This window comes from Sinocyclocheilus grahami, unplaced genomic scaffold (genome assembly GCF_001515645.1).
Source record: "Sinocyclocheilus grahami isolate Dianchi unplaced genomic scaffold, SAMN03320097.WGS_v1.1 scaffold491.1, whole genome shotgun sequence".
Taxonomy (NCBI): Eukaryota; Metazoa; Chordata; class Actinopteri; order Cypriniformes; family Cyprinidae; genus Sinocyclocheilus; species Sinocyclocheilus grahami.
Window position 1 is genome coordinate 134754 of NW_015505670.1, and position 60193 is coordinate 194946.

Below are 60193 nucleotides of genomic sequence, written 5' to 3' on the forward strand. Positions count from 1 at the left end.
TCGACTCCTCAGCGAAAACCTGGTATGCGTTGCACCGGCTGCCTTTTTATGCTCACGCTGTGATCAGCGGCAGCTGGATGCAATCATCGCATGCCAATGTGCATTGGCTCGTTTAGTTTACACTCGAAGTGGATTGGTCTCTCTAAGCGTTATCCCAATTCGTCGGTCACCGACGTGACGTCTCCGTTCCCTCCTTCAGGGAATGAGGGTTACATACGTTACCGAGACGTTTCTCAGCACCATTAACATTTTAACTAAATCGGAGATGACATAGATAAAATAAAGAGTCTCATACATGTCCTTCACAGGGAGGAAGATATGGAGGAATGTAATGCTCTAAGAGGAAAACCGGAAGGTATGTCTAAATGGCATGATCACAAATACTGTTAAACTTTGACTTGCTGTAGGGAGTTTACATCTTTACTTTTTATATTACAGCATCAAAGGCTATCACTCAAAAACGGCCTTTTATATTGAACCGATGGCGGCAGTTCTGGTTTGCACCGGTCACTTCGTTTCTAGGCAATGTGTTGATGTACTTCCTCTTCCTTTTCCTGTTTGCTTACATCCTATTGGTTGACTTCAAGCCCCCGCCTCCCAACGGACCCGCCCCCTCAGAGCTTGTGTTGTATTTCTGGGTTTTTACTCTGGTCTGTGAGGAGATTCGACAGGTATTAACAATCTCCATTGTGTTTACACACACTTCAATGCACTTGTTCAGTCGCTGAATCTTGATCTCCCTCTCAGACTTTTTTTGTAGGATCTACCACTGTAATTCAAAGGATGAAGTTGTACATCCAAGACATCTGGAACAAGTGCGACATCACGGCCCTCACGCTCTTTATTCTTGGGCTTCTCTGCAGGTTAATTCAGTGAAATCTGTCCTGTATATGTTCGTGCATGTGATTGTATTGGTTAGTGAATGTGCATTTTTGTTACAGAATGTTTCCGTGGACGTATAATTTCGGACGTGCAGTACTGTGTGTCGACTATATGGTCTTCACGCTCAGACTCATTCATATATTTGCAGTTCACAAACAACTTGGTCCCAAAATAATCATAGTTGGCAAAATGGTGAGGAGTTTTTCATTTGGAATGTGCCCTAAAAAGTGCATATAATCCTGCTAAAGAGTGATTATGAACTCCACAGGTGAAAGATGTGTTTTTCTTCCTGTTCTTCCTGGGGGTGTGGCTAATGGCATATGGAGTAGCCAATCAGGCACTGCTGTACTCCTACGACACTCGTCCTGGTTGGATAATTCGGCGCGTGTTCTACAGGCCATACATGCACATATATGGGCAGATACCACTGGATGAAATTGATGGTATGTGTGTGTATGTCTGTCTCTTGTGTCTCTGTTGTGTGTTATTTTTGCTATACAGTTCCATCACAATATACCTTTCAAAACATTGGGGTCTGTCTATATGAAATTCTGTTTTCTATCAAAAGTCAATTTTTTGTAACAATGTAAAAAGTCTTTACTTTGACTATTGATCAATTTAATGCATCCTTGCTGAATAAGAGTAGTACTTACTGACCCCAAGCTTTTGTACTTTTAGCTGATTTTATTGATTCTGTGGTAATAAGTTTTGTTCTTTGACTCTAGCTGACAAGCGACATGAGAAAGAGTGTACAGACAACGTCACGCTCATCCATCAGGGGGCAGAGCCATGCCCACAGTCTGATGCTAACTGGCTGGTTCTTATTCTGCTGTCAATCTACTTGTTGGTCACCAATATTCTGTTGGTGAACTTGCTCATTGCAATGTTCAGGTAAAAAACTACACCTTCAACACTGATCTAACATCAAATGTCTTCCTGTTTGTTTTTAAAACAATGATTTTATATGGACTTAGCTGTTACTATGAACTGGCAAATGTTACATGGAACATGTCTGGATATAACTGCAAGATGTTAGATTGCTAGATTTCTCCAAAAGTTAGTTCCATGGGCACTTATGCACAAGGAGGTGGAGTGTTTATTCATTTGTAAATATTTAGAAATTTTTTAGTTAAATCACATTTGAGTTAGAATTTGCATCTGTGTAGTAAAGAGTTTATGAAAGCAATAAGTATTTGTTATTGGCTGATATTACAAATGTTTAGTTGATATATACAAGAGTTGAAAATTTTTTGGGTCAGTAAGATTAAAAGAAATTAATACTTCTATTCAGCAAGTATTCATTAAACTGATCATACATCAGTAAAGACACTTATAATATTCCCCAAAAAAATTCAAATAAAATATTTCATATAAGGGCTGTTCTTTTGAACTTTCTATTCAATAAATAATTCTGAAAAATGTGTCATAGTTTCCACAAAAACATTCAGCAGCACAACGGCTTTCAATATTGACAAAAATAAGAAATGTTTCTTGAGCAGCAAATCAGCATATTAGAATGATTTCTGAAGGATCATGTGACACTTAAAAATGGAGTAAAGATGCTGAAAATTCAGCTTTGTATCACAGGAATAAATTACATTTTAAAACATATTCATACAGAAAACTTATTTTTAATGTAAATATATTTGAAGTATTATTAAATATTATATTACTGTTATATTACTAGTTTTACCCAATATTACTGTTTTAACAGTATAAAAATAAATTATCAACCTTTGGTTGATTGATGAGCATAAGAGACTTCTTCCAAAAACAATAAAAAATATTACCGACCCCCATATTTTGAACAGTATGTGTCGATTGGATATATATCAGCTGATAATGGATTTTCAATTATTCATGCTCATTTCCCCTCTTTTATATATTTAAATAACTTTTGCCATCATCTAATCTCACTTAAAGTTGATATTTAAAGACATGAATAATGGAATAACACTGTAATCTTTAGCAAACCTTAAAATGCATATCCATGATTCATACTTTACATTATTATGCCTTGAGTAGCATTTAATACAGTTAATTTTATTTATAGTGTCTTTTATTTTTTATATTTTTATACAAAATAGTATAATAGTATTTAGTATAATAGCAAAATAGTATTATGAAAATAATAATCAGCTTCGGTATCAGACAGAATTGTATTATTGGTGTATCCCTAGCAATGAAACACTAGTGGCAGAAGGGGTCCATTTGCTGCTACATTATTCTATTAACAATACACAGTGGCGGCTCCAGGATTTTTTTGTTGGGGGGGCTAAGGGGGGGCTTAACAGTTCAGAGGGGGTGCTAAAAAACTAAATAAATTGAGTTTAAGTAATGAACGCCTATAAGCTTCAGCTATCTAAACAGCATGCAAATGCAGCCACCTTGTGTATTTTTATATACAGCAGCTTCGAAAAAGATATTTTAAAATGTTTTACTGTGGTATTAAACTTCTCATATGCCACTGTTATTTGTAATATAACTTTGAATGCCAACTGACAAATATGACACTTACAAGTTAATACAATTTATGAATGCACATAGAAAAGAGAGAAAGTAGGGATTTTTATTTTACACATATCTATTTAGTCATTTTTTCTGACCATCAAGTGTCAGTCACTCTCAATGCCAACTGGCAGGAAAACATGGTAAATTTTAACCATTTTTTACAATAGATAAAGTGCCGACAATTCATACAACTATTTCCACACAGTGGCATAGCTGACGGGCACGCAGAGCACGCACTGGTGGAGGAGCCCCGCGATAACCTCCCCGTGCTGAGTTGCGTCGTATCATGTGACGATAGCCAGAGATATTGTCGAAAGCATCAACAGTTGGCAATATTAAGAGGATTTAGCATTTCCAATTAATGTAGGCCTGTTACATTCTTCTTATTATTAGGCCTATTGATATTATTAGGTTACTTTGATTATTAAATTATCTATTATTATTAAATTACATGAAATTATTGCCCCGCATGACGCGCTGTGAGGATAATTAAAGTTTAGGCTATTAGCTTACTACTCATTGAAAATGTTTTTAAAAAGTTTTTTTAACAGGTCTATTAATTTATTAAATTAATTATAGGCCTATAATTAAAATTATTAACACTGCAGTCATCAATGAAAGTTAAGAGCAGCTTTATTTCGTGCAACGATTTTCAAAAACAACCTGTTTAATGAGAAATACGTTTCTTCTCATGTTTTTCACTATACAGGACTCAAGAGAAATATTAAGGGAATAATTTAAGACAGTTAAATACCATTATCAGCATATGTTGAAGTAGTTTCGTCTCTCGGTGTCTCAGAGAATATGCGCCGTTCATGCAGCGTTAGAAAGCTCGGTCAGTTTTTTTACTTTCACTTTCTCTATTGACCGACGTTGTCACGAATCCAGTCTGTGGCCTTCCGGCCGATTACCAGTAGAGGTCACTCTACCATTACATTGACTCTCACACTACACAGACTGTTACATGTCACTCCGGACTACAGTTCCCATCATCCATTGCACTTACACAGCTGAATTCACTGATCACACAGCCTTCACTAATCACACGCTCACCTGAGAGCCATTACTCACTCTATTTAACACCCACTCAGTTCCTGTTCAGATCGCCGAGTATTGTCTAGCGTTTTTCACTCCCCTAGTGTTAGCTGCCTTACCGAGCCTAGTATCTTGATTTTCCTTGTTTTCATCATCTTGCCTTGTCTGTTTCTCCGTGTTCTGATCACTGCCTGTGTACCTGGATTATCCCTCGAGTCTCGCCCAATTGGATACTGTTCGCCCCTGCCTGGACCTTTGCCTTGTACCTGGATTATCCCTCTTGCCTTGCCATCAATATACCTGTTTGCCATTGTCTGACCTATGCCTGTTTTTGACCACGTCTCTTGCAAATAAAGCCTTGCAGATGGATCCGCACGCTTCCTGTTTTCCCTCCATTACAGACGTTCACTGGCATAACTCTTGTGCAGTTTGTGCGTTGCTTGCTTGTGTTGCTTGACCCCTCCCCCGTAATATCAATTGTTTATAGGCCACATATTAGGCCATTTTTTTTAGGGTTTTATGTTTAATTTTTTATGTTAATGAAAGTGACACCAAAAAATAGGAACATTATTAGGAAATGGTTGGGGGCTGTGCCGGGGCTAAGCAAGTTTCTGATGGGGCTATAGCCCCGCCCTAGCGCCGCCACTGACAATACAGCACAGCCTTTCTAGCCATATTGCTTAGTATGATTGTGTGTTTATGTTATTTGTCTACAGTTACACATTCAATAAAGTTCAGGAGCACAGCGATGTCTACTGGAAGTTCCAGCGCTACAACCTGATCGCGGAGTACCACTCGCGCCCCTGCCTTTCCCCGCCATTCATCATCATCTCCCACCTCCATATCTTCTTCAAAAGAGTCATTCAGAGATTGCCCTCCAATAAGAACCAACACTTTAGTACGTTCTGACATATACATCACATGATCCTACATTATACACAGAGTCTCATTTGCAAGGTTTGTAAAGAGATAGTTCAGCCATGAAAATCCTGTTATCGCTTACTTTCCCTCATGTCGTTCCAAACCTGTATGACTTTCTTTCTTCTGTGGAACTTTAAAGAAGATATTCTAAGCAATGCCTCTTAGTTTTTTTGTCCACAAAATGGAAGTCAATAGTCACCAAAACTGTTTGGTTACCAACTACCTTCAGAAAAGAAAGTCAGGAAGAAAGAAAGAAAGTCATACAGGTCTTGAATGTGACATAAAGGCCACAAAGAGGGCATGAAGAAGAGTAAATAATGACAGGGTTTTAATTTTTTGGAGGAACTATCCCTTTAACCCTGAGGCGTGTCTTTTTCCTTAGTGTTGGACCTGAAAAGCAAAGAGGCCAGTTTGCTGAACATGTGGGAATCGACGCTGAAGGAGAACCTGCTTTCCGTGCAGGGCAAGAAACAAAGAGAGTGTGACACGGAGCGGCTAAAACGCACCTCCACAAAGTCAGTCACTCCTATTACTGTTCTTTAATACTCTCAGATCAACAATTACCAACTTATTTGACATACTTCAAATGTGAATTTTAGAAAAGATGAGTGAGTGGGGAACATCCGTCACTGACAAGTAGATCTGTATGTAATACACACCCGGGGCGGGGGCATTTCGTAACCTCGCAGTGGCGGCTCTCGTTTCACGTTTATGTGCGTGTGAAGGGGGGAGACATGGAGACTGTCAACTCCTGCTGAATCAGGCACCGGCGTCTTGAATGACAGAATGTGTGTATTTGTGTCCATATGCATGTGTGTGTAGGGTGGACAGCGTCCTGAAGCAGATGTCGGAGATTCGCGATCAAGATCGTAGGTTGAGAAAGCTGGAGTCGGAGGTTAGTGACGACTATGCACACCTGTCTACCTGTGGCCATCGAACACATTGACACTGGATGTTTTTAAATCCCAGCAGCATCTCACAGAGAGCACGCATGCGTCTGTGGGTGCAAGACTATGAGTCTTGTCTTATTTTAGCTGCAGCTGTTGTGTTTGCTTGCTCAGCGCAGACCAAGGCCCATCCGTCATTCTCCCTATCACTCTATGAGCCCTTAGAATGTAGATTCACTTTGAGAATCTGCCAAGCTGTCAGCCGATCAATGTAATTAAAGGGGTCATATGATGCGATTTCAATTTTTCCTTTCTCTTTGGAGTGTTACAAGCGCTTGGTGCATAAAGAAGATCTGTAAAGTTGCAAAGACTAAAGTCTCAAATCCAAAGAGATATTCTTTATAAAAGTTAAGAGTCAACCACACCTACCTAAAGCGCCTCGTTTAAACGCCCCCACATGTCTAGGTCACGATGTGGGAAGATTTGCATAACGCCGCCCAAATGTTCACGCAAAGAAAGAAGGCGTAACTTTTATTCTCGCTGTAGTATTGTTGCCGCCGCCGCTATGTCGTGAAGACACGTGTGTGTTTCGTTGTGAAAGCGAAACTACTTTATTTGGCCTTCCAAAAGAGGACAATATCTGCTTCGTCATGCCTGGAGCTGATCCGTGCTGGTCGCTGAGGAAATACATCAACTTCGCGCTGTGGATCGCCGGATCGGCTTTCACCGTGGACGAAGTGGAGTCCAGCCCGGGGTCGTCATATGTGATTGCCGCAAGCCGTTCTCAAGCCTGCCGGCCGCCGCTCACTCTAACCCGCAGTGTGTTTAGTTGTGAAAGCAAAACTACTTTGTTTGGCCTTCCAAAAGACGTCACGACTAGAAATCAGTTGTTACGTTGTATTTACAATACTGTTCCAGAACAGTTCAACCCAAATATTCAGATGTGTGCAGCGGATTTTATGGAGTACTGTTTCCTGATCCTGGGAGAGAAGACTACAATGCCGGCTGTTCTGGCTCACAGACTGTAAGTACGTTTTCATATTTAAAGGATTTGCCACTGATGATTCAAACGCAAGTTTTGAGCAGTGTAGAGTAGTGCTTGTTGTTTGGCATTTCTCTGATCACAAATGCAGACATGGTTTTGTTTACGCGCAGTGATGCAACGCAACGCGTAAAAAGACAGCATAAGTCATTATAATCCGGAATTATGTCCCCACTGGATGCAACAAATGCCTCGCTTATAATGGGTTTTAATGTTTTTGAATCATCGCTCCGGGACACGGCATCACAGTATGGTAAAGGGCGTAACATTTCCGTCACACGCTTGAGGTATTCGACCAATCACAACGCACTGGATAGCTGGCCAATCAGAGCACACCTCGCTTTTCAGAACGATGAGCTTTGTAAAAATCTACGCTTTCAGAAAGGCGGGGCATAGAGGAGAAACAATAATGTACAGTATGTGGAAAATAATGTGTTTTTTAAACCTTAAACCGCATAAACACATTTCATTACACCAAATACACAAAATAATGTCCTTATTAGCAACATCATATGACCCCTTTAATGAACCTGTGCTTTAAAGCGGATCTCAGGTTTTTGACCAGCACTCCATGTCTCTTTCTGTTTGCTTGTTACTCAGGTGCAGTATTGCTCTACTGCCCTCTCCTGGATAGTGGAGGCACTGTCTCAGAGTGATGTTGTAAAGCAGACACGTCCACCTCCTCTTCCTTCCAAAGGTGTGGTGTCCTGTCCACTCTCCCCTGCCTTTCCCCCACTTTGCAGCGTCAAAGTGTAGCTTATGTTTCTCAGGTTCCCTCTTAGTAACAGAGTTTACAGTGTTGGTTTGGCTGTAACATTTTAATGATCCTTATTTACATATAAATATACAGTTATTGATGGAGACATAACGTCCTCATACAGTCTTTATATATAAAACAGTTCCTGGAGGGCCACAGCCATAGATAGATAGATAGATAGATAATGTATGTTTGTAGAAATCTTAGTATTTTAAAAAATGTTGTTACTTCTAAATACTTTCAGTATTATGTTAACTATCATGTCTCTTCTGACTGTGTTTCAGGTATTGCTTCTAAACGGCCCACTTTTTCCAGATGAAAATGATGCTGATAATGCAGATATGCAAACGTGTGCATATTATGAACTTATTTTTGTATGATTGTATGATCAAGAACATGTTGTTTGTATCAGATTTTTAACATTGCATCAGGAAAAAAAATTAAATATAATATTTTCATTTAACAAGTATAGTCAATGTTTCACATATATGAGTTGATTTACCCCAGGGACAGGAAAGGCACAGCATAATGATAATAACCACCCAGGAGAGCTCATGAAAACTGTAATAGAATCTTGTGGGTCACTTTTAATCATTGGTCATTTGTTTCTTACCGATATTTATGCTTTGTCTTGTAAACGCTACAAAATAATTTATAAGTGAATGGCAATAATCAATGCAATCTTCCACAATTACACTGTGATAATATTCGTATTGTGTCTGTTACGGACTATTGGAAATAATTTTATTTTCTGTGATCGTAATTTATAAAAAAATTTACAAACCTGTATTTTTATGTTTTTTTTTAATTACTGATTTAAAATGGCATTAATGTACCAATTAAACTTAAATTTGCTTTTACATTCTCTTCTCTGTTTTCTATTCTCAGTATTCACCAGTGGCCATCTGTAATGACCCTGTCCCCTTTTGAGTAGCATTTGATTCCTAGGATGGCATGGTCTTAGTCTCCTACAAGCCTTACATGGCAAGAGCTGCAGTCGATGAGGATCAGGTTGTCATCTTCAGTAACAGTGGAGGGGGGTGGGGGGCAGGGGGGGACTTCTCTTCTAAGGATCTCTGCTTAAATCTAACTGGAGCTAAATCAGCACATCATCTTAGTTTAGCTACTTGCTCGGTATGAACATTAAAGTGCTGCTGTTTTCAGAACAGAATCTGTGTGCAAGCAGCTTTACTTGCATGAACATGCATGTGGAATTTTAGTAATTAGCATATCAACTAATTTAATTTGCTATGTTGCCTGAGAGAGCCCATTACTACACTCTCTTAGAAATAAAAGCTCATTATTGGCATTTATGGTTGCATGAAGAACCTTTAACATATATCCTTGGAACCTTTCCATTCCACAAAATATTCTTTAAAATGGAAAGGGGTTTGTTAGATTTTTTAAATGTTCTTCACTCTAAGAAAAATGGTTATTCTATGGCATCACTTGAAAAAAAAACTTTTTGGAACCTTTATTTTTAACAGTGTAATACATCACATTTAGCAGATTCAACCTTTAAAGCTTGAAAAGGTTATGTGTCATCATGTGCTTAGACATAGACATCAATCATAGGGTATAACATCTCATAATATTTTAAAATGTACTCATAAAGAAGTGATATATTTACAAAGAACTACCCTATCTATAAAAATAATAATTGCCCGAAGCAATAGCAAATCTAAGACTCAGACAAGCTTAAGATGCTTTTTGAAATGTGCAGACTGGACAGAGAAGTGACCCAGGTGGAGCGCAGGCTGAGAGCTAAATGGTTTAATGAGTGAGGAGGATGTGATTTTAACAACTTTTGGTCTGAGTTCTGCATCATGAAAAAAGTGGGTCAGATCAAGATACCAGGCCATAAGCACTCAGCTGTTCTCCTCAGAGTAGAAAGAGCAAGATAAAGAAAAAGTGAAGATGATCAGGGACCTGATATCGCAAAGGCATGTCTGTGTACATATCCACTTTCAACCACATTGCAGTTTAACGTCTTGCAAACCCCCCTTTCGACCACACCACCTCCCCTCGCCCAGTACCCTCGCTTTTTTTTAGTGCATAGTGAATAGATAAGTTAAAGGAGTTGGACTCTCAGAGGAACATTTAGTTTAATTTCATAGCTCAGGAAGTTCTCAGTTATGTTAAGTATCAGCTTTTTCTCAGATGTTTCTCCTAAAATTGCTTAAGACAAAAATAAAGTTGCACAAATGAGACAACTGTTGCATGCATTAGACGTATAAAGCTATACATGTAATATGTACATAATATCTATGTTGATATTAGTCCAGGAAGAATGCGGTGGACTCATATTTTGACAAATATGACTGTAATTTGAGACATTATTGAGATTATGAAACTCATATGTGATATAACTGGGGTCTTTTTATAAACATAAACATCTGAAAAGAAGAAGACTTCATTAGCCCACCATCTCCTTAATATCTAAGAGAAACAGTCGAGAAATGCTTTACAATGTATACACTGAGTTAGAGAAGGGAAAGAATATAGATACTGTAGATACATTGAGGGGCAGCGGTATGCTGAGGCTGGAGTGTGTCTATGGGGAGTCAGTGGTGCACTGTGCCAGGGAGGGTCACATTACCCTGACTGTGGTAGAGCAAGGTTTTAAATAGAGAGACTCACCCCCCACCCAGCCCTCAGCGCACTATTTTGGGGACACATAAGAGAGAAAGAGTCAGAAGGCACTGTTACTGCCACAGCCAAGATTGTCAGACAACTGTTCCAAAAAAATAAAAGTGGAGATCTGATCATGCAGTGTGTGTGTGTGTGTGTGTGTGTGTGTGTGTTTGCGTTTGAGAGAGAAAGTTTCTATGCATCAGCTTTATGGTTTTTATGCTATCATTGACAACTAGATTTATTACTGTCATGATCACGTATGAATGAACTCATTGTAAATGCTTTCATGCCGCATATACGCAATAAAATCATAAACATGGTGCACATTCAATCATCTACATGAAAGCACTTAGTTTGAAGAAGAATGACATACTTCTGCAGATGTTTGTGCTAATCACTTCATCTTCTCATTTGGTTTTATTTAACAATTCCTCCTCTTTGCTCATCGTCTTGATATAGATCTTATCATCGAGCCCCTTTCCTCCACCCTCTGCTCTCGATATATGGTCATCCTCTTCTTGGAACCCCTCCTCCGTCCCGCTGCCGTCTCTAAAGTTATAATAGTGTATGCCTCCGACCTCTCTCTCTCTCACCTCCAGCCTAAAGTGCACACCAGTGGTTGGTGGTATGGCTGCCAGCACTTGGCCCTGTCACTCATTTGCCTTAGACCCCCGCCCCCATCTCATTTTACCCCCGAGTTTGTCTGTCTGTCTGTCTCTGCACCATTAGTGAGGTCCGTGCTGCAGACACCGCCTTGCCCACCACACGGCTCTTGGTAGTCTTGAAGTGCTAAATCAACGCAGAGGGAACATTTTTGTCACATTTTCAGAAATCTACAGAAGACACTGGCTTGCGAAGGAATCTTTGTGTTTGTCTGTCACTGGGAACAAGCGTGCAAACTATTGGAATACTTTGGACCTCTTGACTTGTCACCTGTTCTACCTCGCCATAGCCTGGGTGCATCTGAGCGTCTGTGTGACTGTGTGTGAGTGAGTTTGTGAGTGTGTGTGGTTTAAGAGGATCTTGGTGGTGTCAACGTTGGGGTTTTAGTTTGACAGGTGCACGTGCGGGAGCGCTGCACTGTGATTCCTGTGTTTGGATTTACTGCTCCAATCAGACATGGCTACTCTGAGAAGCTTGCTGCTGGGGCTCTTGCTGGCCCTGCTTTGCTCCTTCCAGACACCGCTCGCGCCTTCAGCTTCTGTCAAAGCCCAGGATCTGCCATTCATCCATGAGGAAGGCCTGATGGCTGATGACGATGACGATGATGATGATGATGACGATGACGATGATGACGACGACGATGATGATGATGATGATGACGATGACGATGACGATGACGATGACGACGATGATGACGACGACGATGATGATGACGATGACGACGATGATGATGATGATGATGATGACGATGATGATAATGATGATGATGATGATGATGATGATGATGATGACGACGACGACGATGATGACGACGATGATGATGATGATGACGACGACGACGATGACGACGACGACGATGATGATGACGACAATGATGACGACGATGACGACGATGATGATGACGACGATGATGATGACGATGATGATGACGATGATGATGACGACGATGATGATGATGACGATGACGACGACGACGATGATGATGATGATGATGATGATGACCACGAAGGCACGTAAAGTTGCTCTCGAAGTGCCGTTTAATCCCCCGTAATTTAGCAAATCATCTGCCCCCTCTCTTAGCCCTCCATAAGTATTTTAACCAAATTGGGAAAGAGAGGGGAGGAGCAAGGGGCCCTTTTGGCCACTCCCACTTTCTTTATCTCAGCTCTGCCTCAAAGTGTTGCTCTTGGCCTGCCATAGTTGAGGTCCAATCAGTCGGTCATGTTATCCAATCAGATCATTCAGAGCTTAGCACAAGCCCCACCTCCTCCCCTCTCCAGCTGTCCATCACCCTGGCTGTCTTTGACTCTCTCTGTCTTCTCTTCCCTGCCTAAATAGAGCTATGAGTTCTGTGGGCCTTCTGAAGCCGGACTGCTTCAAGTCTTGATGTGCAGTACAGTACAGTGCTTATGAACTGAGGACTTAAGAGAGAAAAGAGAAAAACAAACCCAGCGCTGCAGTCTGAGCCCCAGGCCTCACTCTGGCCCAATAGATCAGATCATTCTTTGATTTTTGTCTTGTTTCGAAAGAGCGGGTTCCACCCTTTCCTTCATCCCTATATTTGTCCTGTTTGAATTTGGAATCTTCTACATTTGTGTCACCATGCATGTGAAACTACAGAGAAAGAAAGAGAGACAGACAGATGTAGTGGGGGAATATACCATGGAGAGAGATCACCGTGGAGTAGTAGGAACCGATAGAGAGAGAGAGAGAGAGAGAGAGAGAGAGAGACAGGAGGATGTTGGATGGTTGTGGGGAGTATAAGAAGGCAGACTGATTGGACAGATCGGTTCTAGATTCTCTCTCTTTCCCTACATCTCCCGGATCTCATTCTTTCTCTGTAGAGATTCTCCATTACAGAAGTGACATGTACACCACCCTGATCTGTCTGCTTGTAAAGTCATTGTGTGATATTTAAATGATCTATATGGGTTTATAAAAGTTACATATGTTATCTCTATTTATGCTAATAAATATTTATTTCATTATCCTTACCAGAAAGGATTACCATTCTCTAAATAGTTGCAAAAAAAACACTCTCAATGGACATACTCCAGTTCTTAAACATGTACTATTGCACAGTACTTTTTTTTTTTTTCATTTGAATTAAATTAGTAAAACAGACAACTGGAAACATACGGTGAGCAGTCAGGGACAATATGTATGAAGTGTTTAAAGGATAAACTAGGGATGCAGTAGCACAGATGTCAGTGGAGAGGTAGCAAAAGAGAGAGAATGTTCATTCGTAATTTACATATTCATGTTGATACACACAGGAAGTATCACAAGGGAACAGGCAATACAGCAACTATCAGGAGATGCAAAAATACGACTGTTTAGACTGAATCCTTTTTCTGTTGTAACTGTATGTTTATTTTCTTTTCCTTTTCCTGGTGTTTGTTTTTCCATTCTCTGTTTTGTATAATATCTGCTGTGTCATCATTATAAGTAGCATAATGGTGTTGTACAAAGCACCACATCTCTTAATCCCACTCTAAAACGAATAAATCAAATGATCCTGTGTTGCACAGTGTAATTTCTGTTACCTCTGTTATTTTACCTTTAAATAAACAGTGTGTGTGTGTCTCGAAATGTTTAAGCTCAAATTAATGAACATTTTTGGCAAGTATTATTTATTTGGATAGCAGACTGTATATGCAATCAATTGAGAGAATTTATTCATTGTAGCCCAAAAAGTGTACTGTCTTAACAAAGAAACCTAAATGCATCTTAAAAATTATTTTGTCATATTGTGATATTAATATAACCCTTTTATAAACCTTTATTTATTTATTTTATTATTGTTTTTGTTTTTTTAAATAAACAATAAGTATATAGTTCGTAATACATGGTAGATGTACATTTTTGTGTTTGTGTATGAGTGTGTAAAAAGTGTTCATTTTCATATATATATATATATTTAGTTACTCAAACATGTGGTGAGTTGTGTGTGTGCATGTGTGTGAAAGAGAGAAAAAAGTGGTGTTCATGTGAGTAAGACTAATTCATTCTGTTCCTCATCACAATGCTCACCACACTTTTCACATACACGTCAATAATAATAATTTAAAACCACAGCTGACAATATTTCTTTCAGATGACGACGATGATGATGATTATCATGAAGGATCCATTTGTTCATTGTGTGCCCACTGTGAGGTAGGATCCTCTGAGCTCTATTAGTCTAATAAAGTGCACTATTATTTGTAGGCTAATTATGCCTTCATTCAGCCTGTCTGAACCAGTTTTGCTTTAAATTTGGCCTTGATTCAGTCATTTCTCATTTCTCTCTCCCCTCAGCATTGCGACAGCTGTGATAAGTGCCCATGCAAAAAGGGAGACGACTCTGAACACTGCGACTTCTGTGATGTGAGAAACCCACCACAAACACACATTTCCTAAATAAATTCAATGCAGTTTACCAAAGAACTCAATACAAAACAAAGCACAGCAGTTCAGAAAAGACTATCAGTGCTACAGTGCGCTGTATCATTTTGCTCACTGAGCTAACAGCTACATTCCGTGATTACATTGTACTTTTTTTCCTAGGCTAACCAATCAAGTCAAATTAAAAGGTTTACTTGACAGTATTGTTATTTTGACATAATCTTTTGAATTGATAATCAATTCATTGTTGTTAAAACTATTTGTAATTAACTAATTTCAATTACCAGAATGAGTCCCACATTTTGCATTCAATCCTGTTATAATATAATTTTCCCCCAATACATAAAATTTAGCATTCTTGAAATTTAAAGTACTAAATTCTACTATTCAAACTCAAGCGATTCTATATTCAAAGAAATTTATGGTAAATAAGAGTTTTTATATCCAACTCCTGGCCCCAAACCTATCTCTATTTTCTTTTTCTTTTTTGTATCTGGTCCCTTTTTTCACTTAATACTGATTTTCAGGCTTTTATTCTCTAATTATGAAAAGTGCCACCAAAATACATCACCAAATTAATACATATCTGCTTAACAAAAACGTTTACAGTGCTCAATAATAATGAATTTATTCTTTAAAAGAAATGACAGTTTGATTGATTTTTTGACTACAGAAAGATATAGCTGTTCAGTGATGCTAGAGGCCCTTCAGCTGTGTTTGTGCAGATAGCCAGACCAAGCGTGCATTAATGACAATAATAATTTGCATTAGTCACAGCATGGGGGTCCAGGCCAGTAACAGTGTTTAAATGCAAATTGTGTGCTTGTCTGAAGCTATAGATGGCTAAAATATAGAGTGTTCTGTTTTCCCTACAAAACCACATGCACATATTTACACAAACAATTACTTAAAATGTATAGCATGAAATTATCTTTTGTCTCTTCAGGACTGTGGAAAGTGCTATGTCTGTCCTGTTTGTGAGACCGTCTGCAAGCCAGGTAAGAAACACCCTACAGTAATTTCATACATGCTATTTTAATTGTTTAGATTGTGGATAATTTCAAAGTCTGATTATTTTATGAACTCACTACATTTTTTTTCTAAAAGGTGGCTTTGTTGACTCTGTTTCTGGATCCATCTATAAGTAAGATAATATTCTCTTGCCAATAAACCTGCAATACTAGTTGTTGTTACAACCATATTCATATACTGATGTAGCCTATACCCTCTGCTCTTCTTTTTCAGGACTGTCGCAGACGTCTTTAATGACGACGACGACGACGACGACGACGACGACGACGACGACGACAACTAAACCCGTTTGTCACCACCATGTGGCCAAAAGAGGAACGTGCAACTGCGTTTCACAGATTTCAGGATTTACATTGTAGCGTTGTTCATTGTCGTTAAGTTTCTCTCTCTCTCTTTTAATGTTATCACATCACACGCTACAGTCTGGTCAATAAATACATACACGTGGAACTTAAATAATTTCATTATCTTAAATTAAATGTATTTAATTGAACAACATTTCCCTTTTAAACAGTCTTGTTATTAACATATGATATGAAATGTAATTGCAAACCTAACTGTGTTGTTTTGAGACTACTTATGGAATAAAATGAGGGATCGTTTTATTTATGTGTGTAAGTCTAATAATATTTTTAAAATACTTTTAAAAACATATCAGTGTAGACAGAGTATAATTGTATGCAGTGTTGGGAAGGTTACTTTGGAAATGTAATAGGTTACAGATTACAAGTTACCCTATTTAAAATGTAATGAGTAGTGTAACTATTTCAGTTACTTTATTAAAGTAATGTAACTGATTGCATTTGATTACTTTTCGAAATTTCTAATGTTTTCAACTGTTCATTATTTTGAAACATTTAAAGCAGGCAGGGTTAACCTTACAGTGGTACGCAACACTGATTACTGTCAGACTTTCAGAATCCTTCATCACTTGAATTAAGATTATAATAATTTAATTGTAATGCACAGCCACCTCAAAATCAGACTTTAGCACCTCTTTTTACTTTGAGATCTTTTTGAGGTTAAATACAGATTTAAAATCATAAGATATACTTTAATAGTTATGATACTGTTTTTGAAATCATTGCTTAGCTATGACAGGAAACACTGGCATCTAACAATGCCTTGGGGAAAAAAAATCATATACATAAACCAAAATAGGAAATAAAACAGTTATCGAATAAGCATGTGTCCTATTCTGTGTCCTCAACTCCTGAAACATTGGTGTCTCATATTTTAAATCTGTATGTGTGCGGAAATATTCAGATGTAACCCCCTTTGTAATCATTAACATTTTCATAAGTAACTGTAATTTAATTACACATTTGTTTCTCAGTAACTGTAACAGATTACAGTTACATTTATTTTGTAATTAAATTACGTAATTAGTTACATGTAACTAGTTACTCCCCAACATTGATTGTATGTGAGGGATGTCCTTACTGTCTCTGTTGAACTGAATAGGTTGTGATGTTTTTCACTTTTCTGTCAATTTTTCAGCTGACGAAACATGATTTCCAAACATTTGTGATATGAAATGTGGCCTTAAAGGGATGTGCATACAAAAAAGAAAACTGTGTCATCGTTTAATCACCATCATGTTGTTTCAAACTTGTGATTTTCTTGTATGATTTTCTTTCTTAAGCAGAAAACAAAAGGAAAAGTTCTGTACTAGCAGAAGCGGGCCTTAAGATATTTGAGGTCCAATAGTAAAAGTATGCTAATAAGAACATAGCCTAACTAGTGCACTAAATAGGCTATTCACACAATATAATATACCATTAGACTCTCTGTATTACGTGGTTATCATGAGTCAATAAACAATAATGTTAAACTGTTTGTTTGACCATTGTCCATGTCAACGTTCAGGTACTTTATGTCTCCTTTTGCTATTTTCACACAAATGTGAGCCGCTTATTGTCATTCCATCCTGCAACTTTAGATGATTAGCAACCATCTGTAGTAAAGAGGCCTTGGGGGAATAACTTAACTAGTGAGCATCCTTTTCATAAAAGACTAGAACAGGTAAAAGACACAAAGGTGGGAGTATGAACATAAAAATTTTTATTTTTTTATTTTTTTTATGCTTCCATTTACAAAAAAACAAACAAGGAACATAAACGCATCACATAATCTAACAATACGTGAACAGCCTTAGGTTGAGCATAATCAGTGATAAACAAGATCACAATAAACCAATAATAAAGAAGAAAATAAATAAATAAATAGAACAAATAAAACAAACCAAAAGGGCTTTTTACATTAGTTTATACATGCCCCAAAAATCAATTTGAGAGCTTTCTTGTTTTTAACCAATTCTAAAGATTTGCACAAAATTTTGACCTCATTCATCCACTGGTTAAAGTTGGCTTTAGATTTAAACCATATACATTTATGAATGAAAAACTTTCCAAGACAAAGCAAGAAATTAATAACAAAATCCAACTCTTTGTTTTCCAGACAAATACCCAACCTAATTAACTTCATCATAAGGGGTGGGTGTTCCACCTCTCTAGACTGTAGCCAGTTCTGTACATCTCTCCAAAAAAGTTGAACAACAAAAGAAAACATGCTCTAGATTTTCAATATTCGTTTCACAAAAAACACAATTATTTACATCCAAATTAAATTTCAGTCTTAAAAATTCATTGGTAGGATAAATCTCATTTAAAATTTTGAAGTTCACCTCCTTAACTTTAGGAGGAAGAGGAAAAGATATATAGCTTTCCCTAATTTTTTAAATTTCCATAATATAAAAACCTTTGAGCATGTATTCCCTTCTAATAGGGTTAGGATAATAAGCCTGTAAAATAAAATCTCTAATGACTCTATTTGTACAGTTTTTATCACAAAAATCATAACCTTCTAAGGAGAGCTGTCTCAGTTCTGGGGAGACTTTGGAGTACAAAATGTCTTCTTTAACTATTAATCTTACAGCAATTGGAATGGCTCTAATTATTCTATTATAAGTATTAACAGAACACTGCAGTTGGAATTTTTCACAGAATTCTCTATACAGTAACAAATTTCCATTATCATCCAAGAAATGGGCAATCGCCCAAATTCCTTTGGATTTCCATTCCTCAAAATAAACTGACTTTCTGCCAATCTTTTTGAGTGTTGTGAGGTGTGAAGTTATGTTTGTACAATAATTTCCAATAGAGCAGCACTTGCTGATGGAAAGCTGAAAGTTTAACTGGTAACGAGGTACACTCAAAATCACAACATAGAAAAAAATGTATTCCTCCCAGTTTGTTAAAAATTGCAGTGGGGACAATACACCAAAAAGAACTGCTATTTTGAATGAAGGATTTTAACCATTTCAATTTCAGAACACCATTCATAATATCAAAATCGATCGCATTCACACCACCGTCTTCATATTTTTTAATCATATCTTCCTTTCTTATGTAGTGACATTTATTTCTCCAGATAAATTTAAAAGTCACTTTATTTATTAATTCGATAATTCTTGTCGATATGGGCAAGGAGAAGGCTGGGTAGATAAGTCTGGACAAACTATCCATTTTAGACAAAAGAACCCTTCCAAAGATTGTAAGATCCCTCTGTAACCATCTGTTCAGAGTGGATTTACATTTATCTATGTTATTCAATACATTTTTATTCTCCATTATTTCTCTATCTTTAGAAATTGTAATTCCCAAATATTTAACTTCCTTTTTAATTTGTATATTAAATAATGTCTGTAAAGGAAACTCATGTAAAGTTAACATTTCACATTTCTTTAGGTTCAAATAAAGCCCTGAAGCTTTAGAAAACTGGTTGATCGAGTGTAAAGCTAGTGGAATTTGTTGTTTGTCATCGTTTAATCACCATCATGTTGTTTCAAACTTGTGATTTTCTTGTATGATTTTCTTTCTTAAGCAGAAAACAAAAGGAAAAGTTCTGTACTAGCAGAAGCGGGCCTTAAGATATTTGAGGTCCAATAGTAAAAGTATGCTAATAAGAACATAGCCTAACTAGTGCACTAAATAGGCTATTCACACAATATAATATACCATTAGACTCTCTGTATTACGTGGTTATCATGAGTCAATAAACAATAATGTTAAACTGTTTGTTTGACCATTGTCCATGTCAACGTTCAGGTACTTTATGTCTCCTTTTGCTATTTTCACACAAATGTGAGCCGCTTATTGTCATTCCATCCTGCAACTTTAGATGATTAGCAACCATCTGTAGTAAAGAGGCCTTGGGGGAATAACTTAACTAGTGAGCATCCTTTTCATAAAAGACTAGAACAGGTAAAAGACACAAAGGTGGGAGGATGAACATAAAAAAGTTATTTTTTTTATTTTTTTTATGCTTCCATTTACAAAAAAACAAACAAGGAACATAAACGCATCACATAATCTAACAATACGTGAACAGCCTTAGGTTGAGCATAATCAGTGATAAACAAGATCACAATAAACCAATAATAAAGAAGAAAATAAATAAATAAATAGAACAAATAAAACAAACCAAAAGGGCTTTTTACATTAGTTTATACATGCCCCAAAAATCAATTTGAGAGCTTTCTTGTTTTTAACCAATTCTAAAGATTTGCACAAAATTTTGACCTCATTCATCCACTGGTTAAAGTTGGCTTTAGATTTAAACCATATACATTTATGAATGAAAAACTTTCCAAGACAAAGCAAGAAATTAATAACAAAATCCAACTCTTTGTTTTCCAGACAAATACCCAACCTAATTAACTTCATCATAAGGGGTGGGTGTTCCACCTCTCTAGACTGTAGCCAGTTCTGTACATCTCTCCAAAAAAGTTGAACAACAAAAGAAAACATGCTCTAGATTTTCAATATTCGTTTCACAAAAAACACAATTATTTACATCCAAATTAAATTTCAGTCTTAAAAATTCATTGGTAGGATAAATCTCATTTAAAATTTTGAAGTTCACCTCCTTAACTTTAGGAGGAAGAGGAAAAGATATATAGCTTTCCCTAATTTTTTAAATTTCCATAATATAAAAACCTTTGAGCATGTATTCCCTTCTAATAGGGTTAGGATAATAAGCCTGTAAAATAAAATCTCTAATGACTCTATTTGTACAGTTTTTATCACAAAAATCATAACCTTCTAAGGAGAGCTGTCTCAGTTCTGGGGAGACTTTGGAGTACAAAATGTCTTCTTTAACTATTAATCTTACAGCAATTGGAATGGCTCTAATTATTCTATTATAAGTATTAACAGAACACTGCAGTTGGAATTTTTCACAGAATTCTCTATACAGTAACAAATTTCCATTATCATCCAAGAAATGGGCAATCGCCCAAATTCCTTTGGATTTCCATTCCTCAAAATAAACGGACTTTCTGCCAATCTTTTTGAGTGTTGTGAGGTGTGAAGTTATGTTTGTACAATAATTTCCAATAGAGCAGCACCTGCTGATGGAAAGCTGAAAGTTTAACTGGTAACGAGGTACACTCAAAATCACAACATAGAAAAAAATGTATTCCTCCCAGTTTGTTAAAAATTGCAGTGGGGACAATACACCAAAAAGAACTGCTATTTTGAATGAAGGATTTTAACCATTTCAATTTCAGAACACCATTCATAATATCAAAATCGATCGCATTCACACCACCGTCTTCATATTTTTTAATCATATCTTCCTTTCTTATGTAGTGACATTTATTTCTCCAGATAAATTTAAAAGTCACTTTATTTATTAATTCGATAATTCTTGTCGATATGGGCAAGGAGAAGGCTGGGTAGATAAGTCTGGACAAACTATCCATTTTAGACAAAAGAACCCTTTCAAAGATTGTAAGATCCCTCTGTAACCATCTGTTCAGAGTGGATTTACATTTATCTGTTATTCAATAAATTTTTATTCTCCATTATTTCTCTATCTTTAAAAATTGTAATTCCCAAATATTTAACTTCCTTCTTAATTTGTATATTAAATAATGTCTGTAAAGGAAACTCATGTAAAGTTAACATTTCACATTTCTTTAGGTTCAAATAAAGCCCTGAAGCTTTAGAAAACTGGTTGATCGAGTGTAAAGCTAGTGGAATTTGTTGTTAATTTTTAAGAAACAGCGTTGTATTGTTAGCAAACTGAGTTATAATTATGTTAAACACTGTTAAACCTTCAAAACCATTATTTTTTATCAATATAGATAACAGCTCAGCAACCATTATAAACAATAATGGTGAGCTGCCACATCCCTGTCAGATCCCCTTTTAATTGGAAATCTTGTGCAGGTTCCATGACCAAGTGCTGCAGAGCTATTTATTCCATTATATAACATTTCAATTAAATTTATGAATCTTACTCCAAAACCAAAATGCTGTAAGGTTTTCAAAATAAATGGATGCTCTACGACATCAAAAGCTTTATAAAAATAAAAAAAAATCAGAAACCCACTCTCTTGATCCACATCACTGTAATCAAGTAAATCTAAAACTAACCTTATATTATTATGGATTGACCTTCCTCCCAGAAACCCTGATTGTGTCTCACTAATTATATTAGAAATACCCTTTTTCAGCCTAGCAGCGATAGCCTCAGAACATTTTTTATAATCAGTATTGAGCAAAGTAATAGGCCTCAGATTGTCTAAAATTATTTTATCTTTACCAGCTTTGGGAATCAATGTAATCAAACCTTGCTTCATACTTTCAATCAACACTTTTTTTCTAATACATTCTGTCAGGGGACTAAATAATACATTTCTCAAATTCACCCAAAAAAGTTAAAAAAAATTATTAGTAAGCCCATCTGTCCCTGGGGATCTGTTCAAAGGCATCTTTTCCACAACTGAATCCAATTCTTCAATCTTAAACTCTGAATCACGTAAAACTTTAAAAGAGTTATCAATACGTGGAATATAGTTCTGGATTTTAGCAAAAAAAAGATCTAAAATAAAAGAAGAATAAAGTTTAGAATAAAACTGAAACACTTCTTTTTCCATTTTTCTACAATCTTTGCATTCCTGATCTTGGATCATTAAACTACTGATAGAGTTCCTTTGTTGCCTATTTTTTTTCTAAATTACTAAAATATGAAGAGTTCTTTTCACCTTCTTCAAGCCGTTTAGCTTGTGATCTTATAAAAGCACCCTTAGCCCTCTCGAAATGATCTAATTTACTTTGAAGCGCCATCATCTTATCATTTTCATAATTATTTAAAACTGGTTTGTTACAGCATCGGCTTATTTCACAAATTAAATCTCTTTCATACTCCCTTTTTTCTTTGTTTAATTTCTTAGAAAAACTTATAGAGAATTTCCCAATTTTAAATTTGAGAAATTCCCATTTACTTGTATTACAATCAAAAAAATCATTTATCTCTATATCCTTTATTAATTCCTTGATTTTATTGCAGAATTCTTCATTATGTAAGAGAAAGGCATCGAACTTCCAATAACCTTTATTTCTAATTTTTTTAAATTTTGGTTCCAATACGAGATCTATAAAGCAATGATCCGTTAGCGGAGCTTTAGAAATTGTAGACTGTGAAGCATATTTTATAATATTGTCACTAACCATCCAATAATCTATTCTAGATTTGCTCTCTCCATTAGGCTTAAACCATGAAAAGCAATCAACTTCAGGATTTAAACATCTCCAAACATCATTCAAATTATTTTCTGATTTCAAAAAAATCAATACTAACATTAAGCCGTCCCTTGTTAAGTCTAGGCTAGTTATAGTTATTGTCTTTGACATGAACAGGCCTTTAGTTATCAACTAAAGGCCTGTTAATGGCCGACGGTGTGCATTGGCTTTAACTTGTATTATTTAAACACTGTAATAGATCAATTGCTTTCTGCAATGTACTATTTTGTAGCAGAAGCTCTACTATAATCTAGATGTAATAAACGATTAAAATTCAAACCACTATTTTATGTCCATTTCTGTTTGACGCACGAGTCCAGCGTTCTCTGCGAACTTTTATTCTGAAATTTCTGACGAATCAGGAAGAGGAGCAAGAAAAGATCCTTTCCGGTTCAGGGTCATAAGAGGTAAACAGCAACTTCTGTGCTTATTCCCGCACTTTTATATCTGCTATTAATGTATGATTGAACAAATTGCGATTGATTAATGTGTTGCTTCCGGTTTGTTGTAGCATGTGTGGTGTCTATTATGGATTTCCCGGGAAATCCTCCTCCTGGGCTTGTTCACTAAGCAATTATCCACCATGGGCCGACGTGTATTTATGTAAAACTATGTGCAAAATCTGTTCACCAGCTTCATAAAAACAATTCATTCTGTACAGTAAAGGACAGACATGACTCGACACGGGAAAAACTGCACAGCTGGAGCCGTTTACACTTATCACGAGAAGAAGAAAGACACCGGTAATGTATCCATGTAACATTAGTCTGTGTCATGAAATGATTGCATTGTAATTACAATAACAAATTGTGTATCTTACTTCATATTTTCAGCCGCTTCTGGTTATGGGACACAAAGTGTGCGTTTGGGGAAGGATGCCATCAAAGATTTTGACTGCTGCTGTCTCTCCTTGCAGCCCTGCAGGGACCCTGTCTTAACGTAAAAGCCACATTTGCACTCATAGAAATGTTTTAATGCTGAAATTGTCTGCATGCAGTCTTAAGTGATTATACTGAGTGTTACTGGCCCATTTGTGTGTCGGCAGCTTGGAGACTGGGATGTGTTTGTGTTTATATTTGCTTCCTACAGTGAAGATGGATACTTGTATGAAAAAGAAGCCATCCTGCAATACATCCTTCACCAGAAAACAGATATTGCCAAGAAAATGAAGGTTTGCGCACTTTTTACAAATGTATTTTGCTCTTAATGTGAATGTCTTTCTCTGTTTGTCTAAAACACACACACGTATATTTTTAAACTCAGGCATATGAGAAGCAGAAACGGGCTCTAAAGAGTGAAGGCCAGCTGGAGTCCAAGTCTGAGGAGCGAGAGAGAGCTGAGAAGTTCAAACAGAGAGAGAACAACATTGTCTCCAAGCCAATCAACCCCTTTACCTCAGGTATGAAAACTAGACAAGGTGGTTTAAACTTAAGCACAACACAATGAGATTCCTGCTCGATTATGTGTATAACTCATGTTTCTGTAGATAAATTTAAGGATGAAGGAAGCCAGAAGGGCTCAAGCAGCTCCTCCAGTTCTGACACAGGAGCGTCCAGTTCCTCTTCAGCTCTGCCCAGCTTCTGGATCCCCTGTCTCACACCAGAGGCCAAGCCCACCTTGCTTAAAAAACCTGTAGGTCTCTAGATCTGTCACGTTCCCCTCTTTGCCAACCACGTGTCCCTAACCTTGGGTCTTCAGTAGTCAGGTGTCATTCATGGAAGTGCATTACACAAGAGGTTGTGCTTGCCCTGAAATCAGTTTGCATGCCAAATGTTCTTTTGATCGGTCATGATGCCCTTGATTGGTTTGTTTGTCCATCTTTCCTCCTGGTTCAGTCAGTTCTCCACTCTGTGTGTTCAGTAGCTTCTTGTGTCATGATTGTCCTCTTTTAAAGGATCTCACCCTGTATGGGGCACTTAATTTAAGATATACACCTCACAAATAAACTCTTTGGACATCAGCTATTATCATTAACTGTTTTTCCTTCTCTCTTGCTTTTTCAGTCAAAGACAGTGTTGTGCCCCATGTCAGGATGTCCTTTGAAGATGAGTGATTTGATTTCAGTGCGCTTCACTCCGCTGGACCCCAGTCTGGACAGAGTGGCCCTCCTCACACGCCAAGTAAAAAGCCCTAATTTTTGAGCTTGCTTTTTTTTTTTTTGACCTGCATCTCTCTCTTACTATTTAATGCTGTGTACATTACCTTTCAAAAGTTTGGGGTTGCTAAGATTATATAATGCTTTTGAAATATTTGAAATATTACCATTTTAAATGATTTACTCCAGTCCTCAGTGTCACATGATCCTTCAGAAATCAAGGAGGGATGTAAGAGGCGTTTGAAGTCAGTTCAGATATTAAACGAATCGCAATGCTGATGGGGGTTCATATGAATGTTTCTCTGAGGGGAAACTGACTGTCTTCAGAAACATTTAGATGGTATTTTATTTGCATCTTGCCTCTATATGATGCATATTGAAGTAGTGATAACCAAGAAAACGCAGTTTCGCTGCTGCTCCATAAGCGCCACCTGCTGTCAGAGAGTGAATTTTCGTTCTTGTTCATCCTCCCTGGTGTTATGTAGAATAAATTCACAAGCTAAAGTCAGACTATTGTGTTGTTGCTTCAGATGCATTTTCTGTACAAGGTGCATTTTCTGCTGGAAAATGTGGATGTGATATTTCTAAAAAAAAAAAAATTATTATATATATATATATATATATATATCTCCAAGCTAGGAAAGAGCACAGGCAAAGTCTTAGTTTGTTTATCTGAAGAGATTTCTTTTATTTTTGTTATTTATTCATTTATTTGGGATTTGTTTTAAAATTAATATTATTATTTATTTGACCTAAAAGATATTCCCATGTCAGGTGCATCATTTTGTCTGAGAAATAATAAAAGGACACTTTTTCATTTATAATTTGTCTTAAATCTCACATTTAAAAAACAAAAATCATAAAAAAATCCTATCATGAAACGTGAATTGTATCGCACTGTGAGTTGAGTAAATCGTTACATCCTTATTCCCAAGAAACATTTCTCATTATTATCAGCGTTGATAAAGGTTGTTTTGTGTGTTTTTTTTTAAAGAATTCTTTGAATAGTAAGCTCAAAAGAGAACCGCATTTATTTGATTTTTTTGTAACAATATATTTATTGTCACTATGATCAACTGAATGCATCATTGCTTAACAACAGTACTAATTTAAATATATATGAAATAAGACTAATTATTAAATGTTAAATATTTCTGTATTATATCTTAAGAAAAAAAACTGACCCAAAGTTACTGCATGTCTTTGCAGGCAGTATCTTTAAGGTGTTTATGGACTGTTCAGGAAATGTTTTATGTGGTCCTCAGGACAGATACGTGTGTGCAGTAACCAAAGACACGCTTGGGAACTCTGTGCCCTGTGCAGTTCTTAGACCCTCGTGAGTTTGACTTTTAAACTGTTTATTCGGCAAGAATTTATCTGAATTTTATATATTTTCATACATTTAGGCCTTGCCCTCACTTTTAGTTTATCTCTCTTTTTGTTTCCTGTCTTTCCCTCAAGTGGAGTCGTAGTCACTATGGAGTGTGTGGAGAAGCTCATACAGAAAGACATGATTGATCCAATGACTGGAGACAAACTGAAAGAGAAGGACATCATACCCCTTCAGAGGGTGTGTATGAGAGAAATAATGCTATAAAGAGTGTCTCAATGTTTTACAAATGCACAAAGTCAGTGTTTAAATGTCTGTCTTTGCTCGTCGGCAGGGTGGGACTGGCTTTGCAGGCTCAGGAGTGGCCCTCAAAGCTAAAGAGGCCAGACCCGTTATGCAAGCATAAACAAGAGGATTGGACAACACTTTGACCCTGTAAATATTGTCATTATTTTTGCTAGACTTTTTTTGTAGTCCTTTTGTTGTCAGTTGTTTGATGAGGGGTAATCTGAGTGGATGTTGAAGTTATATTTTTCCTTGCCCCCAAAGATACTGTTATGCAACAATATACAGTTGATGTGCTTTTTTTTTCTTTTTAAATCATTAATTTTACACACTTCAAATATCACATTTGTCTTATTTTAATAGTTTTAAGAGACATTCAGGTTTTTTGTGGTCAAAATGAGGTTAAAGTTCATCATGATCTTCTACCAGGGTCCCAAAGTCAGTTATAGTGCTGACTTTAATGAAATCCATTTTATCCATGATCTCACTGATAGAGAGACGATCATCCTGGGAATGACATTAAGGACACAGACACAGTTTGGAAAATGCAAAGGACAAAGAATGATTTAGCAGAGCAAGAGGGTGACTATTTAAAAAAAAAAAAAAAAAAAAAAAATCTTTTGTGATTAGAAATTAGACTTCTTATTAGAATGCAATGTAATGTCTTTGTGAGAACATTGAAATTAAACCCCACTCCACAACTGAAAAACCAACATGGCTTTATTTAGAATTCACAGAGAGAAAAATGTTCCACCAATACAGTGTCAATCACTTTTGTCTCCTCCCATCTATTGAATCCCTGCCCCTCTTTCCCTCCCTCTGGCTTCATTTCTCTGTACCTATGCCTCTTTTCATGTAAGTGATATGCTGAATGTGAAATTTACTTCGTAACAGTCAAAAAACAAGGCTGTTATTTTGAATACTGATGCAACTGGCCTTGTATTCAGTGCTGAATTCCTGAGCATCTCTCAAGTGGAAGATATCATTTCATTTCCTCACAATTATCAAGCTGGAGTGTCTGTTCATAAGGAATGTGATTTTGTTTCAAAGGACAAAATGTGTTTGACAATAAATAAAGCTTTTGTCGGTCTCACTAAGATGCCTATCTTCATTGAAGCCTAATCCCTGACTTTTGGCTCTGGAAATGTTCCTACCCAACACTTAATGAAAATGAGCTTTTATTTTCATATTAAATTTCCTATCTTCTCACCGACACCCCAAATATATTGCCCTCCCCTATACCCAGATATGCCAGCATTAAAGTTCATCATGTCTTTTGGTGAGATCCTCTCCGTAATTAGTCGCTTGGCTCCCGACAAACATGTTCCAGTTTGCCAGAATTTCCTTCTTTGTGATTTTGTCATCCTGGATAATCAATTACATGAAGCAGTTGGAAGTCCATTGCAATTCATTGGCAGTGGATTAAAAGAAAGAAGACAGAGGTAAAGATTACTTTAAAATTGATTTTGAATTATTATTATTATCGGCATTGATGCATTATTGTGAATTAAAGATGCCACACACGTGAAGACCCAGTGAAAGCCACTTACGTTGTCTTTATCGGTTTCATGAATGAGATGCCGGGCCTCATTATCAGCATGGTCGACCTCTCCAGGGAGGATCCAATGAGAAACTTCACTGGCATCAAGGAAACCGTCCTAACAAAAGCAAACAAATCACGAACCATGAAAGAATAGCCAGGAAACACTCCCAGGTGATGCTAATAAATTTCCTTCCCAATGCATACCTTGTTAATGTCTCTGAACTCTGAAAAGTGTTTCTTTTCTGTTGTGACCCAATCTGGTTCATTCTCTCCATTTTCAGGGGCGAACATGTCCCCTAGGGTCAAAAGGAACACATTTTCAACATTTTCAATTCATTTGGTCACAAAATATCAGTTCTAATGTTAGCTTTCTTCTTTCCCAGGTGAACAGTGTAGACACTTACCAATGTATTCCCGCAGATCAATCTTGCCATCACCATTCTTGTCAATGTCTTCAATGGTTTCCTGTAACAATAAAGTTGGCAGTAATCTGTTTCAATGCTTCACAAGTGGTCTGTTCTGGTCTGACAGATGAAAAACGCTAACAAGAGATAGCAAAATAAGCTATGATATTTATGGTAATTCTTCTGTCACTTGGCCCATTTTTATTATTATTTTAACATAAACATGTTCTGCAGAATCATCTAGAAACTTTCTCAAATCCTTTATTATTGTCAGATCACACAAGTTAAACATCTCACATAGTGAAAATGTGAACGAGATACATTTGGCTCTTGGTCTATAAGATTTTTTTTCTCCGTGTAAATCTTCTCAACATGTATTAGACATATTTTTAAAAAGTTGTTTCTGTAAAAACATGCTGGTATAAATGCCTGCTGCTTTACTCTATGTACCTGAATCACAATGTCTCTCATGTGGTCAAACTCCTCTGGATGGAGGAAGGCAGTGAACTCTTCTCTGGTTGCAACACCGTCCCCATCCCGGTCTGCAGACTTGAACCGTCTTTCATCTCTAGTGAGCATAGCTTTGTAACTCGCCTTATCATCCACATCATCAAACTCTGCATCTGGAATACAGTAGCATAGTACATTAACCATCAATATTCTTTAGTTCTGTAGTATGTATTGGAGTTTAAGGTCTAAACATTGTTTGTTTAACATTTCTGGTCAATTTAAACGTAATACTAATTTATCAAAAATACAATAGTTTCTTTTTGTGAATATGTTGCACTGTTTTGAACAATAAATTCATAACCCTATAAACGGCTGTTTCTCATTAAAAGTCACATAATTAGTAGCCACGCCCAAATTCAAAGGCTTGTTTTAATTACCCATATAATATCCATAGGTGGTGTTCTTGTACTCGATCCAGCCAATCTTCCCATCCTTGTTCTGGTCGTACTCTTTCCAGTGCTTGTCCACATTCTCCTCGATGTACCTCCTCTGCCTGTGCTTGATCCAGTGGTGTAGCTCAGCATGACTGATGAAGCCATCCTTATCCGTGTCAATCCTATCCACAATCTTTCTGTATGGGGAATATACAAAAAAATACAAAATGAGACACATGATAATATTACTATTCTCCTATTTACTGTACCATTCTCCCTTGTTTCTTTTTACCCTAGTCTCTCTTTGCTCTCCTCAGGGCTTAGCTGGTCAAAGGTCTTGGCTTCCTCTTTGCCCAGGAAGGCCTCGTGGTCATACTGGTATCCATGGGCATCATCATGAACATGGTCACTGAGGTCAGGCTTAAGATGTACACGCTTCTCCTGTGCAGGCACAGCAACTGTGACCCCAACAAACAGGGCAAGTGTCCCTAAAAGGAGCAGCTGCATATTCTTCCTAAGGAGTGTGTGTAAAGAGACAGAGAAAGATTTTATAAATTCTTTCTGCCCTAGAAAAAAAAAAAAAGGATTATGCACACTAAACACACAAAGTCATTGCTTGGCATTAATGGTCTCATTCAATTTTAAACTAAATGATGCAGCATAGACATTTTATTTCAACTTTCTGAATAAGCATAAACTATTTTATGTTAAAGCATAATAATAAAAAACAAGAACATATCAAATCTAAAAATGATGTTTTGTATTATGCAGTGATTTACAGCATATAATGACTATTGAACGAACTGTACAAAAACAATTGACATTTAAAAAAAAAACTACAGAGCAATTTGTTTAAAATGAAAAAAATAAAAATAAAAATAGCTAAAACTGTATAAACCACTTACCAAGCCTGCAGTGATTTCTGCTCGAGTACACCCGTTTAGCCTGAGTTGAGGAGTACGCGTTGGCACTGTTCTTCTTTAAAGTGCACGTAAAAGTGGGTGGAGCAGCCACGTTACGTGCCCTCAAAAATGTTTTACTGACATGACAAAGAGCCAATTATAAGACGAGATTGGGCGGGGCCGAGGAAAATTCTAAATTCTACTGGCTGCGAAACGCCACGTTGACACACGAACGCACAATCATAGAGCCAGGCGCGTTTTGGCACACATGCAAAAGGTTTTGAGAAGAGTTCATTTTTGACCGAAACATTGTGTTGATTTAATTTGGACTGATAAATTAATGGAAATAAATTAAGTTACATGCATGTTAAATAATCTTAATGTAACAGTGGCAAACGTTTTTTTTTTTTAAAGATATATTGTTAAATTGTTCCCGCAATTACAAACGTTATGAGACACAATTACTCGGTTACTGGTTACTTGCATCAAAACATTTTGCAGAATCTTCCTTAAACACTCTACCTCAAATCCTTTATCATTGTCAGATTAAACAAGTGAAATGTCTCAATAATTGAATATCAGCATGTCAGTAGGCTATAGCTTTTAAATTTCTTTCTTTAAAACAAGTTAGTATAATCTTTTTTTTAATGAATCCTTCCTTTTTAACTAAACGGTTGGCATGCACTTTTCAGAAAGTTGACATCCAAAATAGTAATTTGTTTGTGGTCAGTTTGACAAAAGTTAGAACATGTTGTTTTGCTATCACCAGGCTGTCAGTAGAGCTATAGGTCTAAGAAGTAAGGTTAAGGTACTAACTTGGTTAACGAGCAGACCTAGACATATTGCAGATTTTTACATCCTGTCTCTGCTGTTTTCAGGGGAAATCTACATCAGTTCTGCATGTAAATGCAGGTAAAATGTGTTCAATTGAGCATAATCAGATTATCCAAAATATTTAATAAGCAAACACACAAGGGCCAGCGTAAACTATCAAAATTATTCAGCAAGAATGCAATAAATTTATCAAAAGTATTTGTAAAGAAATGTGTAATTTTACGAAATATTTCTTTTTTTAAATAAATAAGAATCCTGAAAAAATGTATCACCGTTTCCACAAAAATATTAAGTAGCACAATGGATCATGTGACACGTAATGGCGGCTGAAAATTAATCTTTTTATCAAAGGAATAAATTACATTTTAAAGTATATTAAATAGAAAACATTTATTTTAAATGGTTAAAGTGCTTCACATTATTCTTGCTTAAACCGTTTTTTTTCTTCGATCAAATTAATGCAGCCTTGGTGAGCATAAGAGACTTCTTTAAAAAAATAAAAAAATAAAATGGACCCCAAAAATGTAACAGTGTGTATGCATATAAGGGGGCTCAAATTCTACATAAATCTACAAAACTTTATGCAGAATTTATTGCATCTAAAGTATATGTTAGCCTGCTTATGAGAAGACAAAATACATGCACCCATGGTTGCTAGGACCCGTGCCACTTAGTTGTGTCTACTTATACCTCCTTCAACTTTGTCGCCTCCTTATTCCGTTGTTTCTCAATCTCTCATTCTCCCTCACATCTTTTCACACAACTTTTCGCACCTGCCGTCTTTCTTTACCTCTTTGTCTCTCTCCAGACATACACAGTGCATCGTCCCTCGGTCCTCACCCCTTTTTCTCTCTCTCTCTCTCACTGTGTATGTGTGTGTCCCCTCTCTTCTCTCTCTTTGCCTGTGGCTGTGTGTCTAGTACCATGGAGCAATTGAAGGTGACAGGGCCAGAGATAGAGGAGGGGAGAGGGAGGACGTGGCACTCTGTAGCCTGGGGGCACACAACAACACACAGAGAGACAGAAAGAGAGAGAGATGGGAAAGGAAATGGGAGGGCAGAGACGACAAAATAAGGAAGAAGACAAGTGCTTGGGAACCAAACAGATGACACAGAGTGATGGAGAGACTGTGGACCTAATGAATTATTTGTAATTGATGCATTAACATCAATGCCTCTACCGGATTTCGGCGTCACAAGCGGGGTATTGAGTACAACACTTACTCCTTTACCACATATACATGCACTCTCATACATGTACACACATTTTTTTAAGCGCTTGATGTTAATTTGTCCCGGCATTGTTGCTATGGTGACCTCTCTTCCCCCTCCCCCCCAGCAGAGAGAGAGAGGGTGACAGGGATGAACTAACAAGACACTGAAAAAATGTGCCCTAAAGGAGTGTACGCGCACACACCAGCACACATAATAAACACACACTCAACGTCACATATGCAACACACTGACACTAAATATTAACAACATTTTATTAGGATCCGTTGTCATTTGCTTCACATTTGTAACTACTTCAAAATGTAATCCACACGGAGAAAGATGCTCTTCATCTTCCATTGTATTTCTGTTTAAATCCTCTGTCTATTTTCCGTGTCATTGTCTTTTTCCATGAATCCTCTGAATGAGTGACAAAGAGAGAGACATAGGTATGGGGGAGGATGAGAGAGGAAGAGAGCGGAGGGTTTTGTCAACCGGAAATAAATAAAGCTGGCACCCTCCTTCTCCTCCGCCTCCTCTGTCTCTCTTTCTCGTGCCCTCCGTGTCCCCCTTTCTTGTTTTTTTCTACAAGGATACATCCATGGCCTCGTTATGTCTTGCTATTTCTCTCTTTCTGTTTCAGTTCCTTCACTATCAAGCATGTACCGCACAAAACTCCTGTGTTTTGTTTGTGCCATGATGGTGTCCGTTGACCTGATGGTGCTTGTCATATTAAAGAGATAGACCTCCCAAAAATGAACATTCTGTCATCATTTACTCACCCTCATGTCGTTCCAGACCTGTGTGATGTTATTTCTTCTGGAACACAAAAGGAGATGTTTATCAGAATGCTCGAGCTGCTCTTTTCCATACAATGGAAAAGTACCATAAAAGTAACATAACAGTTGTTCGCATGACTCTTGCACTGTATTCCAAGTCTTCTGAAGTAATACAATAGCTTTGAGCAGACCAACAGAATAAAATATTTGTCATTTTTGAAGCTTGACAGCTCATTCTGTCACCATTCACTTTCATTTTATAGAAAAAGCAGTGTGAATATTCTGCTAAACTTTGCGTTCCACAGAAGAAAGAAATTCATACAGGTCTGGAAAGACATGACGGTAAGTAACCGAAGATAAAATTTGCATTTTTAGAAGAATATCCTTTTAAGATTTGTGTAGATCTACTCTGACCCCATTAGTAAACTCAGTTTATTGACATAATACCCTCTCATTCAAAGTCTTTGCATAATATTTATACCCAATTTAACAACAGAAAAATACTGTCCGGTGGTTCTCAACCTTTTTGTCTTAAAGGTCCCCTTTTGTCCAAGACAATATTTGAAGGCCCTCCTGTCAAAGCTGATATATGTATCTTTGGTACTTCTGTTGTAATAAAATAAACAAACTCAAAAAATATTTCAGCATAACATTCTACAGGTTTTAGTGGGGTTTTCTTGGAATTTTAAATTTAGGTTTTGTTAATATAACTAAATTTGAATAATTTAATATAACAACTCTTGGGGGCCTCCTTGAAAATTTGCTGATGCCCCCTAGTGGGTTCTGGTCCCCTGGTTGAGAACCACTGCCTTAGAGTGAATGCATAAAAAAAAGAAACATCAATACACAAGAAAATAGTTCATGATTCACTGATTCTAGGTCTAATACCCAAAAGAAGAAATCAAAACCCCTTTGATCCATCCTTCTTCTTACCTCAAATGAGCATAAAGAGGCCTCATATTTATTTGCCTAAGTTGAACCTTTCATATTAACTAGAACCAAAATTGTCATGCTTGTTAGTATACTGTTGGCTGAGTCTCCTGTATGAGACCTCCAAGTCTCTCTCTCCCTCTGTTTTTCTCTCGTATTTTAACGTGTCACAGGCTCTTTGGTTTTTAAAGTTAATCCAATAAAATATGCAAATATAGCATTGGGATTGTCACAAAGTGCAGTGGAGGGTAAACATACCATATACACTCTGTGTGTGTGTGTGTGTAGCAGAAGAGAGGCCCTCACATGCAAGTCTGAGAGTGTCTACTCATGTTTGCATGTACTGGTACTAGCGAGCATGGATCGTATAGAAAACAAAGTAATGCGTGAAATTCCTCTTCTCACGAGAATGGCAATGTCTTGTTTTAAAATTCAACAATATAAAGGTCTGTTCATCGAAATTATTTTTCAGCACAGCAGCTTCTATATGTTTTCTTTATGTGTGTTTTTATTATGATTTAAATAGCTTTCTTTTAACCCTCATGTTCTTTTTGGGGAAAAGATGACCCCAATACCATTTTAAAAGCTTTAAAAATATACTAAAATTATAGGTCAATACTTATGCTCACCAAGGCTGCATTTATTTGATTTAAAATACAGTAAAACAGCAATATTGTATAAAAAAAATTAAATGTAAAATAACTGTTTTCTATTTCTATGTGTTTTTTAAAATAATTTATTTCTGTGATGGCAAAGCTGAATTTTCATGTCTGAAATGAATTTGAATACTTTATGATAAATCATAAATTCATTTTATTTATATCAGCATAGAGTTTTGATTATTTCATAGGAACCCATTAAAATGATTTGAATGGAAAATAAGTTAATTTTGTAATTATTTTCATTATTTTTATACATTGGTGTTGATCACAGCAGTGCACTGGCCATCATAGAGAAGGTGATCATGATCTGAATCTCTCTCACAGCTCTTAGGTTAGCCATTTTTGGAAGTCCGTACCTACAAAAAGTAAATTGCCTTTGTGATACTTTAGAAATAGCTTTACGTCTCCTCTTTTTCAGTCATTTTTTTGCCTCTACCTCTCTCTCTCACTTCATCACCCCTTTTCCTGGCATTAAGTCCAGACCTGACACTGACACTGACTCTGTGTGTCATCCCTCTCTCTCTCTTTCCCTCTCTCCCTCATTGCTTCAAGGACCAGAGTGCCTGCAGATGCATTTCTCTGTAGCCCACTACCCCTCCCTCGCCTCCTCTCTTTCGCCCTGTCTAACTCTCTCCATCTTTCTCTCCCTTTCCTCTCCTCCCATGCTCTCTCTGTCTCTCTCTCTCTCTCTCTTTCTCTCTCTCTCTCGAACACAGTCTAACATTAACAAAGCAAGAGAACAGAGAGAAGGAAAGAGGGATGAACAGAAAGTGATAGAGACACTGAGCAAGTGTGGACCACTTTTACAATTCATTCATCTACAAGGTGAGTCTCCTGCCTTCACTGCCGACACAATGATTGAGACATTAACAGATTCATGACACTTTTATTGGAAAAACAAAATTGATTTGGGAAAATTGCTTGTTAATTGTGAAAAGGTTATGGAAGACTTGACCTTTGACATTTTCTGTGTTGTACACAACAATATGTTGTGTTACATCACCAAAGGCAAAATTTTAATAATTTAAATGTGCTTGTATTTGTCTTTGCTTGAGAGTCATACAAAGTCATATTTAATAAACTGAACTAATTAATTTCAATTAGTGCAAATCCTTTTAACATGTCTATATACTCGTCAGCATTGCTTTATTTTTTATTTATTCATTTACTATTATACTTTATAAATTCATTGAATATATACATATGACAACATGTATTATACATAAAGAAGCATTTGTATATGGATTGTATCAATATTTAACTGTTCATTTCCTGGGCATATCTGAACTCTAATAATATTTATTTGACGTAGTAGTTCCGCTATGTCACTTCTCTATATTTTGTTTCTCCTTCTGTCATAGATCATTCTTTGCCTTTGAGGGCCATGTTTTACTCTCAAAACCAATGTAAATATAATTATGCAAGCACTTCTAGGTTATTTTAATGGCTAGATCTTCATGACGATGGCCTCAGTAGGAATGTTAGTAGGTTTACATGCAGAACTATCAATGGAACCACTGATATTTTTTCTAACACTTCACCAGTATTTATTTATTTAGCTGAACACTGCTCTATAAATTATGTGCAGGTGCTAGCTTTTTTTTTTTTACATAAATATACTTGCATTTCGGTTGGTGGCTTCATGCCTCCATTTTTCAGTCAGTTTGTAGTTGAAAACATGGATTGTGTGCCATTGTGTGCAGTGTATCTATAATTATCTCTTTGTTTTGTTGGTATGTGTGTCTCTCTCTCTCTGTTGTTTAGTGCGTGTGTGTGTGTGTCCGTGTGTATTGTTGTTAACATTAGTTGACAGTATTACTCTCTCCAGTCATGCGTGTGTGTACGACGATGTCAGACTAGATGTTCTGTACTTCTTAATTACTCGCTCTGTGTGTGTGTGTGGGGTGGGGGGGTTAATGTATATATGTGTGTACTTGTGAAAGATACATAGAGAGATACATAGATAAAGAGAGTTTAAATACAATAGTAACATACTTTACAGACATTAGATGGGTCATTCTGTGCTACTTTGAGTTGTGACAATTTTAAGTACATTTTTGTATAAGTAATTTTTTATATTAAATGGGTGTAGTTATGCCTTCAGATAGGTAACAGGGTGAATATTTTACAATTTAATTTGACATTTTTTAACATATAACCCCTTTTAAATTCAGATGTTTTAAAGTCTAATGTTTACTATAGAAAATCACGAAAACAGGGTTGAGATTCTAAGATATACATAAAACATAAGATAAATGGATAACAGTAAATGGACTTTAACTTGTCATTTGAAAGTTAACTTCTGAAAGGTCAATGATGTTATTATGACAAATGTATTATAATCTATGGAATAGATCATTTAAAAAATGGATGAATATGATAATAACAGTGTTATAACAGCACAATACTAAAATCTAGGTTTTTATTAAGATGCTAAAATGCTAGCTTTTGTTTCCATATTTTTTGTTTAAAAAAATGGGCATAGTTGTTAATATACAGTAGCAAAGAGACATTGGGAACAAAGACTGAAGGAAGGCCAAACAATTGATCATTATAGAAAATTAAAACAAAGAAAATAAACAAGGAAAAGTTACCTGAAAGTTACCACTGCTAAATTAAATTATTAATAATTTAATAAATGACATTACATTATATTCTCAGATAGAAAACATCAACATAATCAGCTATCAAACTATTAAAAAAATAATAATTAAAGCCATGGGAATGCAATACTAAATTGGTGACACAACATAAGCCCAAAGAATGAAGTAAAAGAGCCGTTTACCACATTCATTCTGAATTTCTTATATCTGATCTTTCCAAGTAGCTTTTTTTCAGAGTTTTACCTCTACTGTCCTTCATTCAGGGTTGGAGTGGTCTGGATGAAAGAAGGAGAGGGTCAGTGTTTTCTCTGACATTTGATGTATGACAATCTAACCATGCTGAACTTACAAAACGGCTCCAACTGGACTGGCCCAAACAATTGGTACCACCCGGCCGACACCATTACTCCTCAACACGGAACAGGTATGTGAGCGTTAATCAATGATATCTTTATATATCAGTAAAGCACCTCTGTGTGTGAATCTACGCTGTATGTGTGCTTGCGATTGTGAAGTCAGCTTTGGGGTGAACCAACAATTCTTATACTTGACTGAGCACAAACAGAGGGTGCCAACAGCTACACCATCAGCCACACATGTACCCCCACATACAAACACATACAATCTCTGGCCTTGACATCCTCTGTTTCATTACAGGAGGCGGAACTAAAGCAAGCAGACATTAGACACAGAATTAGATGCCCATAATACAGTTGCTGCTTATTCACACGTACACAAATAAGGTCAAACCGTCAAACACAAGATGCTGCAGCGCACTACAATTACACAGTCTTCAAAGAGACAGTTCTGTCAGTTTAATAACACACACATTTGCACACTGAAATGCAGCACTCTTACAAGACTCTCTAAAGTTTAATGCTTTTTATTTCTCTCAGATGGTTGCGTGGAAGATCTGAATGTGCAGATGGCCAGAGCAGGGGAAGGAGTGGTGCAGGGAGAGAGGGATGAGGTGGACGAGTCGCAGCTACACCTGCAGTTAAAGAGGAAACTGCAGAGGAACCGCACCAGCTTCACCCAGGAGCAGATAGATGCCCTGGAGAAAGGTGTGACTCAAAGCGCTGGCTCGCAAAATAATCTCAGTCCTAGAGAGGATGAATTTGTGTGGAATTGTTTTTGCTTTTTGCATTTGGAAATGATGGACCTTTTACATATGCTGCCACATTCCTTTCGTATACTTTCATGTTTTGTCTTTTCCATTTCTCTAAACAGTCCTTAAAAGCATAGTTCACCCAAGAATGAATGTTGTGTCATTTTTTTACTCACCCTCAAGTTGTTTCAAACCTATATTGTTTTTCTTCTGTGGAACACAAAAGAAGATATTTTGAAAAAATGTCTGTGTTTTTTGTCCATACAATGAAAGTCAATGGGGTCCAAAGAGTTCTACAGAAGAATGTCACACGGGTTTGGAACTACATGACATTTTCATTTTTAGGTAAACTATCCCGTTACAATTTAAAATGTGCATTTCTGCTTGTATTAAACGTTAGTCTGTGTTCCAGAGTTTGAAAGGACTCATTACCCAGATGTCTTTGCTAGAGAGAGACTGGCTGCAAAGATTGATCTTCCAGAGGCCAGAATTCAGGTAATACTGCCATTGTGAAATATTTTAATGAACCTCTTTGAGATTTTATGGTATTAATGCTGAAGTACCTATAACCAATATATAAAGACACTGTCCATTATGCACTGACCCATATTGGGTGATTGACAGGTATGGTTCTCTAATCGGAGAGCTAAGTGGAGAAGGGAGGAAAAGCTGAGAAACCAGAGGAGATCAGGGGGCACCAGTTCCTGCTCTCAGACACATACTCCCCTGAGCACGTCCTTTACCTCCCCAGTATATCATTCCCATCATAGTAACAGCTCAGGTACATCTTTTTTAATGACTTACTTCACAATATTAGAACAATAATAATCTTTTTATTCTTGTTATAATAATAATGAGTTGTTACTATCCTCTTGTGTTCTCTAATATTAGACTCAATGCACAGTCGGAGTCATTCGTCTCTCTCAGGCTATAGTTCTCTGTCTGTCTTCTCTAGTATGCAGGTAAATCATGATGACCTTCCCTTGCAGTATATCATAGTATCTTGATAGGCAAGTTGTCTGACCAAATGGACATGTAATTCTACATCAGTAATAAATAATGTACTCAGTCATTTTTGTTTTGAGTTATAATACTGACACCTAGTGGCGCGCAAAAGCAAACGTTTTATGTTGTAAATGCTACTGCATTAAAAGGATAGTTCACCCCAAATTAAAAAATCTGTTATTATTTGTTCCTCCTCACGTGGTTCAAAAGCTGTATGACTTTCTTTCTTCTGATTTCTTCTTCTAAATAACTTATGTTGTGTTCCACTTAAGAAAGAAAGCCATACAGTTTTTGGACGCCGCGAGGGGGGAAAATAATGACTTTTAATGATTTTTAATTTAGGAGTGAACTAACGCTCTATATAAAGTCAGACACGAGGTACAGCAGGGTTGTGTACACGTTCTGTTAACAAATCTCACGAACAAACACCGTTTGAATTTTCGATTTCTTTTTTTAAAATACTAACAACAATAGCAATAATACAAAGCGATTTCTGGGTGCTCCTTTAACAAATGCAGTTAGCGGTTACTCAAAACGGTGATATCTGTTTGGAGGGGAAAAAACAGTTTTAAAGTAACGTTACAGTCCCTATGTAAAATATAAACTATTTATTCTATCAAGACAACGTTTGTTTTTAATGTCTTAATTAAAAAATTATGCACTCTCAAACATAACAGCACCCGGCTTTTTGTTTCTTTAAAGTATGCAAAACAAAGTCCTTTCTACAATATTAAATAATGCAGACAAAAAATTCTAGTAGGCTACACGCACCTATTACGCAACTGAAAGGTAAAACCGTGAGTCCACCTGACGTTCAAAATAATTTAAAATAGCTTAAAAGTGTTTCTGATGGAATATACACAGCCTGCTGTAGTTTCTAAAAATAAACTCGCACGTATACAGCAGGTTTACGGTTCAGCAGGTCAGATTTAGTCCATAAATCCCCTCCCTTTAGTTAAACAAATATATATTCATCATATTTAATGACCTCATGCACTCCTTTCAATTACATCACAGCAACACACACCTAGTGTGCTGGTCTGACTGTGGCACACTGATGTAAAACAACATAATAAAAAACCCCCAGAGTAAACTTACATGGGGTGTTTTTTTGTCCACTGATTTTACTACTGAAACTGTTGATACTCTAATTGAAATTAGATTAATCTTTTATCTTTATTTGCTCTTTTCTCCTCTCCTTTAGTCTTTGCCCTCCCAGTCCACTCCAACTTACTCCTGCATGTTGCCTCCTTCTCCTTCTGCCCTCCCCCCTCTTTCCCGTAAATTTGACTCCTCATCCTACACCTCTCCCCACCTCCCTCCCCCACCCACGGCCAGTGCAAACACAGGTGCGTACCGTTTTGTAACATTCTCCACCCTCACACTGCATATGAATACTCTAATCCACAGGCCAAAACACTGCATGAGGAATGAGTGTGTGAATGTGGTTTAGCTGCTTTGTGGTTTCCTTTTGTGTTACAAATTAGTCATCAGAGGTGGCCACATGTCTCTTTCAGGATTCTTTCCTGGTGTTTCCGCAGCAGGGCAGACTGCAGTTCAAGGCGGCGATCAGGAGCTGGGACAAGGTCTTACTCAGTACTGGACGAGATTGCAGTAAAAACAGACCTTATCATTATCAGACATAACCAGCAGAGCTTCAATCAGCAACTTTGAGCAAATTATTAAACAAAAAATGTGTCAGGAAACCCTACTTGTTTAGATTATGTACTCATCAGGGAAGAAGTCTATGTAAGCCATAATCCTGTGAAGAAAAACAACAACTCACAAACCTGCACAGACAGATAAGAAAATGGACTCCAGCATTTTTGATCTGCACAGTTATAGTGCAGTTCCTAGTCAGCACCATGCCAGACAATAGCACAAACTAGTCTGGTTAATGTTCTCAGCTATTGGAGAATAGTAAGAAAAATTAGCTGCATGAGGCCAACACCTTGCCTCATGTTTATGCAACAAAAATGGTTGTTTAATTGATGTCCCACTTACAATCAATGTGATAAACTGCATGTGACCAAAAACGAGGATGGTTTAAAGCTGCTGTAGTTGCCGTTCAAAAGTTTGGGTTTGGTAAGATATTTTAATGTTTCTTATGCTTACCAAAGGTGCATTTATTTGATTAAAATACAGTAAAAACTGAAATATTGTGAAATATATTTTACAATTTAAAATAACTTCTATTATTATTTTAATATATATTAAATATATATATTTTTATGTATATTAATATAATTTATTCCTGTGACAGCAAACCTGATTTTTCAAGAGTCATTACTCCAGTCTAATTTGCTACTCAAGGAACATTTCTTAGTATCAATATTAAAAATCACTGCCTAATATTTTTGTGGAAACTGTGGTACCTTTTCCCCCCAGGATTCTTTGATAAACAGAAAGCTCAAAAGAACAGCATTTATTTGAAATAAAAATCATTTGTAACGTTATAAATGTCTGTACTGTCAGTTTTGATCAGTTTAATGTGTCCTTGCTGAATAAAATAATTAATAATAAAAAAAAAATCTTACTAACCCCAAACTTTTGAACAGTAGCGTAGATTGATGGCATTGAAAATTATGGATTTTGAGAAGTCTGGTATGAGCCTATCAGTTACCAGCCCATCATAATACTGCACTGATGTGGAGAAACCAATGACAATCAAGCTTACATCCAAGCTAAGAAATGACAATCATTCAAGTGCACAAAGTAGCTCAAAAGAATAAAAACTAAAAATAAATTGCTGTAGCCAATGACAATCAAACTACGTTATTGCAAAAGGCTGCAAAGACCTATGTTTGATTAAACATACAATCGGCCATGTGTAATATACTGAAAGTTAAGCTAATGATTTATTACTGCACATTGTTAAATGGACATTTCTGTGATTTGATTATTGCTTTATTTCACCACTCTGTAACATTCAGTTTTTTTCCAGCCAGATCCCATGAACTCACTGTAGATTTGTATGTCTGAATGTGTGTGAATATGAAAGAAAGACAGCGATAGAGAGAGAGAGAGTGATAATGTTACTGTATTTATCATTAGAATTGTGAACATTTTGGTGTAAATCCTTTTGTGGAATAGCTAAATATTGAAATAAAAATATTACAGTGAAAAAGAACATCACGCATTTGTGTTTGTCTGTGTCTTCCCTCTTCATCATGCAAAGTGTTTATTTCCATGCAAAGTATTTGTATTAATTCTTGGTGCATATCCCAGAACATTCTTCCATGATTTTTTTTTCTTTATCTTTTTTCTCTAGAGTGACTGTGAATTGGTTTACTAGTGGCTGTTTGGTTGTGTTTACTTATTACTGTCACTGAACAGTAGCATTTCCTGCCTGTGTGCTGATGGATTTCCTGTTTTTGTTACTTACATCACCACACCCAATGAAAATAATGTTCTGACAAAGTTATTCTCACAGAGACTCAGACAGTACAGGAGTTATGAATAACTTTGATGTCATAAGATATTTTCTCACATACCAGAACACATGTAAAGAAAATATAGCCACATGGTTATAAACTTGTGTATAATAACCAAGGTGAGATTCAAATGAAACTTGGTTTAACAAAATTTGCTGTCTGTCCTTGGCACTTCTTATGGCACTCACAATGCCATTTCAGAAACCGGAACGGATGCACTTAGAGGTCTGACTCTGCCCATATCTGAGATTTATCCTCCAAATTTCTGGTGCACTACACTTGATGAGTTTAATTAAGGCCGATGTTAATGAGCTGTGGAAGGCACAGCACGCACATTTCTTCGTTTGAGCAGAGGTCACTATAGTAGTCACGTCTCTTCTATTCCCATAAGGCCTCAAGTCCCCAATCAGACCATGTTTTATCTAGTCTGTGTGAACATCTCATCGCTCCATCTCTACCCCTCCCTCTATCTGTTCATCTCTTGCCCTCTGCACACAGTCGTGGCCTGTGGTTCTCAAGTGGATAAACACATCCTCTGTTTCTCATGCAAACTTCCCTGGAACAGCTGAATGTGAAAGTTGCAAAATCTGATGCAGTTTACTATTGTTTAGATGTTAAAAGGATATTCCAGGTTCAGTACAAGCTAAGCTCAGGTGACTTATTGTGGCATAATGCTGATTACCGCCAAAAAAATATTTTGACTTGTTCCGTTTTTTTTTTTTTAGCACTTACACAGGAAGTGAATGGAAGTATATCTTTAAATGCAAAAATACTCACAGTTTCAAAAGTATAGCCACAAGACATAACCAATTAAAACAATTTTATAGTGTGAAAAACAGCTTACTAACCATTTCTGTGCAAAATTATATCCAATTTTGCAAAGCTGTCACCATGAAATGTAAAGCTGTAAACCCTAGAACTCTAAAATTACTGTAAAAATTATTTAAACAGCATACAGCTCAAATTTGAACAGAAAAAAATTGGATAAAATTACATATATAACATTACATAATAAATATAAAAATAGATATAAAATTACAATCTTCACATTTCTGCTTTTAAATCCTACAAAAATGGGCCCCATTCACTTCCATTGTAAGCGTCACATAATCTTGATTTTTTTTTTAAATAAAATAAATGTAAAAAATATTGTATGTATATAAGAAAATTATGCCATGCATGAATGCTGCTGATTCAGCATAATTTAAATTGAATCCGGAATATTCCTTCAGCAACTCACCTTTTTGACAGATCCTTTTCTAATCCAAAATGACTAAAACGTTGTGCATATGGCAGGTTGGTCTGATAAACAAAAGTAAAGGTAGTCAGGAATAATTCTAGCACACAGGTTAGGTCACTGGGAGTCTTTTAGACTGTGCTTAAAGGACATTATAGCATAGAAAATACACAATTAGAACAATTCAGATCCATTTAATTTTGCTTAATGGCCACAAAATGCTTCCCTTTTTTTTCAGAGGGGAGTAGCCATTTTGAACTCTGTACCACATTTAGAGTCCACCAAACTCTATGTGTGTGTGTCTCTCTGAGAGTTCTTTGCTAGTTTCCTGTCACAGAGGAAGTGCCTCACCCAGCTGTGTTGCTCCCTATTGGCTCACGGTCAGGAGAACAGTGATTTCGGGCTGATAGGGTGGCCGAGCAAGGGATAGATAGAGGGAGTGTGGAGCGAAGAGACGGACAAGCAGTCAGGACAGGTCAGAGGGTAGGCAGGAAGAAGAGAGTGCCGTGCACAGCTAAATAAAGACAGACAAGATGAAGAAAGCAAATGAAGGAGGGTGCAGACGCAATAGCATATCATCTCTGCTAAAGAGGAAATAACTCTGAGGTAAGACATCAGAGAGCAGATGAAGCTTCAGAGAAGAAAAAGTTGCACGGACAGATATGAATTTACAAGTAAAGATAAAGCTTGAGAGTTTGTCAACTTTGGATGATGAAGGATGTTGGTGCTGACAGGCTTTTTGTGGTAACTACAGATTTTATTTTAATTTCTTTACTGATATTTTCTGTACCTGCGATTTCTTAATGATGAACAACATTGTGACCATTTGAATTTGTGTGGACTTTTAATGGCACTTAACCCAGAATGTTTGCAAACTGATATATCTCTCATTAGTTTATCATAAATCTGAATTTCCTCTTGCTCCTTTTCAGTCTTGTCAGCTTGAATTGTTCTCAACATACTTTTTTTTCCTTTTTTTTTTTGCTAATGACTGACCTTTTCTATCAATGCTCATCCATACTTTCTCAACAACTGATTTCATAACATGTTACTATGTCTCCATTTCTCTGTCTGACTGTCCATCTCTGTCTCTCCCAATCCTTGTACCAGTGTCTGATTTACATATGACGCTGGACGGGGTTTGGGGGGGTCTGAGAGTGGATAAACGCTCCCCAACTTTCTTGTCATCAATACCGACAGTAGTAGCTATTAGAACCAGTCACCAAATAACTCTCTTTTCTCAATGGCTGAGAAATATGTTGTTGTTGTTGTTGGTTTGTCTGAAAATAAACCCTGTTTGGTGAAACACATACCTGAGTGCTTTTGTATTTCAGTTTATTTTCCTTTTATTTTTTACTAAGATTGGTATGTTTTTTGTATTTATTTTACTTTATTGTCCATTCAATTCGTCAAAGGGTCATTCTACAGAAACGTCCACTTTTGGTAAGATGTCTTCAAATGTATTTCTTTTTTTAACATTTAAATTTAGACCACATTATTAGATTACCTTTTGACTTTATGAATACACATAAATGACAGCTTAATGATTTTTTATATTTTTTGTATATTTATTTAAAGACAGCATGTACCCTTTTTTTGTCACTGGTGTTACCTTAATTCTTTGGCAATTTTAAAGGTTTTTATGAAATATTATTTATCTTTTTTTTCAGCACATGTAGTCAGAGTTACATAAAAATAATGATAATGCAACAAATAAGGAGATTATGTTTTATTTATTTTAATCAGGTTTGTTAAAAGTGTGACTGAATGATGTTAGTTCATTTGCACAACCATGTATTTGCTATAACAATGATTATAAACAAGTAATGATACCACAATCCTTTAAGTCTTAACTCTTGAGTGTAGCAGAATTCAATAGATGTAAAATTATCATCATGTCACATGTGACACATTTTATTTAATGTGACAGAAAAAAAACACACAGTAACACCAGTGACATACATAAGACCAAACACCCTTATTCTTCAGCTATAATTAACAATTACTAAATTGTTACATTTGGCATACATTTGCCAACTAGTGAAAACAGTTAGTAAAATAACATAAACATCATTTTAAAACATTTGAACTAAAACAACTAAAATGTTCAACAAAGTACAGTACATTGTCTAAACTGCAATTGTCCGCTGCTATTTTATGTCATGCTCTTATACTAGGTTATGACTAAGAGGTGTAAACTTTGAACTGTCCTCATTTTACATTTCATGGTGCCTTAAATTACTTGCCCAACTGCCCCATAATGAACTCCCAGAATCGCTGATCAATTTGAACTGAAAGCTTATTCAGTGCATGTGAAGAATAGGTGATAGGGAAAGAGTTAGTGCAAAAAGGGTATGTGAGTATTGGTGTGAATATCCAGGGAAGCAAATCCAGATGTGACATATGATAATGTAAATGGTGTGTGTGTGAGTGTGTGTGTGTGTGTGAGAGAGAGAGAGAGAGAGAGTGCTGGTATTGTATGCTATGCACTTTTATAACTATGTTTCACAGTTTAACCGTTGATTTCTCTATTTGTAACAGTTCAGTTTGTACCTTGAAATGCTGGGTGATCTATCTGGTGATGATGGGGGGGGTCAATGATGCTCCTGCTCTGACTCTTTGCCTGCATCTTTGCTGACGGACCCTCCATGCCTTACGTTCACTTCTCTTCCCCCTTTCACTTAAATTGCTTATTCTCTTTCTCTTTTTTGTTTCAATGTCTCTGACATAACTGTTTCCTTTTCTGCGAGTATTCTGCTCTACGTTCAGGATCAGCATCCCTACGCTGTCTGTAAAGTCGCTGCTTCTCAGCTGCACTCAATTAAGCCATACCTGACCAAAGGAGGATTAACAATGAGAAATAAAAGTTAGAATCACAAAATCATAGTGCTATTTTATGCAAAATAACTAAATTAACTAAATTAATAGCTTTGTATTAAGTTTATCTAAAATGGGAGTCACTGGTGTTACTGATCGTCACTGGTGTTACCCATAAAGAAGGTAACACATGTGACAGTAACACCAGTGACCATTTTCATGAAAAATGCATTTTACGAAATGGCTGCTGCTAGGTATCAAACCACATGTTGTCAATCATGGTATACTCTCTAAATTAAGTAATTTAATCCAATTGTATTCTAGTTTTTTTTTTTACAATTCCCTAACAATAAAGTAGGTCACACCAGTGACGTCAACTAAAAGCTTCATATGAAATCATGAGATAAATGAGAACATTTCTGATAACTGAAAAGAGACAGTGGACTTACCATGGGCCTGCCTTCACAGATCTTCAGGAAAGGGGAAGGAGGTAGTCGAGTGATGTCATCAGTGTGATTTTTTTTGTTAAGCGGTAACACCAGTGACACAACTCCAGGGGACCACTATTTTCATTATATATTTTATAATTATTATTATCATTATTTGGCATTTTGTTTTTTTTATGCCATTTACATCATATATTTGATCGTTATGAATATACTTTTGTATTTTAAATGGTAGGAAATCCTGTTTTTGTCCTCAAATTAAAGCACTTTCCCTCTGTACATGGCTGTGGGGACAAGCAGTTTTGTGGTACTTGGAAGTCTATATAATTAATTAAAAAAGAATAATGCCACATTGATAGCTCAGGAAGGTGTAATTGTTCAAATAACATATTGTTTCATTTTAAAATATAAAAATATTGTAACCCTAATGTGTATTTCAATTGTAATATTTCTGTAAAGTCTAGGGACAGAAAAGTGGACGTTTCTGTAGAATGACCCCAAAATAGAAATTTGTCTTTAACACCAGCATACAAGGCAGACAGATGTGAACAGTAAATAAACATTAAACATGTAGCCTATAGAAGTTAACATTATAATAAGTATATGAAAGTGAAAGTGATGTGACATGTGGCCAAGTATGGTGACCCATACTCGGAATTAGTGCTCTGCATTTACCCATCCAAAGTGCACACACACACAGCAGTGAACACACACAAACCGTGAACATTTATGCTGCGGCGCCCGGGGAGCAGTTGGGGTTTGGTGCCTTGCTCAAGGGCACCTCAGTCGTGGTATTGAAGCTATATGTAAAAAAATAAATGAATTAAAATAGCAAAGTAACATCAAAACTAGGAGTAAAATAGCTCTACGTGGTGAGGACAATTATAGCCAATGGAACAAATGATTTATTTTATTAAAGTTTGTTACTGTACAATTTCAACATACTGCAAGATTGAACCCTGTCCATTGGGAAAATGGCTTCGTCCTATGGTAATCCTCAGTGACATGCGCAGTGCGCACAACTAAAGTCGGTCATTCTCGTTCCGTAGGACGGACTAATTGACGAGATATTAGTGAAACCGGTAGGGAAGCTGAAGCTCTGTCGGTATCGTATCTATAACATCGATATGGATCACAGCATCAGGTCTGATTTGATTCGCCGTGAGATATGACCTACATCTGAACTCTCCAATAACATCAGACACAAGTGACTCTTAACTCGTCTGAAGTTTGACACAGTTCGAGGCTGAGTCGCGCGTATCTGTTTTGTTTGTAGTATCCTTGTTTTAATAATATTGACTTTGTCGATGCATTTGGTTGCGTTCAGCTTTAACACGTCGCCACTCAACTGATTCCTTCGGACGTCGAGGTGACATTATTTACCAGGTATGAACGAGTACTTGTGCTCTTAAACTTTTGTAAGACAGGTATTTTCATTTCATCCAAGACAGTCTGTTGTTTTAGTTATATCCTCTTATGACTGTGAATATTTACTGGAATTCAGGTGTAAGTAACTATGGTAGCATAACTTGTGTGTGTGTTATAAAAAGAGTATCACGAATTGTTCATATAATATGTCAAGAGGTATTGAATCTGGTGTGGCCGAATTCATGTAAACATCCATATACACCTGGATTCCTTTTATGTATCTTAGTAATTCATTTCAATCAATTGTTCGTTTACGCGTTAGTGCTACAAACTTGATGTTTCACTGACACACAAACAGCCCACCTCTCTAACCGCATCTGTAACTAAATTTCTAGGATGTCTAGTTTGTCTGTAAGTAACTTTACCATAGGCTACTAACCATCCTTAGTCTATAGTAAAGTTATGTACAGACAAACTAGACATCTACAAAGTTAGTTACTGACTTGAGTTAGTACCAAGTTCTGATCTGGGATTTAAGTTAAGGTCTGATTACTGAGAGGATTTTACATGTAGAATGTCACTGCAATACAATAAGGCCCTGGTGTACAAAGGGTTGTGTCCCAGCATGTGCTCAGTATGTAAAAACAGAAGTAGGGAGCCACAGTCACCTGATGACACTGAGAAACTTTGAAAGTGTTTGCTTGTTTTACTTGACAGGCATAGAATAAAAGGCCATTGTTTTTGGCTCATCATTTGTCATTAATGTATAAAATGCCATTCATGCCTAGTCAAGAATGCGTCAGTCTGACAGTTTTGCAATGAGGAAAATTCCTCTTTTGAACTACGTATGAATGTATTGTGAGTGATAAACATGCCACTATGGCAGAAACTGGGAGATTGTGTTTTTTTGGCTTCTGCTGTGAAATCCACACTTGCATGTCTTAGCTGGAAGCTGGTTAGAATTTTGTTTGTGTTTAAATATTTTTAGGCTTTTATGGTATTGGGTAAACGTTTACTATTAGTCTTTAGACTGCCTCTGATTTTGCATTTAATACAATTATAGGTATATTTAATAATTCCAGTAATCACAGAATACAGTTTTTCATAATTAATCCACACATAAAGTCCAAATTAGCATAGTAGTTTTATATAAAGCTCATTTTATAATAAAAATAAGTATGTCATATAAATTGGCAGGGTCTCACAAATGGGGTAAGGAGGGAAGGATGAACTCGTTCAGGCCAAGTAACAAACACATGAAAACATGTCAAGTGTTTTGAGTTGTGAAACTGCCCTGGCCTGCATAAGAGAAAAACAATTGCATACCTACAGTGGAATTCTGTTCTGATGAGTCGTAATAACCTGTAGAGTAGAGGAGCGAGTTACAATCAAAATGCTCATAGTGAATGAGAGGAATTATTGGAATGATACTATGCTTTAAAAGAACTGTCACTGATGTTCTGATGACAATTGTTTGCTATTAGGCTTATATACTATATATATATATATATATATATGAAAACTTTTCCCTTTTAATTAAGTAGATTTTTTTTTCGGATACCATTGTCAGATATTTGTACTTTTTAAAACTAACTTCATTTTGTTCAGTTTTTTCCCCAATGTATCTTGATTTAAGAATCTTTGAAGTGCTGCTAATACAGCAAATTTTAGATTTTTTTTATAGACATTTACATTTAGATAACATATTGAATAAAATATTGATAAATTCCAAGTTGAATCCAGTCATCAGGCATCGTATCTGCCAAATGGGCGCATCTGTCACACACACAGAGTTGATACTTTGTTGTTATTTAAAATTATTCTAAAATCAATACATTTTTAGTTTCTGTTGAAGTGCTGAGTTTATCATAATGTTTGAAATGTTTGTGAAAGGCTATAAATGACGTAGATAAAATGAGGTAAACGGACTGGAACTTCCAGATTTCTTTCTGTGTCTTTGTATGTTTCGGTGAGAAATAGCTCATAAGTATGTCTCTGTAATTGTACTTTCACTTCCTTCAAGTACCCACTATGAATTGAAGTTCAAGTAACTCACTTCTCTTTAGATCGGATGGATTATTGGTTGTATTTTAATGCACAATTCTTCACTGAACATTAAACATGAAGTGTACATTGACCTCAAATTAATCGTTTGCTTTGACAGAGAGTTGAGGCTCTGGTTTAGTTTTACTTGTGGGAATTCTGGAGTGGTGTTTTGTATTGTTGCATAATATGAAAGTGTCCTCACATTTGAAAGAGTTTTCGTTTTCTCTCTGTCTCAGCGATGGCAGACGTGGTGGTCAGGCCTGCTTCCCCCTCACCCTCCTTCTCTCTCCTGGAGATCAAAGCGGAGACGCGGTTGGTGCTGAAGTCTTTTCTGCGTCACTCTCTGTCGATTCCTCCTGGAGAGAGGCCTGGAAGGATAGGAGGAGAGTACAGCGACCCAAACAAATACAGGTGACACATATATAATTCAAACACACACACAGTGAAACACTATAATGATGCAAAATAAAACAACTCATTTTGTAAGTATCACTGAATATCACAAACATAAACAAGACAATTATACAGTAGATTTGTAGTAAGCAAACATTGGAGATTATTATAATCTCTCTGACCTGTCTCTGAAGCATATTTTTTGGACTCTTTAATTCCTTTTATATTGTTTTATCTGGCTGGCACTTGAAAAGTCAGTCCAGAAGTTTTTATTCGCAATATATTTTATTCAATTTTAACCTAATTTAGAAAAAAGAAGTAGAAGATGGAATGGAAAGATGAACTGCTGCTAACCTCACAATTGTGATCCTTCCTACTAACTTCATTTATTCAGTAGTGCAGGGGAACAAGTCATCTAATGTTGGACCAAACCAATTCTGTTATCCTTAATTATATGAACATGCAAATTGGGGTAGTTCACCCCAAAAATTTAAATTCTGTCATCAATTATTCACCCTCAAGTTGTTCTAAACTTATATGAGTTTCTTTCATCTACTGAACACAAAAGAAGATATTTTGAAGAATGTGGGTAACCAAAGATTTGCTGCTCCCCACTGACTTCCATAGTATGAAAAAATACTATGGAAGTCAGTGGGGACTACAAACTCATGCAGGTTTGGAACAACTTGAGGGTGAGTAAATGATGATAGATTTTTTTGTTTCTGGGTGAACTAACTAATTTGCATCTTCAAGAAAGTTTATTTTGTTAACATGAAAATGAAAAGAATGACCCATCTTTCTCCTTTTAGTGCCTCAACAAAAGACAAAATGAAGAAAGACGTGAATGGATGGGACTCTTTGGATGAGGAGATCAGTGCAGCAGAGGAAAAGAAACATGGAATTAAAAATTTAATAAAAAGAAGACTAAGATCCCGTTCTTCTATGATCCGCCGTGCTAAGAAAGACGGCAGTTCTGACCCGACTCCAAACAACACCCTGGAGAAGCAGAGTCAGCCGGGCCAGTCTGACAAGCCATCAACAAATGGAACACACAGTTTACCCAGGAAAGCAGAGGTAAACATCACAAACCTAAGGCCTTTTTTATAATCCAAAGCAACAGCGCTTTTTTGTTTTTGTTAGATAATATGTATGTAATTTGCTCTATTTGCTCATTTTATGTTGCTTCAGAAAAACATGCACTGCAAATTATTTTGATAATCAACACCTTTAACCCTCAAGCATCCTTCACAGAGCAGCCCTTAATGAGTCCTTCGTGGACAAATTTGGGTGCAAATGTCTCAGGTGTGATCCTTAAATTTTTTTTTAAATGTCACAACACTATCTTCACTTAAGTAAAAACAATCAATGTATGCATTTCTTTTGTGATTTAGTTTTTTGTGGTATTTTTGAACATATTTCCCTCTAAAATTACAAAATTACTCTATTGACTTTAATGTAAAATATGCTTCTTCTTTTTTTACTACAGTAAAAATATTAATTCCAGGAAGTTAAAACATCCAAATCCTCAAAATGTGGTATACTTTGGCGACATCTGGTGATATAATGGTTTAAAAATAGCAATTACATGAAATATCAATGGCCACTAGATGGCTGTAGTAGGCCTATACTCACTGGCTGCATAGGCTGAAATCTAAACCAATTTTGTTTAGAAACCAGAACCAAACTGAACCTCTCAAGTTTTAGATTTTACCACAAATTAAAATTAAAATTGTAGAATTTTTTTAAAAACCATTTATGTTGGGTGAGACTATAGACAGATGCCAAAATATGCTTACAGACAAATCTGACCATGCTTGGATAAGACAAATTAGGAGACAGAGTAATCATGAACTTCTAACTAAAAAACATCAAATTTTGAGAACTCAAAAAAGTAAAATGGTACCAAACAGGTAAGAATATAGACAATAAACCTAGCAAGTAGCTCATGCTGGTAGTGTGTAACCTCTTAATATCGGCACCAAAATAAATATGCATTGTCTACACTGTTGACTATACCTGTAGAGACCAAAACCTGCTCTTGTTTTATTCGGTGAATGAACTGCAAAGCTAATTAAAAGCATTTATGTGTTCAGTATTAAAAATTTCCTGGCCAGCCAAGGAGCCAAAATGCATTCATTTTTAATTTCTTCTTTCTTAACAGCACGTTTTAACATTGCTCTTCAGAACTACTTGTTAATGAGAAATTTTCTTTTAGGAAGAGATATTTGCACCATCTTCTGCATCTGAAGAAGAAGGTGACAGAAAACCAGGGGACAAAAATAAGAAAAAGAAGAAAAAACTGAAAATATCTGATATACTCAAAAAAGTATCATTAAAAAAAGAAGAGCCTCGTCCTCAGCGCCCAGCCTCTCTGCCTTTCAAAGGTGCTACAGATGTTCCACAACCTGAGGGTCATTCTGTTTCACCATGTAAGTTTCAGATGTAAAAGAATTTCTTTAACTTGTTTTATGGATATAGAAGTTGAGACACAGGAGGCACTGTTAAGAATGTTTTCTATATTGTCTTATTATGCCTGTTCAGTAGGGTCGGTAAGATTTTTTAAACATGTTTTTTTGAAAAAAGTCTCTTATGCTCACCAAGGCTGCATTTATTTGATCCAAAATACAGTAAAAACAGCAATATTGTGAAATGTTATTAGAGTATAAAGTAACTGTTTACTAATTGAATATATTTAAAAATGTAATTTATTCCTGTGATTGCAAAGCAATCCAGCATCGAACTGGGCCTTGTTTATAAAACATTTGTCACTGAAATGACGGGAACAAGCAAACACACGTGTGAAACTCCATTGCTGTCCCGGAAAAACAAACTGCATCCACTGTTCACGTAACACTTGGTTCTCTGGGAAGCTGATCAAGGTTATCTTTCCCTCACAACCAAAAACACACTTCTTGGAAGGCATTCTTCTGGAGCGAGTTCTGTGCAGCGCTGCCGAATGAAGAACGTTGATGGTCGCGCTATGGCTCTGGTCAATGTGTGCGTGCGCTCTTCCGGGAGAACTGCCCATGCAAGGAATTCCGCCCTTCATGACATCATGAAGAGCCAAGCTCGAAAAAAACTTTCCAAAACTTATTCAAACCCGGAAGGAGTGTATTTGACACAGAAATACTCCGTCATACATTCAAATCGTTTTTTGAAACTTTGGCCATGTTTAGCATGAGAATCCAACTCTTTAACAGTGTAAATAAGTCAGAATGCATGAAATAGAAAAAATCTTACTGACCCCAAACTTTAGAATGATAGTGTGTGGACTCTGCATGTGATATGATGTGATATGTTTGATCTCAGCCCATCCACCTGAGTTTTATGACGGTGTAGCAGAAACTCTGGACAGAATCGCACACAAACACAGTGTGAAAAAGAAATCCCCTGTTAAGCCAGAGCCTGTGCCAAGTGCACTTAAAGGTACATGTAAAACCATTTATCATAATGTGTACAATATTTGAATTTTATCATAATGTGTGTGATATTCCATTTACAGTGGAATATCAAAACAAGAGCAGTTGAATACTAAACAGACCTGTTGTCTTAGGTACAGAAATGGATGTTCAGTTCTTTAACAATAGCTTATTGTTATAATGGATTGATGGTCCAGCTGATGCCCCCCCCCCCCAAACTTGTATTGTTTAGAGATTATGTTACACTTCTTCTTTTCATCACAGACAATGACAAAGAGGCTGTGGTTCATCAGCTAGTTCAGATATTGACTTCAGAGGGGGATGTCATAAACGAGAAGGTAATGATCCCTGAGTTTGGCATTCATGAAAATTTTTTTTTTTTTGACACGTCTTACTGGGATATAGAGTAATCTTAAACTGGCTCTTGGTTCTCATCATAAAAATGTTCTGACATAAACAGTGTTTTGACTGTTTATGGTTATTTTTAGTTAGTTACTTTGTGTTTATCATTGTTTATTGGTGTTTAATGTTGTAGATAAATGCCAGTCCCTTCCTGCGGTCCACCCTCACACGCCTCTCCTACCCATCCTTTGCCAAACTCCTTGACACATACGCCAGCCAGAGTGAAGAACCCCCCGCTCCAGCACCGGTCAGCCCTACGTTGCGGCGTCTTGCCATCACCATGGATGTGTCTCGACGAGTGGTCACAGCGACTGGAGTTCAGCGTCTGACGGGGTATGCTGAACGCTACATGGAGAGCTTTGCACCATGGGTGAGGAGTCATGGAGGATGGGTGAGCAGGTTTTACTGTCTACTTTTAGTATTTTCCTCAGTCTTTGGGATATTCAGTCTGTTTTGCATCTGTTATTTTCCTCCAGAAGGGGGCAGAGTTGTCAAGTAAACTGTTTTTGGTGTTTTCATTCACAGGGGAACATTGCACAATTGGATGAGGTTCTGGAGTGTGATTGACCTCAGTCATTGACCTTACAGTAGATCTGATCATGATGAACTCCATGAACTAAATCATTATGAACTCATGTAGTATGACCTCTGTGAGGAAAGAAAGAACAAGAACCAGCCAGCTGGGCAACTGACACTACTTGATTATATGGTTTCTCTGCTGATGTATTTATTCTTTTGTATTATGGATGTTTTGGAATTTTTTATGTGTCTTTTATACAAAAATACATTATTTCAATCATCTACTGTTGTATTGCATCCTTATTTAGTTGTAATTACATTAATATATTAATAGACATTAATATAGTACAGATAATTGGTTTAGTATAACAAATCATCAACTCTTAAACATTTGATTTCCATTTAATCGCAAGCAGTTATAAGGGTATTTAAGGACTGCAATAATACTAGGATTTACTTTTCCACCTACTGTATACATTCAGTTTATATTCATTTAATCATCTTTTCCTAAGTACATTTTAATTATTTAGGCATTTACCTGGTAAATTAATTTAGCAGAAATTCATCTGAGCTTCTTCCTAAGTGCAACGGCATAATTTATGTGCACATGCATATCTCATCCAGTATCTCTAATAGGCAAGTCTGTTTAAACATTTATTACATATTCAGAATTATGTTTTAAAGAGCCCCTGGCACAATGGGGCAAAGGTAGGGTCAGTCCATGTATTTTTCTGCTCGTAGGATTTGGCAGTACATCAGCATGGAGAACACCAAAGAAAGAATCTGGAGGAAGAAAATGCAGTCACATTATATATGAGTGCATGCAGCGCTTGTATAATAATCAGACTATATGAGAAACATGATTTTCAAGGTACCTGAACGATTCCAATGCAAACTCCAAACCCAAGCACTGAGGTTATGTTAGCCAGGAGCCAGTCTTTGGCCTTCTCATAGCATGGCTAAGACACATTTAAAAAGAATAAAAAGGTTCAGTCAGCTGCTCATTATCACAAAATAAACCCGGACATGGCCTAAAACAGTTTCTTTTGCAATAATGATTGGATGGAAGTACATGATCTTTGCTTATAGCATGACTACCAAATAAATAAATAAATGGACATAAAATGTAATTATTTATTTATTCTTGTGAGGCAAGGCTGATTTTTCAGCAGCCGTTACTCCAGTCTTCAGCGTCACATGATCATCCAGAAATCATTCTAATATGCTGATCTGCTGCTGAACAAACATTTCTCATCGTTAACAGTTGTGCTGCTTAATATTTTTGTAGAAACCATGATACGTTGTTTTTCATGACTCTTTCATGAAAAACAACAAAAGAGCCATATAACAAAGAGAATTAACAGATCTATGTAGGGTTTGTTCTGGCTTTCATTTTACGCTATGCATATGGTTGCAATTACCAATAGTTGGTGGGATTTAGGAATGTGTGGTAGTTAGCTAACCCCACGACCCCAGAAATGATCTGACCTCTTCCCAGTGATGGCAGCGTTCAGTATTATCCCTGCAGCAGGAGTCAGGAAGTTTGCCACTGGACGTTTTGTTGTGCCAGTCAGTGTGGTTGCTCACGCCACAGCACTTGAACTGAAGGAAACAGAATCCATAATTCACACTGAAGTATCTCAGCCTTCATATTTGTGACTGTTATCAATTCAACTCACAATTCTCTGCATGTTGTCCCAGGATTTTTTTAGCCCTTCATTTGTGAGATAGTCTTTCATTCCCTCTCTTAGGTCATCCTTGGCTTTCTTGTCCAACTAAACGGACAAAACAGAGAGAGAAGCGGATAAACAGGAAGTTGAAGGCAAAGTGTTTTCCTGAAAGGAAAGGCTGAAATATTTGCAAGGCTCAGACATTAATCCCTCACCTCTTCATGATACACACTCAAAACCAAAATCAGTGCCACTTCTATCAGGACTAGAAACAAGAGGATCACAAAAAACTGAAAGAACCAGAAAGAACTATTAGACCACATGAATGACAACAATATATATTTAATAAAAAACAAAACAGACATGGTGTATTCTGACAGTAAACCTATTTAAGAAAGAAAAATAACAAAATCTTTTTAATATCTCAATTGTTTCTCTTATTCAGCAATGAGATTAAACGGAGAGCAACTGGAGACTTTCGCTTCTTCTGCTTCTAAGATTTTTCTCCCAAATAAGAAAGCCCTATGCACATATTGTATATGCCTCTGAGTTTCAGAAGATATCTCAACAATGTCTCATTCTGGACTCAGATTTGCCAAGAATAATGACAATCTTAGATTTAACCCCTTAACTTTCTAAAGAAGACAATCAGCAGATTATTGCAGAAGTTAATCATTTCAAAAAATAAAAGTATAAAAAAGTTATATGAAATAAAATGTTTCTTATCAAATACACTAGTCAAAAATATCTGAACTGTGCTATAGACACCAATTTCATAGTTCTGTACTCAACTGCCACTCCATTTATATGTCCCCTAAGGAGAAATATCAGAGATAACGCTGATACTTGAATGAAGATCTTTTATATTCAAAATAATTAAATGAACATGAATTTTAAATTATGTGATTTAAATTATTTAATTATGTACATTATATATCACATAAATATACTACAGAACAAAGGTTTGTGGTTGGTGAGATTTTTTGAGTCTTTTATGCTCAGGAAGGTTGCATTAGTTGATAAAAAATACCAATGTCAAAAATACAGTAAAATACGGAAGTTCTAAGCGACCATGCATTATTTTTTTTTCCCTTCTTGTTTTCTCGTTATAACGACTTATTTTCTCGTTATATCGACATAACGAGAGTTGTTTTCTTGTTATAACGACTTAATTTTCTCGTTATATCGACATAACGAGAGTTGTTTTCTTGTTATAACGACTTAATTTTCTCGTTATATCGACATAACGAGAGTTGTTTTCTTGTTATAACGACTTAATTTTCTCGTTATATCGACATAACGAGAGTTGTTTTCTTGTTATAACGACTTAATTTTCTCGTTATATCGACATAACGAGAGTTGTTTTCTTGTTATAACGACTTAATTTTCTCGTTATATCGACATAACGAGAGTTGTTTTCTTGTTATAACGACTTAATTTTCTCGTTATATCGACATAACGAGAGTTGTTTTCTTGTTATAACGACTTAATTTTCTCGTTATATCGACATAACGAGAGTTGTTTTCTTGTTATAACGACTTAATTTTCTCGTTATATCGACATAACGAGAGTTGTTTTCTTGTTATAACGACTTAATTTTCTCGTTATATCGACATAACGAGAGTTGTTTTCTTGTTATAACGACTTAATTTTCTCGTTATATCGACATAACGAGAGTTGTTTTCTTGTTATAACGACTTAATTTTCTCGTTATATCGACATAACGAGAGTTGTTTTCTTGTTATAACGACTTAATTTTCTCGTTATATCGACATAACGAGAGTTGTTTTCTTGTTATAACGACTTAATTTTCTCGTTATATCGACATAACGAGAGTTGTTTTCTTGTTATAACGACTTAATTTTCTCGTTATATCGACATAACGAGAGTTGTTTTCTCGTTATAACGACAAAAAAAAAGTTGTTCTCTAAGTTACAAAACTGCGCCAACAGATGGCACTATTGACCTGAATATGACTGATGGGGAGTTGTAGGCTATGCTGTATGTCCACTTTACTCTACGCGTTTGGGATAGAATATGACCGACCTCGTGATCGCTATAATTTGTACAGTATTGTTCATTAGGCTACTGACATTTAATTCATTCATAAATGTTAAATGCTTGAATCAATATGACTATTTTGTGTATTAAGTTCTTGCTAGATGCATGAGTTTCACCAACGCGTTCTGTGTCATAAAATAATAACTGCTTATTAAAACCAAGGTTGACGTCACTGTATTCTGTTTGCACCTATATCTTTATTTGTGCTTCTTTGAGCATTATTGTTAGTTAATAAGCGGGGATGTTCTGTTTATCTACAGTAGGACAGGCTTCAACGACGTAGTAATGTGATGTGCCTCTTTTCCTTATTATTAATCTTTATTGTTAATCATTAAATGTATATTGATAAGAAATGTGATTTATGTGTAAAGTGTATAGGCTAATTTAATTCAGTGATGTTCTACAGTGTTGTAATCTTTTGTGTTTTCTACATTTCTTTGTGGAAACCACACAAACACACACA

General features: G+C 36.4%; 7 protein-coding genes across 13 annotated transcripts in view; 5 read left to right on the forward strand and 2 right to left on the reverse strand.

The window, feature by feature from the left end:
• Positions 1 to 8895, forward strand: part of trpm4a (transient receptor potential cation channel, subfamily M, member 4a) — a 26522-nt gene extending 17627 nt beyond the window's left edge. For both annotated transcript variants that reach the window (XM_016236485.1, XM_016236486.1), the window contains 11 exons: positions 309 to 355; positions 439 to 671; positions 748 to 863; positions 942 to 1074; positions 1151 to 1325; positions 1608 to 1773; positions 5145 to 5326; positions 5732 to 5864; positions 6172 to 6244; positions 7879 to 7975; positions 8320 to 8895. In XM_016236485.1, the coding sequence (XP_016091971.1) occupies positions 309 to 355; positions 439 to 671; positions 748 to 863; positions 942 to 1074; positions 1151 to 1325; positions 1608 to 1773; positions 5145 to 5326; positions 5732 to 5864; positions 6172 to 6244; positions 7879 to 7975; positions 8320 to 8354 (1390 nt within the window). In that variant the 3' untranslated portion in view covers positions 8355 to 8895. The remainder of the gene's footprint in view (positions 1 to 308; positions 356 to 438; positions 672 to 747; positions 864 to 941; positions 1075 to 1150; positions 1326 to 1607; positions 1774 to 5144; positions 5327 to 5731; positions 5865 to 6171; positions 6245 to 7878; positions 7976 to 8319) is intronic.
• A 2231-nt stretch (positions 8896 to 11126) lies between these two features.
• Positions 11127 to 16356, forward strand: LOC107554108 (acidic repeat-containing protein-like). Its single transcript, XM_016236505.1, has 6 exons — positions 11127 to 12341; positions 14430 to 14491; positions 14633 to 14701; positions 15666 to 15717; positions 15827 to 15863; positions 15965 to 16356. Exons 1-6 carry the CDS (start codon positions 11789 to 11791, stop codon positions 16032 to 16034), a joined length of 843 nt encoding a protein of 280 aa, XP_016091991.1. The 5' UTR covers positions 11127 to 11788; the 3' UTR covers positions 16035 to 16356.
• A 7311-nt stretch (positions 16357 to 23667) lies between these two features.
• nosip (nitric oxide synthase interacting protein) lies at positions 23668 to 27380 on the forward strand. Of its 3 annotated transcripts, none has more exons than XM_016236502.1 (10): positions 23668 to 23750; positions 24005 to 24086; positions 24177 to 24282; positions 24433 to 24514; positions 24607 to 24742; positions 24830 to 24975; positions 25347 to 25463; positions 26704 to 26774; positions 26900 to 27008; positions 27103 to 27380. In XM_016236502.1, exons 2-10 carry the CDS (start codon positions 24017 to 24019, stop codon positions 27172 to 27174), a joined length of 909 nt encoding a protein of 302 aa, XP_016091988.1. In that variant the 5' UTR covers positions 23668 to 23750; positions 24005 to 24016; the 3' UTR covers positions 27175 to 27380. The 3 variants fall into 3 exon arrangements, with proteins under 3 accessions (XP_016091988.1, XP_016091990.1, XP_016091989.1); XM_016236504.1 differs by having other exon boundaries at positions 23674 to 23750; positions 23855 to 24086; XM_016236503.1 differs by lacking the exon at positions 23668 to 23750 and having other exon boundaries at positions 23762 to 24086.
• An 8-nt stretch (positions 27381 to 27388) lies between these two features.
• Positions 27389 to 30890, reverse strand: rcn3 (reticulocalbin 3, EF-hand calcium binding domain). 3 transcript variants are annotated; one of them, XM_016236501.1, is made up of 8 exons: positions 30790 to 30890; positions 30177 to 30398; positions 29888 to 30081; positions 29451 to 29623; positions 29001 to 29061; positions 28801 to 28892; positions 28604 to 28711; positions 27389 to 27560 (listed from the first exon to the last, which is right to left on the reverse strand). In XM_016236501.1, exons 2-8 carry the CDS (start codon positions 30389 to 30391, stop codon positions 27456 to 27458), a joined length of 948 nt encoding a protein of 315 aa, XP_016091987.1. In that variant the 5' UTR covers positions 30392 to 30398; positions 30790 to 30890; the 3' UTR covers positions 27389 to 27455. The 3 variants fall into 3 exon arrangements, with proteins under 3 accessions (XP_016091987.1, XP_016091983.1, XP_016091986.1); XM_016236497.1 differs by lacking the exon at positions 27389 to 27560 and adding an exon at positions 27756 to 28418; XM_016236500.1 differs by lacking the exon at positions 27389 to 27560 and adding an exon at positions 27756 to 28418 and having other exon boundaries at positions 30177 to 30394; positions 30790 to 30883.
• A 5021-nt stretch (positions 30891 to 35911) lies between these two features.
• On the forward strand, positions 35912 to 42017 carry pax10 (paired box 10). Of its 2 annotated transcripts, none has more exons than XM_016236506.1 (8): positions 35912 to 36027; positions 38069 to 38229; positions 38702 to 38869; positions 39314 to 39408; positions 39538 to 39694; positions 39805 to 39875; positions 41123 to 41267; positions 41436 to 42017. In XM_016236506.1, the coding sequence occupies exons 2-8, from the start codon at positions 38124 to 38126 to the stop codon at positions 41534 to 41536; spliced, it is 843 nt and encodes a 280-aa protein (XP_016091992.1). In that variant the 5' UTR covers positions 35912 to 36027; positions 38069 to 38123; the 3' UTR covers positions 41537 to 42017. The 2 variants fall into 2 exon arrangements, with proteins under 2 accessions (XP_016091992.1, XP_016091993.1); XM_016236507.1 differs by having other exon boundaries at positions 35913 to 36027; positions 39326 to 39408.
• A 6869-nt stretch (positions 42018 to 48886) lies between these two features.
• Positions 48887 to 56281, forward strand: bcl2l12 (BCL2 like 12). The gene is made up of 8 exons (XM_016236513.1): positions 48887 to 49238; positions 51503 to 51677; positions 52469 to 52733; positions 53875 to 54088; positions 54969 to 55085; positions 55343 to 55416; positions 55614 to 55871; positions 56006 to 56281. The coding sequence occupies exons 2-8, from the start codon at positions 51505 to 51507 to the stop codon at positions 56045 to 56047; spliced, it is 1143 nt and encodes a 380-aa protein (XP_016091999.1). The 5' UTR covers positions 48887 to 49238; positions 51503 to 51504; the 3' UTR covers positions 56048 to 56281.
• Positions 56282 to 56411: 130 nt separating this feature from the next.
• tspan4b (tetraspanin 4b) overlaps positions 56412 to 60193 on the reverse strand; it is a 15263-nt gene continuing 11481 nt past the window's right edge. Inside the window, exons 4-8 of the mRNA XM_016236514.1 lie at positions 57885 to 57959; positions 57679 to 57774; positions 57488 to 57601; positions 56875 to 56958; positions 56412 to 56782 (exon numbers count right to left, since the gene is read on the reverse strand). Of these exons, the coding sequence (XP_016092000.1) occupies positions 56714 to 56782; positions 56875 to 56958; positions 57488 to 57601; positions 57679 to 57774; positions 57885 to 57959 (438 nt within the window). The 3' untranslated portion in view covers positions 56412 to 56713. The remainder of the gene's footprint in view (positions 56783 to 56874; positions 56959 to 57487; positions 57602 to 57678; positions 57775 to 57884; positions 57960 to 60193) is intronic.

Coding starts and splice junctions, on each gene's coding strand:
- LOC107554108 (XM_016236505.1), top strand. CDS start 11,789: ATGGCTACTCTGAGAAGCTTGCTGCTGGGGCTCTTGCTGGCCCTGCTT. Junction 14,492..14,632: donor CATTGTGTGCCCACTGTGAG/GTAGGATCCTCT, acceptor CTCTCCCCTCAG/CATTGCGACAGCTGTGATAA. Junction 15,718..15,826: donor TGAGACCGTCTGCAAGCCAG/GTAAGAAACACC, acceptor TTTTTCTAAAAG/GTGGCTTTGTTGACTCTGTT.
- nosip (XM_016236502.1), top strand. CDS start 24,017: ATGACTCGACACGGGAAAAACTGCACAGCTGGAGCCGTTTACACTTAT. Junction 24,976..25,346: donor CCACCTTGCTTAAAAAACCT/GTAGGTCTCTAG, acceptor TTGCTTTTTCAG/TCAAAGACAGTGTTGTGCCC. Junction 25,464..26,703: donor TGGCCCTCCTCACACGCCAA/GTAAAAAGCCCT, acceptor TGTGGTCCTCAG/GACAGATACGTGTGTGCAGT.
- rcn3 (XM_016236497.1), bottom strand. CDS start 30,391: ATGCAGCTGCTCCTTTTAGGGACACTTGCCCTGTTTGTTGGGGTCACA. Junction 28,893..29,000: donor TGATCTGCGGGAATACATTG/GTAAGTGTCTAC, acceptor TTTTGACCCTAG/GGGACATGTTCGCCCCTGAA. Junction 28,712..28,800: donor AGTTCAGAGACATTAACAAG/GTATGCATTGGG, acceptor TGCTTTTGTTAG/GACGGTTTCCTTGATGCCAG.
- pax10 (XM_016236506.1), top strand. CDS start 38,124: ATGTATGACAATCTAACCATGCTGAACTTACAAAACGGCTCCAACTGG. Junction 38,230..38,701: donor TACTCCTCAACACGGAACAG/GTATGTGAGCGT, acceptor TATTTCTCTCAG/ATGGTTGCGTGGAAGATCTG. Junction 38,870..39,313: donor GATAGATGCCCTGGAGAAAG/GTGTGACTCAAA, acceptor ATTAAACGTTAG/TCTGTGTTCCAGAGTTTGAA.
- bcl2l12 (XM_016236513.1), top strand. CDS start 51,505: ATGGCAGACGTGGTGGTCAGGCCTGCTTCCCCCTCACCCTCCTTCTCT. Junction 55,417..55,613: donor GGGATGTCATAAACGAGAAG/GTAATGATCCCT, acceptor TTAATGTTGTAG/ATAAATGCCAGTCCCTTCCT. Junction 55,872..56,005: donor TGAGGAGTCATGGAGGATGG/GTGAGCAGGTTT, acceptor TTTCATTCACAG/GGGAACATTGCACAATTGGA.